Source organism: Myxocyprinus asiaticus, chromosome 17, assembly GCF_019703515.2.
Source record: "Myxocyprinus asiaticus isolate MX2 ecotype Aquarium Trade chromosome 17, UBuf_Myxa_2, whole genome shotgun sequence".
NCBI lineage: Eukaryota > Metazoa > Chordata > Actinopteri > Cypriniformes > Catostomidae > Myxocyprinus > Myxocyprinus asiaticus.
Genome location: NC_059360.1, coordinates 16,006,154 through 16,078,242, shown reverse-complemented (window position 1 = coordinate 16,078,242; position 72,089 = coordinate 16,006,154). Strand labels below are relative to the sequence as shown.

Sequence of the window (72,089 nt, the reverse complement as noted above, 5' to 3'; positions counted from 1 at the left end):
GAGCAAATTGTGAATTCCATGGAACAGACACAAACAAACGCTGCAAGCCATGACAGGCTTGAGAGTATTTTGAAAAAGCAGCATTCCCCAGCCTAAAGAAAAGCAAAGTCCAGGCATTTATCAAGCTTGTCAGTTCAGACAGCTCATGTGAATACACAGTAAAGGCCACAAAAGAGCCAGTTAATGTCCCCAAACATAGCACTGTTCAGATCTTATGCCTAGTGTACATGCAGCCTGTCAAAGATGAGGCAACACTCATTTGTGAATCTGATGTGAATCCTCAATGGAGAGATGGACTTGAATTCACAGAGACCCTGGTAAGACTGAGTAAAGGGGCTCCAACTAATGTCACTGTTGATGTGTACAATGCCACTGATATAACACTGATGGGACAGACCCCAATCGGCACCTTCCAGCTTGTCAAGAATGTCTTTCCTTCTAGTATGTTGGAAATATCAGCAAACCCTACTTCTGTTGGTGTGCATAACATCCAGGCCAAAAAAAACAACACCACCAGTACTGATATCTGGGACCCACCAGTGGACATCAGCAACCTGAGTACGAGTCAATTACAAATAGTACAGCAAATGTTAAGAGAAGAGTGCCATTAATTTTTCCGGTCAGACAATGACAATAGCTGTATTCAAAACCTTCAATTTAGTTTTTTACTTAAAGATGATGAGCCTGTCAAATGTACTTACATGTCTGTTCCAAAGCCTCTGTATCGTGAGATGAAAGAGTATCTGCACAACCTAATAGCACAAGGCTGGGTTGAAAAGTCTAATTCTTCATATTCATCCCCAATCATTTTTGTGAGAAAGACGGCAGTCTCCATCCATGCATTGATTACAAAGACTTAAATAGAAAGACTCACTCAGATCAACAACCAATTCCAAGAGTGCAGGACATCATGGACAGCCTTGGCGGCAATAAGTGGTTCTCATCATTAGACCAGGGGAAGGCCTACCACCTGGGGTTCATGGAAAAAGAAAGTAAGCACCTGACAGCTTTTATGACACCCTGAGGTCTACATGAATGGGTGCATATTCCCTTTGGCCTCATGAATGTCCCTGCTGCCTTCCAGCAATGGAAGAATGTTTAGAAAGCCCGCGAGATGAAATCTGCATTCCATACCTCGATGACACCTTGGTGTTTAGTAAGACCTTTGAGAATCATGTCCAAGATGTGAGAAAAGTGCTGCAATGACTCAGACAACACGATATCAAATTTAAGCCAAGTAAGTTTGAACTTTTGTGACCTTTAGTGTCTGCAGATGGAAGTAAAGTTGATCCAGCTGACACAGAAGCTGTCCGATCCCGATCTCAACTATGATGAGTCTGATGAAGAGAGTGAAGTTGAATATGACTTCCACTATGTGCCACCACAAGAACTTAGATCAGACAATGCTGCTGAACCTGAGATGGTCGAACCAGTGACTGCAACAGTGCCTGACGAAGCTCAAAATTATGATCTGGATCGAGGTCCACCAACCCCACCTCCTGAGAGAACCTACAATGAAGAGAAACAAGAGATCAACTTACCTGCTGTCGAACAAGTTCCTGCTTCTCTGTCATCAAGTGATTAAGAGGGTCCAGAAGAGCAAACATATCAGCTGCCTAAAAGAGAAAGACGCCTACCAAGAATACGTACCTATGATGATCTTGGGACACCCACTTATAGTGTTGGACAATTAAATGGGGTCATGCAGTCACCACATCAGAACTTACCTTATGTGACCGCACATGGACTGTCTACATAGTTACCTCCTGTTCAGCCATATTTTAACCAGCTGCCCTTTGTGTATGGGGTCCACTGTGTAGGATCGGGTAGCCCAGCAGAAGGAAATTAAGAAGAATTAAAACAGAATAATACAGAGGCCCTGCACTGAAAATTACTTAGAGCCATAAAACTAAGCTGCCAAAATGGCTCCCAAAAGTCTGGCATGGTACAGCTAAATGAGATGAACCATATCTGGCCAATAAAATGAACAAAACAAGATCTGTGAATGCAGAGGACCCCTTCTCGTACATGTCGTATCCCCTATGACCACTATGAGTTAGATCACACTCCCTGGAAACCCTGGGAGAGGCTAAGACACACTCTTTTTGTCCTTTGATATAAACCAATTTGCTACACTTAAACTAAATGATCAGGAGACCCCGAGACATCTGATCATTATTCTGAAAACAGCAGCTGAAAAAGAAGTCCCTTTGTTTCATTCATTTTATAACACACAAACACTTAAAAATGAGACATTTCCTGTATCACATGACTATTGTCATTGTTCAAGACACAGAGATTGAATAGTCTGGAACTGAAATGTTGAACTTTTCTTTAGGAGGACAAACTAATGTCATAACTTCAAATGTACAAATGAACTTTTCAATACAAGTGTATCTCAGGACATCTCATCTTAATCCAGGAACATTTCACACAAAGTCATAGTACTTCACTGAGTTAACCCTATAAAATGTACAGAATGTATTTGGACCAAAATGTACACAATACCTAGCCTTGCTAGATAATTCTGAAAATGATGTTATGACCTGTGATCAATTTTATAACTGACAAATTAATGATTATAGCCTGATGTACCTTTTAAAATATGTGTAGTGATTTGTAATCACTTATAACTGACAAATCAATGATTATAATCTTTAATCTTGTGTTATTTCATTTTACTAAGAATGGTAACTATTCATGATAAAGCACATCATGTTTACAATCGTGGAAATACTTTCTGCATTTCAGGAATGTTTATGTTAATTAATTTTTGATATATTCAGTTGTATCCAAAATGTCTAATGATGTTTAAATGGTTAAAATGTACTATTTCGAGTGGGACGTTTTAAGAATCCTTTACACAAAGGATTGTAAATCAACTTTGAAAAGGACAGACAAATTGACCATGTGTCTCTGAAAAGATGCCTCTGATTGGCTTAGAGCCTCTTTGGGGTGCAAACAAACTGAATGGGTTAAAAGGCAAGCCTGCAGCAACCCCCTTGAGTTCTGAGTTCGAGTTCTGAGTTCTTCTCTTGCTCCACGCTCCACTTCCTCTTCAGCTCCGTGCTCTGGCCCTCGTGGCTTGCAGCCTCACTCCGCCGATCCTTAAGTTCTGTGCAATGTAGAAGTCCAAGAAGGCTCGGAGTAAAGCTCCGTGGAAGCCCTTCTCTTCTCTGTGCTATGACACGCACACGTGATGCCGCCTCATCATCCATCGACACAACAGACAACAAACTATCCCCGATCTTAACAGAGGTCCAAAAACATTGACGGAACTACCCAAACTTTCTACAAAGACCCAAAGAACCAAGCAATGCAAGGAAATGCAATGACATGCAAGTACATCTCCAGACTTTTGCTGAAAGTGCTGGTGTATTATTTAAATACTTTGGGTAATCCAATTGCAAATCAATTTAGACTCAAATAAATATCAGTGGTTCTTAAGGCATAAAGTTCCTTTCTATGTATAAATAAATTTTACTCAAGTCACTCTGTTCACTTTACTCACCAATCTGTTTCATGTTTGTATGTGTTAGATTCGTTTTTGTTTAGATTAGCAATAAAGTCTTGTTTGTATTCAAGGATAATTTGACTGTGGTATATTTTGATAAATAATCTCGTCACTTGATTTTTTCAAAGATCCGGCCCTCAAGCTATACCTAAAATATGTGTGATATTATTTTCAATAAGCCATGAGAATGGGGATCACATGACGCTATGTGAGAAGCAGACATGTGAATCACGAGCTCTGCGCACTTTGCTGTTTTTTTATTATTTTCATGTTAGAATCTGGTGAGATTAAATACACCCAGTACATATTTGTTCTTTGAGGTAAACATGGCAAAGAAGTCAAAATCCTTGGGCTCTGGAGACATTAAAAAACACTTATGTGCTCAAGATGAAACCTCTGGGCCTGCAGACCAGGGACTCGATTTGGAAAGCATGACAGGAGAAGAAATCCAGCATCAACTGTCCAACATCTCTGTGATGCTGACGAAGGTTGTTGCTGACTTGGAGGATCTCACTGTAATACATCGATCGATTACGGCGATGGAAACAAAATTCTCTGAGTTGGTCACAAAAGTGACAGAAGTTGAGAAACAAATCGATTATCTGGAATCATCGGAAAGGGAATTATCCGAAGAATCACAATATTTTCTTGTTCCCGGACTTTGCGAATGTGACGAGAGAAACGCGATCGATTCAAGGAATGTAAGAAACTCTTACATCAACAGAAGTTCGCTTTTGCATTGATGTTTCCAGCCAAACTGAGAATAGAAATGAAGGGTGGTCGCAGGGTATTTGCGTGTCCAAAGCAAGCACTGTTCTTTATAAAAACAATGGGTGAGTAAGCCATTTGGGGTTTTTCATGTAGCTCCAGAGTGGATTAACTCGCTGTACTTACTCTGGCTGTCTGATGAAGCTGGGTGGCATTTTTGTGTCTTTTTGCGTTGGCTCCACCTAGCGGCTGAAGTTTGTTTTGTGTAATGACACCTTCAGGAAACTTTTGCATGGACGGATGATCGCTTTTACACTGAAGTTCCCAGCCAGATTGAGAATGGACACTAAGAATGACTGCAAAATATCTTCATGCCTACACAAAGGATGGTTTTTTTCTATAAAGGTGACGGACTGAGTATGTCATGGTGTATTTTTTTATTTTTTTATTATTTTATTTTTAATGCAGCCTCTGAGTGAATTTGACTCGCTCAATACACACTTGACCATTCGAGAAACCGGGGCATCTGTTTTGTTTTTTGTTTGTTTTCTTTTGTATTGGTTCCGCCTGGCGGCTGGAGTTTGTTTTGTGGAATAACACTCTTTCGGGACAGTTGTGGATGAATCTGTTCATTCTTTGTGCTTATGCCTCCTGTTGGCTGAAGTTTGTTATGTGGAGTAATTTTAAGGGACATTAGAATTATTTTGTCATCTGCTGAACACATAACAGCTGGCTCACTGAACACTTGTCTGTCTGTCAGAGGAAACTGAATGGCTTTATATCAGATGGAGTTTATTTTGTGGAGGAACACACCTTTGAGACAGTTCTGTGAATGAATCTATATGTTCTTTGTGTTTATTCTGCCTATTGGCTGGGGTCTGTTTTACAAAGTATTTTCTGTTCTGTGGTGTTGCCTTACAAAAATTGTGCAGAAACACCAGACTTGAATAATCTCGACGGCAAAGTTGTTGCGGGGGTTCTCGTAGGCTTACATGGACCTTTTGAGTTTAGAGGGATCGACACCGGTTGGCGCTGTCGTGTGCGGGGTTAATGCGCACATTTTTCTTTTCTCTGTTTGTTTTGTTTGGGAGGAAGTTCGGGATTTGATTGTTGCAATAATGTTGGAATGTGGTCTGTATAATCTTGTTTTTGACACATGATTTATTTTTTCTATTATATCAAAATGTCAAACGTTCATATGAGTGGATTGTCTCTCTCCACATGGAATGTGAATGGGTTGGGGCACCCCATTAAAAGAAGGAAAGTTATTTCTTTTCTTAAACGTAAGAAATATGATATAGTATTTCTTCAAGAAACGCATCTTTAGCCGCAGGAAGCTGAAAAGATATGGAGTGGACATGTTTTCTTTAGCGCTGGCTCAAGTAAGAGCAAGGGAGTCATTATATTGATAAATAAACATCTACAATTCAAATTTCTCAAACAGATTCAAGATAAATCTGGAAGAGTCATTATTGTTTTAGCAGAAATTCAGGGGCAAAGTTTGATTTTTGTCTAATAATTCCGCACTTAACACTGATGATCAGGGCTTTTTTATAGATCTTGAAGGGATGTTGCAAGCCGCTGGCACCCCTCATGATATAATATAGGGAGGAGATTTTAATCTATTGATGGACTCAGTCCTTGATCATAGTGAAGCAAAAGTGTGCAAGCCCCCTAGAGCAACATTGACGCTTCACAGAATGTGTAAAAATCTTGGTCTTACAGATATTTGGAGACTTTTGAACCCATCTGGGAGGGACTATACATTTTTTTCATCAGTCCATAAGATTTATTCCAGAATAGATTTTTTTTGTATCTAAATCCCTCATTTCATCTGTTGTTGATTGCTCAATTGGAAACATTTTAGTCTCAGATCACGCCCTGGTGATTTAGAGGTGTTGCCACACATGGAGAAAAAGAAATCATATAGTTGGCACTTTAATGTATCCCTTTTGCAAAATCCTGATTTTCAACAAATGTTAAAATCAATGTTTATATGGAGACCAACTGGTCCCCAGTATCCTCTGTGGGCATGGCTTGGGAGCCACTTATGGCGGTTCTTAGGGGCAGGATCATACAGTATGCCTCATTCATCAAAAAATCCAAAGCATGAGAACTCGTGGAATTGGAAGAGAATATTAAAAGTGTCGAGGCAGAGCTGAAGTGGCGAATGTCATCTAATGGCCTCAGAGAACTGACCCGTTTGAAATACAGATATAATACTATTTTGTCGCGGAAAGTGGAGTTTTGGTTATTCAGGGCAAGACAGTCATATTTTGAGTCGTGGGACAAAGCCCTTTTTCTACCATTCCCTCAGTGAAATCTGCTGTTGGTGAAATATTTACCTCGGCCACTGATATTGATAATGCTTTTAAAGGATTTTATCTTGATCTCTATAGTTCCACGTCTTCGTCTACGGATGAAGATATTAGAAACTTTGTGGAACCATTAGAACTCCCTAAACTGACGACTGTAGGGCTTTACTGGTTGTTTAGATCAGTGTTACTATCAGAAATAATTAATAATTATTTCTGTAGTTATTAATCAATATTTAAATTAATTAATTGGATCTAACTCATTAAAACCTCATATGGGACTCCAGTAAATGTAGTGTGCTACGTTTAGGAGCAAGTTTGGTTATTAGCAATAATTAATAATTATCAAAGATAATTATTAATTATAAAAATCAATAGAACATTGATGAGAATCAATGTTAGCTTTTTTTAATCCTTTAAATCAACAATTATCAAAGATAGTCATTAATTGTTAACATCGATGAAACATTAATTACAATTAACACTAGCTTATTGATCATTCAAATTCAATCAAAGATAATTATCAATTATCAAAAAGCAATAGAATATTAATAAGGATTAACATTGAAGGGGCACCACCCTGGAATCAGGGACTAATAACCAAATATTAAAACAGTCTCAATATTAGATTGTTTTCTTAGGAAAATCGACATCCGAAGAATATCGATTTTCAGGAAAAAAAAACAATGAATGAAGGTTTGAATCCAAGCACTGACATCCCGTCAGCATGACACAGGCGTATGCAAAACAAACCAAAACACTTCTCTTTGTAATATAAACAAAGTTTATTTATGCAGTAATATCAATTAATAATTAATACAATGCAGTCAATAAACTTCCGACTTACAACTACAAACTAAACAGTGATATGATTAGATATGGAAATAAAAAGAATCCTATAACACATAAGGTGTGTGTGTATCAGTGTGTGTGTGTGTGTGTCAGTGTGGTTAGTGAGAGAAAGAGAGAGATTATTAAGTGACAGCCCGAAAGCTGATTTCGCGATAGCTGGAGATAAAGCAGCCGTGTTCATCACTCAGAGACGCGGTTTTACGAGCAGGGCTCGTAAAAGTCCTGTGTTATTTGACTCTAATGGATGAACTCAGTTTCTGTCTCACCCGCAATGGCGAAAATGCACAACAATCCAATTTGGTTGGACCACAATACAGCAAAACAAATTCGTGATAATTAATACCCTGAGTATTAATAATTAGCGGACATGGCGGTCCGTAAACTGTACAAGCAAAAACCTTGAAGCACAAGAATAACACGCTATAATATTCTATCTTTGCCCAGACGTAAACCTCTTACTTGAATCGCATGAGGACACAGGTAGAATGTGTTTTCCTCCGTCCTTTAACTTTGACCCGGTTCCTTGAGGCTCGTGTGATGACGGGAGGCCGTTTCCTCGCGCTGTCGGCGGGCGGTAGGGCTGTTGATTCACAGAGGGCGGTACGGCTGTTGATTCTCAGAGGGCGGTACGGCTGTTGATTCTCGGCGGGCTGGCGGAGAACTCAGAAATGTCGACTTGATTGAAGATGGAAGAGAAATCTTTAATCTCTTCACTTCTGTAGGCCAACAGATGAAGATGCGAATTGCTCGGCGGTCTCCTTCGGATCCGTTAGAGTGTTCGGTTGAACACAGAGTAATCTCAACTCATCCAGCGAGATGGAGATTGTGTGGCTACAGTTTCAAGTCAGACATTACTTCCTTAAGCCACGAGGTTGCACCTGAGAGCAGCAAAAAGCTACGTCCGTATTCGGTGAACGAAGTCGCTGGAAGCAACTCTGGAAGCATTTCAGAATTATTTGAAGTCCTGATGATGTCATGTTTGAGGGACGTTCTGTGGTGTGCCTCATCCAATAGGAGTTGAGCGCTCGATCCTTTAGTGAGCAAGGCTTCATGGATTTGTAGTCTGCTTTGGACTCCCTTTGTTTGATTTTGGCGCGATTTTTATCAGTAAAATTTACGACTTAGAAGGTGGGGGCTTGAGTTATGTTTTTATGACTGTTAGGCCTGCCTTTGTCTTCTATCTGAACACATGAGGCCCAACACGACTGAGCAAAAAAATTATCTTGAATCTGAAATAACTTTGGAGGAGATTGCTCTGGGGACAGATGGTTTTGCCGCTGAATTTTTCAGATCTTATGCTACATAATTGTCTCCATTTTGGTTAGAAGTTTATACAGGATCATTAAAGAATGGAAAGCTTCACCCAACCATGACACAAGCCCGGATCAGTCTGATTCTTAAAAAGGACAAAGATCCAAGCGAGTGTAAGAGTTACTGTCCAATTTCCCTGATCCAGCTAGATGAAAAGATTTTGTCAAAAATTCTGGCTAACCGATTAAGTAAAGTTATGACATCTCTTATACATATAGATCAGGTGGGGTTTATTCGGGGCCGCAGCTCTTCTGATAACATCAGGCATCTAATCAATATCATGTGGTCAGTGGCGAATGATCAGACTCCAGTAGCTGCCATCTCACTTGACGCCGAAAAGGCGTTTGATATGGTAGAATGGGATTATCTTTTTAAGATTTTGGAAATATATGGGTTCGGGAATACTTTTATTGGATGGATTAAGTTACTTTATAGACACCCTGTAGCAGCGGTACAGACAAATGGATTAATTTCAGATTATTTTACTCTGAATAGGGGCACCCAGCAGGGTTGCCTTCTTTCCCCATTATTGTTCTGTCTTGCCCTGGAACCATTAGCAGCTGTGATAAGAAAGGTGGATGATTTTCCAGGGGTGGTGGCAGGAGGTGTGGCACATAAGCTTCTGCTTTACACAGATTATATTTTATTATTCGTCTCCGACCCTACTAGATCTATGCCTTGTCTCCACAGAATTATTCCTTTTCTAAATTTTCGGGATACAGAATTAATTGGTCTGAATCCGAAGCTTTGGCGCTGACAGTGTACTGCCCAGTAACGGCTTTTCAACCAGGCACCTTTCATTGGCCCAAACAGGGCATTAAGTATTTGGGAATTTTATTCCCAGCAAATTTATGTGATTTAGTTAGAGTTAATTTTGACCCTTTAATTAAAAGGTTTTTGAGCAATGTGGGCAGGTGGGCTTCATTACATTTATCAATGATTGAGAAGGTTAATGTTATTAAAATGAATTGTATTCCAAAATTCAAATACCTGCTGCAGTCTCTCCCTGTAGATGTCCCCCTCTCTTATTTCAAACAATTTGATAGCATAGCAAAGTCCTTTATTTGGAATGGAAAACGTCCTAGGTTACATTTCAATAAGTTACATAGGTCGATTGACAAGGGTGGGCTACACAAGATTTTGTTTTATTATTATGCGTTCGGTCTTAGACATTTGGCTCATTGGTCGCTTCCACCTGAGAGGGCCCCTCCCTGGTTTCTTATTGAACAGGAAGTTCTAGCCCCTATTTCGCCATTGCAAAGCATTTCGATCAAACTAACCGGAGAAGTTAAGTCACACCCCGTTATTTCGCATTTGCACATGGTTTGGACTAAAGTGTCCAGAGCGTTTAATTCGGACATTTATTTAAATGTTGCCTCAAGCATATGGCTGAACCCTAAATTACATATTAATAAGTCCCCTTTCTGTTGGTCAGAGTGGATTGGGAGGGGGTTACTACACTCGGTGACCTATATGAGAGTGGAGTACTTAGATCTTTTGATAATTTGGTTCAACATATTAAGATTCCTAGATCCCAGTTCTTTAGGTATTTACAGCTGCGTCACCTGCTCTATACTGTTTTTGGGAGTGGTGTAAACCCCCCTAAAGCAGCAGATAATTTGGAAATGGTGATTACTGCTTATGGGAAAGGCCATGAAGCTTCTGTGTATTACTCCCTGTTAATTCAGAGTCTGAGGGATGGAGCTTCGTCTTCTCTCAAGAGATTATCGGAGAAAGATTTAAACTTGGTATTGGAGTAGAGAGACTGGGCTAGGATCCTAAAAAGCATCAGGTCTGCATCTAGAGATGCAAGGATCCGTCTGATGCAATTTAAAATTTTGCATCGGTTCTACTGGACCCCCTCTAGATTGAATAGTCTTGGTCTTAAAGACCCACCTGCTGGCGATGCCAGTCAGAACACGGGGACACAACCCATGTTTTTTGGGGTTGTATTAAGATTCAGGAATTTTGGTTGAGGATCCAGCGTTTTGTGTGTGACGTACTGGACACTCAGTTTTCATTTTGCACCAGACTTTGTATTTTGGGTGATGGAGGGGTCCTGAATATAGGAGATAAATACATGAAAAGCTGGGTCCTAACCAGCATGATGATTGGCAGACAGCTAATCCTTAGGGGATGGAAGTCAACTGATGCACCCTCATTTCATGAGTGGTGCACCGAATTGGGTAAAGTGGCAGCTTTCGAGGAGATGACTTCCAGATGGCTGGGGAACCTGTCGATTTATGGCAGAAGGGTATAAAGGGTTATAAGTTGATTCCAAATGCATAATTTTGTGCTTAAATATATTTTTGTCTGTCTTGGAATCAATAAAAAATGTTAATAAAAAAAATAAAATAATAAGCCATGAGAATAATATTACTCCAATAAGTGAATTAATTATAATTCCCTTATTAAAGCTAATTCTTTACAATAGAAATTGTGAGCAGACACAATGAGATGTATTACGATTTTAAATGGTGGAGAATTTTATTCAGACAAATTCCATTATAAAAGTTCCTGCATTTAATTAGACATTCAGACAGTGTAATTAAATTCCTAACACACATACTGTTACCCTACAACTGATTAGGGCATATGAACTGTTTGTTTTGCACTATGTTTAAAGAAAGAACTCTGCATAATAGACTGTTGTAGTCTTGCATCCTGAGTACTTATCAGCGGCGGATTTAGGCATGGGTGACATGGGCAGTTGCCCAGGGCGGCATCTTGCGGGGGGGCACGAGGCACCCACACAGACACCCCAGTCAACAACTTTGGGGGGCGTGTTGAAGTGGGTTTCGCCCAGGGTGCCATACAAGCTAGAACCGCTACTGGTACTTATGGACTGTTGTCTCTTATAAACTGTTGCCTTGAACAGCCATTGAACTCTTATATTTTGAGGAAATTATGGACTGTTTGCCTAAGACTGAAGTCTTGAAAGGATATTGAAATCTAAACCCTGAAAAACATGGACTGTTGGCCTTGTACCTTTTTGAAATCTTGAACATTGATAAACTCTTGGACTGTTCAAGATGGACTGTTAAACTGTTGAGGAGTCGAATGTACTTTTTCACTATTCTTGTGTGGAACACACAAAAAGGACTGAAAGACTTCTAAGTTGAAAGTGAATATGGGTTATGTCGAGACAACATTAATTTTTGTAGGGACGTGTGTGACAGATTAAAATTTATTCAAATTTAAGAACTGCCAACATAGTGTTTGATGAAGAAATTCATAATGAATGCAAATTAACTGTTTAGATACATTCAGAATATTTAATGCATATTGTTCATAAAATGTATAATTGTTTATATCCAAAAATGTTGAAAGAGCTCAAAGATCATTTCCATGGTTTCCAGTAGATCTGCGATCAATTGGTCAAGTAACAAGAGGTTTGTGATTGATTAGTTTTGCCTGATTATACACTTGGGGGAGCTCTCATGGGTTTTCCTCATTCCATATAAAGTTTGCAGTGGGGAAACATCATTGGAGTGTTTCTATTATTAATCTTCTCCCCCTTTTTAGGTATCACAGTACATTTTTCATTAATATAGTGTAAAATAATCAAATATATAATGTTTTACTGTTTACAGAGATTACTGTAATGTTTTGCTAGTTTAATTGAGGTAATTGAAAGCCTAATTAAGAGTATTGGTGAACAGTGAGTTCAGGGCTCCATTTTGAACATAAAAAGCGCAAGGCTCAAGTGCGGACCGCATGTAAGATGTCATGACATTTGTTTGTGCACATTTGTGTTTAATTTGCAAATCTGTTTTCTTTAATATTAATTGTTTTATTTACTGTTGTAACATGAAGATATTAAGAAAAATGAGAGAAATTCAAGATAAATAAATGTGAAATACAGGTATATACACATTTTAAAAGTATAAATATCTCACATAAAGTTTGTAGTGGGGAAACATCATTGGAGTGTTTCTATTATTAATCTACTCCCCCTTTTCAGGGGTACAACACGTTCTGGACCATTTTCAGTGGCTTAATCGTGCTAGCTGGGAGGCTGGCCAACAGAGCATTACAGTAGTCCAGTCTTGAGATGACCAGAGCTGTGTAGCATATTAACACAGGAAAGGTCTGATTTAACTGATGTTGTAAAGTGCAAACCTGCAAGCCCGGGCGGTTGATGAGATGTGGGCAGTGAAGTTAAGCCCAGGTTCCAGGCTGTCCTGGATGGCGCAAGCTGGAACAACCATTGGATTGATTTATTTTTTAGCTCTAAATTATTTAGCCCTGTGTTGTGTTATAATTACTTTTTTTATCGAAGGGGCAGCCAGGCCTGTTAATGTATCCAAATATTGGGCTTAATAAATTAAGTTAGTCATGAAATCTTAAATCTGTGATAATTTTATTCGATTTTGAAACAGTTAATAATTGTTTTCCATAATATGCTAAAAAATGTAAATGGAGGGCCAGTTTGCACTCTAGATGAATATTGACCAATACATTAACCAAAACAACACATCGGGTTTTACATTCACTGGTTCAAATTTCATTTCGGAAAATAAATAAATGTTTAACAGCCCAATGCATTGTGTGGAACAGAAGAACGAACAGTCAGGTGGTAAGAAGGTTCAAAGTCTTTTTTGAATATCCTTCCAAACAGCATGAAAAGAACAACTAAACTCAGCAAAAAAAGAAACGTCCTCTCAATTTCAACTGCTTTTATTTTCAGCAAACTTAACATGTGTAAATATTTGTATGAACATAAAAATATTCAACAACTAAGACATAAACTGAACAAGTTTCACAGACACGTGATTAACAGAAATTGAATAATGTGTCCCTGAACCAAGGGGGGATCAAAATCAAAAGTAACAGTCAGTATCTGGTGGGGCCACCAGCTGCATTAAGTACTGCAGTGCATCTCCTCCTTATGGACAGCACCAGATTTGCCAGTTCTTGCTGCAAAATGTTAGCCCACTCTTCCACCAAGGCACTTGCAAGTTCCTGGACATTTCTGGGGAGAATGGCCCTAGCCCTCACACTCCAATCCAACAGGTCCCAGACGTGCTCAATTGGATTGAGATCCGGGCTCTTCGCTGGCCATGGCAGAACACTGAAATTCCTGTCTTGCAGGAAATCACGCACAAAACGAGCAGTATGGCTGGTGGCATTGTCATGCTGGAGGGTCATGTCAGGATGAGCCTGCAGGAAGGGTACCACATGAGAGAGGAGGATGTCTTCCCTGTAACGCACAGCATTGAGATTGCCTGCAATGACAACAAGCTCAGTCTGATGATGCTGTGACACACCGCCCCAGACCATGACGGACCCTCCACCTCCAAATCGATCCCGCTTCAGAGTACAGGCCTCGGTGTAATGCTCATTCCTTCGACGATAAACGTCTGTATAATAATATCACCATCACCCCTGGTGAGACAAAACCACGGCTCATCAGTGAAGAGCACTTTTTGCCAGTCCTGTCTGGTCCAGCGAAGGTGGGTTTGTGCCCATAGGCGACGTTGTTGCTGGTGATGTCTGGTAAGGACCTGCCTTACAACAGGCCTACAAGCCCTCAGTCCAGCCTCTCTCAGCCTATTGCGGACAGTCTGAGCACTGATGGAGGGATTGTGCATTCCTGGTGTAACTCGGGTAGTTGTTGTTGCCATCCTGTACCTGTCTCGCAGTGTGATATTTGGATGTACCGATCCTTTGCAGGTGTTGTTACACATGGTCTGCCACTGCAAAGATGATCAGCTGTCCTTCCTGTCTCCCTGTAGTGCTGTCTTAGGCGTTTCATAGTACGGACATTGCAATTTATTGTCTTGGCCACATCTGCAGTCCTCATGCCTCCATGCAACATGCCTAAGGCACGTTCAAGCAGATGAGCATGGACCCTGGGCATTTTTCTTTTGGTGTTTTTCAGAGTCAGTATAAAGGTCTCTTTAGTGTCCTAAGTTTTTATAACTGTGACCTTAATTGCATACCATCTGTAAGCTGTTAGTGTGTTAACGACCGTTCCACAGGTGCATGTTCATTGTTTATGGTTCATTGAACAAGCATGGAAAACATTGTTTAAACCCTTTACATTAAAGATCTGTAAAGTTATTTGGATTTTTACAAAATTATCTTTAAAATACAGTGTCCTGAAAAAGGAAGTTTCTTTTTTTGCTGAGTTTATTAACTTACTTTGCTCAAAAGGACACGCAATTATGAGTAATGACACAGAAAACCAAACTAGGTAGCATAAACTTTCTTCAATATACTATATTCCTCAGTTACATGTGCTGCGAGAGCACTCATAACCTGAGCCTCTTTTAACACAATGGGGATTTTTAGTCATTACAAGCGATTCTTAAATTCTGTAAATTGATGTATCAAATTTTCATTATCAGACTGATGCATTTTACTCTCTTAAAAAAAAAAATAAAATAAAAAAAATATGGGTGTGCAAAATTACTGCATGTTGGGAGGCATTTGGGTGGCTACACCACTGCTTCCAGCACAACAAAACCTTGAGGAGTGGGATGAGAGTTTCATTAGACAGGGTAATTAAATGCATGTTTAGATTCGGATGAATAAATTGCCAAAGACCAAAGAGAAAGTATCTGCCTCACTTGGCATAAAAACATCTATCTTCTTCTCTACCTTTATCCACCTTCCCCTAACCTTACCTTTCATTTGCTCTCTCTTTCTCTTGATCTATCTCTCTGACATGATCAGCAGGTTTGGGGGGGGTGGTGGGGGTTGGTAATGATTATCTGAGTTGAGCTGGAACAGTAGGGAAAAACTGCAAATGTCAGTGCAACTGTCCACTTCATTTACCCAGGACAAAAAATCAGCTTATTACAAAAGATTGATCCAGGATAGAGCAATCAGCCAATGAAGGCAACAGAACGATATGCAGTAGAACCAATATCCTAATGGATCAAATGACATCAAATTGTTCTGTCCACACAGCATAAGACTCACTTCAGGGTTTTAGTGCCACCTTTGATGGAAAGCTAGGTGGCATTAAGGAACATGATGCAGGGCAGGGCAAAAATTCAAGGATTCGTTAATCCGAAAATGAAAATTCAGTCATCATTTACTCACCCTCGTGTTGTTCAAAACATGTTTGTATGACTTTCATCTATTGAAATAAAATAAAAAAGAAATTTTGAAGAATGTTCTCACTTTACCGTACAATGAAAGCATACAGTTAACAGGAGCTGTCAAGCTCCAAAAAGGGCAAATGAACACATTAAAAGGCATATATGCAACTAGTGCACCCTATTCCAAGTCTTCTGAAGCCATAATATAGCTTTGTATGAGAAACAGACTGGAATTTAAGTCGTTTTTCACTGAAAACCCTCTGCCACAGCTCTAAAATTTCATTCATGCATTTTCCAACTTGGCACATAAAGACAAATTGCACGTTTGATGTCAGTTACACCAAACGGCATTGGTTCTTGTGTGTTTCCTTATACCGGATGCAACCCACCAAGTTTGAAAATGCGCATGCACAAATGGGATTTCAGAATTTTCATTTTTGGGTGAATAATTCCTTAAAGGCAGAGAATTTAATTTAATAATACAGGACTTTATTAGCTTTAGAATAATATGGTTTATGCATGCACTCTCCATCCATGGGTACACCAAGGTTTAACAAAATAAAACAATTCGGCCTGTATGGTGGCTTGTAGTCCAATCTGGCCCTCAATTTAAAATGTTTTTTTTTTTTTTTACACCCCTTCTCTTTTTGTCCTGTGTTTCTGCCTTAATGATCACTAATAAGTGTGATCTATTCATTGACTTTCGGTTGTCAGTTCTATATGTTAATTGTTTTTTGTAAAAGGCAAGAATTATTAAAGATATATTATTTTAATTGTCACATGGGAAGTTGCCAAAAAGGCTATATTTAAGTAACTACAGTATAAGGTTTTGAGTTAGATGTGTAACAAGACAAATGTGTGTTTTCTCTGTCAGGGATTTTGGATGCTGGTTTCAAACCCCTAGTTCAAAACCAGCTTAACCCCTTAACCCCCTATATCACAAAATGGAGTTCTTAAACTAAAGTTTGGGAGGAGCTTGCTCATCTAATCTGCCAATCAACCTGCAGGCTGCAGAGTATATAAGTCACCGCTTACCTCACTCTAGTCTCCATCCTCAGTCTTCTAAGAGTTCTTGCCCTATAGCTTTCTCCCTATATTAAGTAGTCCTATGGAGGGGTAAATTTAGAGCTTGAGTTGAGCCTCTTCCTCAAGCCCCTCCTTTGCAGACAGCAAGCTACATATGTTTACCCTTTATCACTCAAAGATTATATGGGCAGGCAAACTTGTGAAATAAGTTTACACTTAAATGGTTAAAGTTCCCAGATACATAAGTCAGGCATATGGGGTATAATTTGAAAGCTTAGAATCTGAACTTTTCATAGAATACTATAAATTCATACTATAACAAAATAAGGGCTGAAACTTCTACATAGCAAATAAGCACCACCTAGAGATAATGTGGTAGATATATTCATGTGAATATAAAAGTCTTTCACATAGCACTTAAATGGACATATATCAAGTGAAAGCTCTCATTCTCAGGAATGTGACTATACCATTTATTTTATTGCCCTAATATTACAGTTCGAATGATTTTCAAAAGAATCAGAAAGTGAAATATGTTTTCTGTAAGACATCAAATACAAATGTCTCTTTTATGCGGCGATCGCTGCTGCTGTAAGCCCCAAGTGGCCAACTATATATCTGCTTTTACCTTTGGCTTTTTTCTACAAAATTAGACATTTTTTACTTGTCTGTGAGCCTGCTTGAATGAATAATCCAATGTTATATCTTAGATGTCCAGAACAAAATCTGCAGTCAAGCAGGGATAGCATGCAAAACAAATCATCTGAAAAATACGTTATCGACTGTCAAATGTTCCCTGTCTGTCACTCACTCGACGTTGTGTCAATGTAGTGACACTAGGGGTTCGATCTTGAGAGCCCCAATCACCTTTTCTTAAAATAGAAAAGGCCTATGAGAATTTGCGAGTGGAATTTGCATGCCACTCTCTGTCCCTGGACATACAGGTATAAAAGCAGATGGCATGCACCACTCATTTAGATTTTTTCTTCTGAGCTGAATGCATGCTTGTGTTCGTCCTCTCACCTTTCGCTTACGCTTCTGGATTTTATGGTGCATATCAGCGGTTACCCTCGCACAGTCGAGTGTTGTGCTTCCCCTGGGAGCTTCGGCGGCTAAGTCCACAAGTGCTAAAAGAGTATATTCAAAAGAGTATGTTTCCTTCTAAAAGAGCTCGCACAAACGCTTGGCGTCTTTTTAAAGATGTCCTTCCACGTTTGCGCAACTGGATGTGGCCGTTATCTCTCCCCTCCGGACAGCCATGAAATCTGTCTCAAGTGCTTGGGATGCCAGCATGCCGAGGCAGCTTTCGTGGAAGGGTTATGTTCTCATTGTGAGAACATGCCCATCAGAACGTTGCGGTTGCGGCTCACTTCCTTCTTCATGAAGCAAGGAGCCACCACGGCTGCTCCCCAACCCGCTCCGTCCTGGGCTGATGCTCAGCCGGCTGGGTCGGCAAGCACTGTGGGTGATCTGGAAGTGGATACCGTGGGCGGTAGAGCACAGGATGAGGCGGAAGCTGAGATGGCAGCCGTGCTTGCCTGGGCGGCTGCAAACATCAGGCTGAAGTGGAACCCTCCACCCTGCCCTAAGCATTTGCGGTTGGATGTTTGGTTTCTGGGCTTGGAGCGCTACTCACGGCCGAGCCCCACCCAGGAGCCTTTCTTCCTGGAAGTGCACGAGGAGCTAACGAAGTCGTGGAAGGCACCTTTTTCTGCCCGTACATGCTTTGCGACTCGTCCATCCTAACTATCCTCGACGGCGAAGCGGCTAAGGGATATGTCGAGATCCCCCAGGTAGAGTGTGCCATAGCGGTGCATTTATGCCCGCAGGGCGCAGCCACCTGGCGCAACCGACCAAGGCTCCCTTCCAAGGCCTGTAAGTTCTCTTCCTCATTAATGATGAAGGCTTACAAGGCCACGGGTCAAACCACTTCCGCCCTGCACGCCATGGCCATCCTGCAGGTCCACTAGGCCAAGGTGCTGAAAGATCTGCACGAGGGTAGAACCGACCCAGGGCTGATGCAGGAACTGCAACTGACCTCACCTTATGGGTGAAGGAAGCAATAGAACCCATCCCTGTAGCCGAGTTGCGCAAGGGCTTTTACAGCCCTTATTTTATCATGCCCAAGAGAGGGGGAGGGTCGCGCCCAATCTTGGATCTGCGTGCTTTGAACAAAGCCTTACACAGGCTTCCATTCAAGATGTTAACGCAGAAGCACATCCTGGTGTCAGTACGACATCAGGATTGGTTCGCGGCCATCGACCAGAAGGACACGTACTTTCATTTATCAATCTTTCCTCGACACAGACCCTTTCTTCGGTTTGCCTTCGAGGGACGAGCATACCAGTACAAGGTCCTCTCCTTCGGTCTGTCCCTGTCCCCTCGTGTCTTTACCAAGGTTGCAGAGGCTGCCCTGGCCCCGCTGAGGGAGAAGGGCAATTGCATTCCAATTATCTCGACGACTGGCTAATCCTAGCTCACTCGCGAGATCTATTGTGTGCGCAGGCAGTCTCAGGGCTCTGGACAGGGCCCCGACTCCTTTGGCAGAGCATCAACTGCTTAGAGTTGCTGGCGGTATTGCTGGCCCTGCATAGGCTTTGGCCGTTGATTCAGGGCAAGCATGTGTTGGTCCGGACCGACAACACAGCGACTGTAGTGTACATAAATCGGCAAGGCGGCATACACTTGCGTCGCATGTCGTAACTTGCCCGCCGCCTCCTCCTCTGAAGTCAGCAGACGTTGAAGTCGCTGCGAGCCACTCACCTTCCGGGCGTCCTCAACCGTGCAGCAGACGCGCTCTCACGGCAGTTTATGCTCTGTGGGGAGTGGGGACTCTACCCCCACGTAGTCCAGCTGATTTGGGAGAGATTTGGGGAGGCGCAGGTAGACCTGTTCGCCCCCTTTGGTATTCCCTGTCCGAGGCTCCCCTTGGCACGGGTGCCTTGGCGCACAGCTGGCCTCAGTGGCCGCGCAATTATACGTCTCCTCCAGTGAGCCTCATTGCACAGACTCTGTGCAAAGTCAGGGAGGACGAGCAGCAAGTCCGATTCATTGCACCATACTGGCCCAACTGGACTTCGTTCTCGGATCTGATGATCCTGGTAGTAGCACCTACCTGGCGCATTCCCCTGAGGTGGGACCTTCTCACTCAGGGGCAGGGCACGCTCCAGCACCCGCGGCTGGACCTCTGGAATCTCCACATCTGGCTCCTGGATGGGACACAGAAGACCTAGCAGTGGCTATATGCCTTGAAGTGGCGTCTCTTCGTGAACTGGTGTTCTTCCCGTGGGGAAGACCCACAGAGATGCGTCGTTGGGTCTGTGCTGTCTTTCCTTCATAAAGGGCTGGAGAGATGCCTGTCTCCCTCTACCATGAAAGTGTACGTGGCTGCCATAGCAGCTTACCATGACACATTGGACAGGAGGTCCTCACAACAGCGTGACCTGATCAATAGGTTCCTCAAGGGCGCGAGGAGATTTAATCCTCCTAGACCGCGCCTGATTCCCTCTTGGGATCTCTCTGTGGTCCTACCTGCCCTACAGAGAGCCCCCTTTGTGTCCCTGGAGCAGGCCGAGCTCAGCACTTTGTCTCTGAAGACGGCCCTCCTGGTGGCGCTCACTTCCATCAAGAGGGTGGGAGACCTGCAGGCGCTCTCTGTTACCAGCGAATGCCTGGAATTCGGGCCGGCACACTCTCACATGATCTTGAGACCCCGGCCCGGTTACGTGCCTAAAGTTCCCACCACTCCTTTTCGGGACCAGGTGATGAACCTGCAAGCACTCCCTTCAGGGGAGGAAGACCTGGCCTTGTCATTGCTGTGTCCAGTTCGCACCCTGCGCATCTATCTGGACCGCACGCAGAGCTTTAGATGCTCGGAGCAGCTCTTTGTCTGTTTTGGAGGACAGCAGAAGGGGAAAGGTGTCTACAAGCAGAGGCCCATTGGATTGTGGATGCTATTTCTCTTGCATACCAATCTCATACCCCTTGGGAGTCCAGGCGCATTCCACTAGAGGTGTTGCGTCCTTCTGGGCACTGGCAAGGGGGGCCTCTCTAGCAGACATATGCAGAGCTGCGGGTTGGGCTACACCCAATACCTTTGCGAGGTTTTATAACTTACGCATAGACCCGGTTTCGACTCGAGTGTTATGCGGTAACAGCAGGTAGACCGGGCGGCCGGTTTGGTGTACCGCTTGCATTGCGCCTTTCCCCTTTTTTCTCAAAGGTGATAATGTGCGCCTTTTTGTCCACAACAGTTCCCAGGATCAGGTGAACCGGATGACGAACTCGGCGGACGAGTAACGACACCAGGCCCAGTACTCATGTTATGTGTAGGTTATAAAGTGATGCAATGTAAACTCAGCCTTCCAAAGTTTCATATCCTGTCAACTGCAAAGGATTCAACATCAAATTTAAAAAAGGATTTCAATATATGTTTGCATGTTTTCTTAACTCCTGACAAACACATTTTAATTATTATTTGAATTATCACTCTGCGTGTAACCAAGTGTCACTATGTGTTTGGAAGAGTTTTGTCCATCAAATGCATCAAAATGCCCCAAAACACATTAGTTCATATTCAAAATGTAATCCAATTGCATTAACATCTTAAAATACGTTTTAGTTTCGTGAATTGCTTTTGTCGTTGGCTTCAAAAATATAAATGAATGCACTTTTGCTTTAGTAATAAAAACTTTTTTGCCGTTGACTCTCCAATATAACTGGTCTGATCTCTTACCACACATGTAAGGAGTTTGTAAAACTGCATGACCACAGTGTAATGCGTCCCGGGAACCTGTCCATATTTCTAGAAACTCCCATAAGAAATGCAGGTGACATCAAATGAAAGAGTTAGGTTGGAAGTCATTTAAAAGTAATCCAAAAGTAACCAGATTAGATTATCCTAAAAATGTAATCTGTTAGATTACGTTACTGATTGATTATAATTCAGAAGTAATCTACCCAGCACTGCATTTTAAAAAATGAGACCCCTGGCTACATTAAATATGGGCTATGTTTTTTACTGTGTTAGGTCGTCACTTGATGTCCAATTTAAAATCTGGGTCCTGAAGCAAAATCTGTTACACTGTGTTACGCTATACTTTTTTATTACACCAACACTGGTTATTACTTTACTAAGCAATCAGATTTATGATTTTCACCTGGCAGATGATAAAATGGGCAAAAAAATCCCATTGACTAATAGAAGCAGGCACCCTAGCCATATCTAGAGACCAGAAAGGGGCCGGTAATAAACCACTTAGCAACCACCCAGAACACCCAAGCAACCGCGTAGCAATGCACATACAGTAAACTCAGAACACCCTAGAAACTGCATAGCAATGCTCTGGCAACCCACAACAACATCCTAGTATCACTGAAGCAATATTTGTGTGTGTGTGTGTGTGTGTGTGTGTGTGTGTGTGTGTGTGTGTGTGTGTGTGTGTGTGTGTGTGTGTGTGTGTGTGTGTGACTGATGTGCCAGTAATTTTAACACTCTTTGGCCTCTGATGCTTCATGTTGTTTCCAAAACATTCATGTAAAGGTGTTAATTGTCAAACCACTTTTGTTGCTTACATACACTGCTTATTGGCATTCATTTGTGTCTGAGCTCTACAGCAATATTTATAACTGTGATTCAGTTACTACAGTGTTAAATCTGTTTAGCATGTGTTTGGGTTTTATCATCTAACCCAGAATAAACCGCTTAATTGGTTTATACTGCCAGGAGAAAAGAGCTACCTTAAAGAGTGATGGTAGCCTAATGATGGTGGAATGATAACTGTTCTGGGCTTCAGACGAAGAGGTTATAGGTTCAGTCCCAAATTGGTGTGAACCAGGTGCTGAAGTTAATGAGATCACAATCTTTCTCCATCACCACTGTGTCCTTCAGTACTCACTTAACCCCAGGTTACTCCAATAAGACTGTCCTTGCAATCAGTGTACTTCATTGGATAAAAAGGATCTGCTAAAATAAAAACCACCTTAATGCATTTTACGTGTTAGAAGATAAACAAATATAAAACCTGAAATCAGATTACATTTGGACTGATCTTACAAGATCTATCTTAGTTAGTGGTGCTTGCTAAGACAAGCATCACAATTTTTATAAAAAAGGGGAGAAATTTGAATACTTAAATGAAAATAGTTAAATAAAACAAAATTAAAATCTCATCATAATCTCACAATAACAGTAATAATGTGTTATTATGATATTTCTTTGTAAATCATGGGTGTATTAAAGAAAATTAAGCTGAGGTGCCTTAGAGTGCACTACAGCAGATCGGGGGGGCAGATTCCAATCGCAAGTGATCCTCCCTATGCCCTATACTCACTCCAAACTGCAGAGCCCTTTGAATGGTTTCAAGAGAAGAGTTTGAATGACACAGAGCACTATAATGTGGTGAATTCATCATACGTCTCCTAGGTGGACAGAAATAACACCGGCTCTCTCCATGGTTATAGAATTTTCTTGGACTAATTTGGTGCTACATCAAGGAACATTTTATTCCTTAAATGTTGGTCTTTCATATCTCAGGAGACTTAAATGGATAGTTCACCCAAAAATTTAAATTCTCTCATCATTTACTTTCCCTCATGCCATCCCAGATATGTATGCTTTCATTCTTCTGCTGAACACAAATGAAGATTTTTAGAAGAATATTTCAGCTCTGCAGGTCCATACAATGCAAGTGAATTGTGGGCAGAATTTTGAAGGTCCAAAAAAAGGCAGCATAAAAGTAATCCATATGTATATAAGTACTTTTTTTACTATAAATTCTCCTCTCTTCCCGGTAGGTGGTGAAATGCACAAAGAATGTGAATCACCAACAACACAAGAAAGTGAAAGTGAAAGTGGAGATTTATAGTATAAAAAAAGGACTTAAATATTAACATGTTTCTCACCCACACCTATCATATCACTTCAGAAAATATGGATTTAACCACTGGAGTCATATGGATTATTTTTATGCTGCCTTTTTTTGGACCTTCAAAGTTCTGGCCACCATTTACTTGTATTGTATGGACCTACAGAGCTGAGATCTTCTTTTTTTTTTTCAACAGAAGAAAGAAAGTCATACACCTCTGAGATGGCATGTGGGTGAGTAACTGATTAGAGAATTTTAATTTTTGGGTGAACTATCCCTTTAATTGAGCATGTTTGAAATCCAGGGCTCAGTGGCAAATTTTCAGGGCCAGCAAAGCCTTCTCTGCTGGCCTAACATGCCAAATAAATACATATTTTTCATCCTTTCATTCTAAATCACCTTTATGCATATGTATTTTTAATCACTTTCTACTCTTAATTAATCTACAAACAAATAGAGGAAAATGAAAAGTTTATCCAGTCAGAATTTATTCTTTGATGCTTACAAGTGAAGCGTGATGGCTGCTTCACAAATCGCATGCCCGAAGCAGTGAGTGAGTTTGAGCTCCAGCCCATCAGGCCTTCAGAATTTCCACAGAATCCCTCAACAGTGCAAATTAATGGACAACTAAAGTCAGATTGTCAGATTCATCAGCCAATCAGATTGATTTATTTGTTCTTGGTGGGTGTGATCTTTAGGATAAGTCCCAGTCGAGGCCCTCTAGCTGGCCTTGAGTGACGCAATCACGCTTTAAATGATGTACGTAATTCAAGAGTGAAAAGCACGAGATCTTGCTGTCTGCTGTCATCACTGCTGGTATTGCCGTTGAGAAAGAGATCCTTATGGATTTAAAAACAGGAGATGTTCTGCATGACCGTGTGATTGCTTAATTTATTAAACAGGAAAGGAGGACTGATTTTCACTTCAAGTAAATTGGAAAGTGCTTTTTGGATTGTTATAGCAATATCAGGAGTTTTCTAAGTGTAAATTAGGCTGCTGGAGCAATCAGTGTCGGATTAAGTTTTGAAAAGTAGTGCTGCGTTCCAGAAAGTCTGATTTTACAACTTCCTACTAGGAAAAGTGCAATGGAATGCATCTTTAAGTCAGAAATACAACTTGTAGGCTCGTGCAGAAATTCTCAACTCCGATTTCACGGAGATGCAGGGGCATGATGTCACACAAACATGTCGACACTCAGGGAGATATACAAAGTAAGTGATAAACATTCACTTTATTAAATAATATCGATAAATGAGTTCGTTTCCACATTACATGATATTAAAGCTTGTTTAACAAACGCCTGCAGAAACAGGTGTATAAAACATAATCTCTTTTGATAATCGTACACCTGAAGCACAAATGCTCGCACTGCAGCATTGTTTATCAGTTGGGTTGCTAGGAGACATCTCTAATGAGAGTCAAACCCCTGCTAAGCTAACGGGAGCGCCCCCCACCCCCTGGTCAACAACTCTGGGGGCATGTTGAAGCGGGTTTCACCCAGGGCGCCATACAAGCTAGAACCGCTACTGGATATGACCAGTGTTGCGACTGCATTTTTGTGTTAAACCCTGCTGTAGGCAACTCTATCCTACAATATAAGAAAACTCAGTGCAGTAATGTAACACCTTGCTGTCAGAGAGAATTTAGTTTTCACTGCAGTTTCGTAGCCAAATAAATGTTGTGTAACCTGTCAAATCCTTTTCAAAGTCTTGAAAGTGAACTAATTTACTCACTGTTATGGGGATTAATGACTTATAATTAATTTATAAATGCATTATAAATCAATGATATGCGGTTATAACAACATGCATAAAAGGGTTACTTTCATGCAAAACCTGGCAAATAGTGACTCATTTTACCTCAAATGTTATAAATGTTTAATAACACTTATTCAACATTAATGACATATGAAAATGTACCTCAAAGGGATAGTTCACCCAAAAATGAAAATTCTCTCATAATTTACTCACTCTCATTCCATAGTGTATGACTTTTGTTCTTCTGCTGAACACAAATATAGATTTTTAAAAGAATATCTCAGCTCTGTGGGATCCATTCACTTGCAATGTATCCCTTTAATGTAGTGGACACCTGTGAAGCATTTATTAAGGAGTCTCCAACATTAGAAACCAGAACATTAAAGTTCAGTATGGTTTAATTTTTTTAAACCAAGACCATAAGATAGACATGATCTGTTTTTGCAGAGGACTTTAGGTAACAAGGATTAGGTAAAACCATTCTTTTGACATCAATGTGACAAGGAAATTGACAACACAAGTGAGTCAAGACATTACTGTAAATAATATAAACACAAAGCAGACTGTAGCAAAATGACATAATCCCTCCTTTTAATCTCACTATAATAGTCTGTTTTTGCTACATTTTGACATAAATCATGAATTATGGCATTTTATGCTTTTAACCCTTAAAAGCATACTTCGGGTCTCTGGAGACCCATGATCTCATTCCACCCTCTCTGCCTCATCCATTTTTTGAAGCTGTGCCCACACATCTTTAGTGTTCCTCAATCTATCTCTTATAAATCATGTAACACAAAAAAAAAAAAAAAAAATGGCAAAATTGCAAAAGTTATATATATATATTGGTTTAAGTATCAAAAGTGTATAGGGTTATTAGAGACACTAGGTATGTAGGTTTTTTTTGTTTGTTTGTTTGTTTGTTTGTTTGTTTGTTTTTTTACTTCCATAAATTATATTGTTATGATTATTTCATGTCTATATAAGTTTACCATCACAGGATATCTATTTCTTTGTTTATTACAAGAGGAATTTGTATTATATTTATACAAATAAATACTATATCACATTGATATTCTGTGCAACAATGAATGAACAACAATGGTGGTTTATTAGTATTCCATATGCCTGTACAGATATATATTATACATGTTATTTCTTACTCAAGGTGGCGCTGTTGTTTCAGTGATTGACTTGATTTACATTTGACATTGTAACATGGTAGTAAACTATAGCAAATACAACACATGAACAGTATGATGTGACTATTGTCATTTGGGTGTACTACTGAAATTATGTAAGTTGTTCATCTATTTATACTCAATAAGTGCCTGAGAAAATACTTATGTGTATCTTATGTGTTATGTTTAGCTCAATATGTTTTTGAAAACCAAAATAAAACATCAAAAAATAAAACATCAAAATATATCAAAATATATTTAATTCTATTATTTCCCAATTGTCTTGAGAATATTTTAAAAATGTGACACTATCTGGGAATTTTGTAGATCCATTTGTGATATATTAAAGTGTCAGGTCTCTAAAGACCCGAATATGTAAGAGTGTTTGGTGAAATTCTCATCCATTTAAGGGTTAAGGGTTTATAAAGTGGGTTATTAATGAATAATAAGTCATTTACAAATGCATTATAAATCATTTATATACAGTTAGAGGAACATGCATAAAAATGGCTATTTCATCTAGCACTTGCCAAATGGTGAGCCTTTAACTTGTTCTAAAAGCTTAATAATACACTTATTTATACTTACATTAAGGGAACAGTAATGTAAAGTGTTAGCCGATTTTGTTTTTAGGGAAAATAATGTTGTTTTGTGTGATATTTTCCCTTCTCTGCTATAGTTTTCGGGAAAGAGTACATGGCAATGTTCACAGCTAGGATCCTTGTGGTCTGAAATAAACTTCCAGAATCCTTGAAGAAGCTCCAATCCAGTGTGGAAAAGTACCACTAGAGCCAACAGCTGCACAAACCTACATAATATTGTTCAAAGGTCACACACCACCATCTGCTGGTCATGTCTGGGTATTCTAATACAGAACAACGTCACTGACATCTAGAGCTCAATCTTCCTATGAAATCTAAAAAGTGAACAAGTGCATTAATGTATTTGAGTGACTCTATTATTTGCAGATGAGAAAATGACAAAGTGTAGCTGACAAAGCAATTTCTCTCTCCTCTCACACGGACCTCCCATCTGAATGAGATGACAAGACAATTATGGCCCCAAGATTGATCTCTCAAAGGGCTCTTCATTTCTTTGATAATTACATACTTGACATGAGGTCTAATGAAGATATTGTCAACTTTGCAATGTGCTTAATAAGAAAAAGGCATGGAACTAGAAGCACGGAAGAAAGGACAAGAAAGAAAGAAAGAAGTTAAAATCCTTTCATAATTTATTTTCCTGTCTTACTCACTCCTGTTTTTAATGTATTAGCTTCACATTCATTACCTTGCAGTCTAGTGTAATTCAGAGTGGATTTTTTTCCTCTCTACCGCTTCTGTGATTTCACATATGGAATAGTCCTACTGCAGATTACTAAGCTTACTCTGGCTTTATGTGTGAAAATGTCAGCTGCAACTGCAGACCTCACTGAACAAACAAGTCACATTTCCATATTTCATCACTCTGCGATGTACCTGCCGTGGCATCAGGCGTTATTGGGTTTTATGTCTCTGCCTTTTGAAAAGATACATTTAATGCTGCATCTCACTGCCAGAGTCTCATTAGGAGCGAATGCTAATGCGATTCCTAACCTGTTATGTCTTTCAAGGTGGGAGCAGAGCATGTATGGGCTCTAATGAAATACAGCGTAGGAGAGACACTTCCAATGATGGAACAAGCATACTTGCCCACTCACATGAAGAGCGCATTACATTATGTCTTTATCACATTAATCTGTAAACCTGAACAAAAATATGAGAAAATAATGACAGTTTACCACATAAATACTCACACAAATCTGTCATGATGGAAGCTCCATGGGAGCAGTATGAGAGCTGGTCAGAGGAGTTATTGCACTGTCAGGTAGATTAATGACCACTGAAGAAAACAAATCAGGTACCTGCTTTTTTATTAGCTGGGTATCTATGAAGACCAGGCTTGTGACATGTTATATTTTGTCTGCCACCAAAACATAAAATGACTTAAGGTTATATCTTACATCTTCAAATTGTTAAGAAAAAATCAATGGAGGATGACAAAGCTTGAGCAGTTTCCTTGTGTGCTCTTTAAAGGGATAGTTCTGAACACAAATTAAGATTTTTAGAAGGATATCTCAGCTCTGTATGTCCATACAATGAAAGTAAATGGTGACCAGTACTTTGAAGCTCCAATAATCACATAAAGACCACATAAAAGTGATCCATATGACTCTAGTGGTTAAATTCATATCTTCAAAAGCGATATGATAGGTGTGGGTGAAAGTCAGACCAATCTTTATGTCCTTTTTTACCATAAATCTTCGCTTTCACTTTCAAAGTGTGAAAGAATGTGAAAGTGGAGATTTATAGTAAAAAAAAGAACTTAAATATTGATCTGTTTCTCACCCACACCACTGAAGATATGGATTTTACCACTGGAGTCACTGTCAGTATTAAGTTTTACAACTGGATTACACAAATTTGTCAGACTTACTCAAATCAAAAGGTAGCTATTTACTTGACAGCCTATTGACCTGTTTCAGTAAGGTTGCTTTTTCCTGACGTCACTGAAACAGTTCAATATATCATTGTGAATTCAGCTTGGTTGTATTGTCACAACATAATTTCTTCCAAAACATGGTGTCCTTTTTGAGGCCTGCAGTGCCTCCTTTAGGACATGCAGTGTCTCACTAACGGTTGTGAGAACGCAAAGTAGGGTACAGCAGGGCTAAAGCCACACCTTAAAGGGATAGTTCACCCAAAAATGTAATTCAGTCATTGTTTACTCACTCATGTGTTGTTATAACCCTATATGACTTTCTTTCTTTTTTCTAACACAAAGGGAGAAATTGTGAAAAAATTTTGTGCTCAGTGATGTCATACAATTTTAGTGACCACCTCTTCAAGCTTCAAAAGAATGCAAAAGCATAATTCAGAAATCTAATAAATTATTCCATGAGACTCGTGATTGTTATGAAAGCATACGATAAGGTTTGGTGAGAAAAAAAACGAAATCTAATGTATTATTTAGTGAAAATGTTCACTGACTGTTGATGTCCTGTGAGTTAATGATAGGGCATGAGAGCAACAGTTCACGCAGCCCCCTCGCGACATTGGGGCATTCAAGCGAAAACTCGTTCCTTTCTAAAAACAGGTCCTCCACAGTGATAGCAATAACAGAACACAACACAGCTGCACACAAACCAGAGAACAGAACTAACTAAACATGTCTGAAGATACCAGATGTGTACGACTTCCACTGAACAAAAACGAAGATTTTTATAAGAATTTTGCAGCTCTGTAGGTCCTCACAATGCAAGTGAATTGGTACCAAACTTTTGAAGCTCCAAAACTCACATAAAGGCCACATAAAAGTAATTCACAAGGCTCCAGTGGTTAAATCCATATCTTCAGAAGTGATATGATAGGTGTGGGTGAGAATCTTCACACTTTTGTGCTGCCTTTATTTACTTTATAGACCTTCAAAATTCTGGCAACCATTCACTTGCATTTTATGGACCTACAGAGTTGAGATTTCTTATAAAAAATAGTCCTTTGTGTTTAGCAGAAGAAAGAAAGTCACACATCTAGGATGGCACGAGGGTGAGTAAATGATGAGAATTTTCATTTTTGGGTGAACTATCCCTAGGCAGGATAGGTTGTACAGAACGGTTCACTGGCTCAAGGGCAATCCAGATTTAACTGTTGTACTTCACGATTGCTCTTTTCAAAATAAACATGTAAGAGCTCGAAAACGCAGCTAACAAGTAACCAGACTACATCATGAATTTTATCTTGGCTGTACCCCGGAACTTTGTTCTGGGTGTAGTTGCAGCCGGGTGGTTTTAGAGCTGCGCACTCACAGCAGGCGGCGTTGAGTAGCTTTCTGGCTTGTGGAGTAGTTTGGTGCTGGAAGTGTGACAGGGCCATTACGAACAGACAGGGAGGAAAGACATGGCACTAAACCTGACTATCAACAGCAGTGACCCACCTCTAGGTAACGACATGTGCATAAGTTATATTTGTTTCTTTTTTTAATCGCATTTTGGAAATAAAGTTTGCAGCTGAGCTCGCGCACCGGCTCAATGGACTGACACGCAGTATCCTCGTGCCATCGTGGCATAGTAATTACGTGTCTGCATTCCTAACGGGTTTACTGTTCTCACTGTGGGGGTTTCTTGCTCTCCGTCGCTTTAAAGGTTAATAGAGTCATAACAAGGGCGTTAACAGTAAAATGCTATATACTGCTTTAGTAAATACCAAAACAGAAGCATAAACTGCGCATGGTTTTATATTATGGGGGAGACGTTTTTTTTGCTGTCACACACGGAGCGCACTGAAGTAAACGAGTACTCTTTAACCCACTTTGGATTAAGTTTCTCCCCACCACACATTTTAGATATATGAAATACTGTTGTTTAGCTGCTGAATGATATATTTTGTGATGAACTGTAGGGCGCCATCTAGTGCTGGGAAAGCAGTGCTACTGGCTGATGCAAGTCACTTGAAAGAGCTGTCTATCCAAATCTGTTTATTTCACACCTGTCAATTTAAGACATTATGTGCAGCAGAGTTATTTAGTAAGGGGGAAAAGATAAGAAGGAAATATTATCAATTATTTGCTTTTATGTTGCATTTAGAGTATGTTGAAACATAAATGCTGTATTGTATTACTGTATTATGGCTTTTCTTTATACTATCCTCACTTTGAGCAACAGATAAGTGCATCATAAAGCAATTGTTGTATACAGTAAGGCTGATTTTAGAATGTTAACTAGCATTTCAAAGTTATATTAAATGGTAGATAATCATACAAAAGTTCAATCTGAGGCACCAAAGTGGATAAACATCATATAATTTCTTTGGATAATGAATAAATACACAGGACCAGTTTGCTCACTTTGCATTTGTTTTGCATTATCTCATAATGCGACCTGAAAGCACAACTGTTTTCAGTTTATCCAGGGTGGGGCTTTTCATATTCATGCTGGCACAACCTCCTCCCATGATTTTTCTAGTATAAACGAATTAGGGATGTGCACGTGTAATCGAATACTCGTTCAGTAAAAGCACTACTTGAATATTGCAAATTGATTTTTCTATATGTGAGTGCAAATGTTTATTTGTTTTTTTGTCATTTTTTAATCTAGATGTTGTTGTTGATGCATAGTGCTCATTTTAATAAGAAAACTCGGTTCAATGGTTGAACTTAATTTTTTTAAAGTTACTAATTTTCTTATGCGTTAGAGTACTCGAATAAAAAATTACTCTAAATGCCTTTCCTTAAAAAGAATGAGTTGCATATTGGGACAGTTGTTACCTCAATGCATTTAAATAAATCTGTATTAATAGTAACGGCATCAAAATTAACGCATTAACGTATGTGATTAAAAAAAGTTTAATATGTTAATTTTTCTTAATCGCAATAAACACATTTACTGTTAATACAGCATAAACCAGCATAAACACTGGTTGAAAGGGCGAAACCTTTGCTATTTGTTGATGTGTCTGCCCAGAGTCATTACACTGATGCACACACCACAACACACGCACACACAAAAGTGATTCAATGTCAGTGAACAAGTGATAGATGAAAGGAGCTCTTAATGCTATTTGTTGTTCAAAACAAGCCTAGATGGAACTTGTGACAGTATTTTTCAAGCTAAGTAAGGTGCATTTTAATTACCACAGAAGCACGCCAAGTCTTAACTATCACCAAAACGTGGAATGAGACGTTTTTTCTGCAAGCGCTTTTCATGTGGAGTTCAAAGTGGCACTTGACGCTAACACACTGATGTGAATCATGAACGTGGCTTTGTGATTGCTGTAACAAAGTGGATAGCCACAGTCTACCGGCAGATTAATATTGTGGAGGGTTTGAGTTTAAGAGATTTAATGCCCATCGCAATGAATGTGCAACCTATGTGGGGATTAGTTCTTTCAATTAGTCAAACTTAGATTTTGTTAATGAAAATGTTAATAAAGCTAGGGCTGGGCGATATAGCCAAAAATATCACAATATTCTTTTTTTGTTGGGGGGGGGTTCTCACCAATTTGGCATGCCCAATTCCCAATGCGCTCTAGGTCCTCGTGGTGGCGTAGTGACTCGCCTCAATCCAGGTGGTGGAGGATGAATCTCAGTTGCCTCCGCATCTGAGACCGTCAGTCCGCGCATCTTGTCACGTGGCTTGTTGAGCGCGTTACCACGGAGATCTAGTGTGGAGGCTTCACACTATTCTCCACGGCATCCACGCACAACTCACCACGTGCCCCACCGAGAGCGAGAGTCATATTATAGTGACCACGAGGAGGTTAACCCAACGTGACTCTATCCACCCTAGCAACCGAGCCAATTGGTTGCTTGATAAAATGCGCGGATTGACGGTCTCAGACGCGGAGGCAACTGAGATTCGCCTGACTGGAGTCACTCAGCACGCACCTGGATTCGAACTTCCAGGGGTGGTAGTCAGCGTCTTTACTTGCTGAGCTACCCAGGCCCCCACAATATTCTTTATATCATTCGATGTCGATATTTATCACAATATACATTCACATTGAACATTTTTTAAATTTCCAAGTTGGCAGAAGAAAAAAAACAAATCATAACAGTCAAAATAGTCTATACAAAACTGTATTGGGGGCCCAGAGAAAGCCAAAGCAGTGGTGTCTGAGGGATCTTCTACCAAAATATTAAAATATTTTATAGAGTTTATCAGTCGAGTGCAGTTGGATATGAATGTCAAAAGCTCATCTGTTTTGAAGCATAATGTCAGCATTTCATTTTAACATTCAGATTATTTTAATATTTCGTTACATTCAGTATGGGGGCATAGAAGCCTTGTGACTGAGGAAAAGATACTGTATGGGTGTTCAAGTTTATCCCCTGAGAGAACATTCTGAAAATGTAAAAGTCCGAATGGACCATTTTTATATGTTCATTAAAGTGAGAGACTAGGCTACAAATTAGTAATTGTATTGTTTTTCCTTGTCATCCATGCCAGAGATGATGACATCTGATTAATTTCACAAAATTAGAACAGAAATCTATTTGTTTATTATTAAAGGCCCATAACATGCTAATTAATAAAGCTAAATTTAGAGGGGGGAAAAAACATTGTGGTCTAAAGGCGCTCAGGAACCACGTTAACTTATGTGGCGCTTCATGTCTACTCGCATTTGGGGAAAAAAGGCAACGAGTGCAGAGCAGGACAGGGCATAAATGAAGCATGTTCAGTACTAGAGAAAAATATTAAATAATACAGCGCAAAAAGATCAGATCTGGTGTAAACAGCACTGTTGTTTTGTCGCACTGCTCACTAGAGATGATGAGAGGGTGCAACCGTCGTCATGATGTCTTGGAATTAATCTGGGGTCCAGACCCGGAGTCAGACTGGCTTAGCCTAATCGTTATCAAGGCAGCTTACTTTAGCAACTCCATACAGCCTGAGAAAGCCGAACTGCTTGCGTTTTTAGCGACACACACCTGATCATCTAGATGTAGAACACAGGCTAAATATCAAAATTTACTCAAAAGTTTATCATCGATATCATGGTTTTTTTATCACGATAAACATCAAGATCGTTTTAGCGCCCAGCCCTTAATAAAACATTATATTGTTATATATTGATTTGTTTTTTGTTGTTGTTTGTTTCCTAAGAAGGAAATAAATGCATTTTGACAGGAAAAGTAGTATATTTAGAGTCAAACTTCAACACTTTTAAAATCTGACTGGCAGCATTAATTAATAAATAGTAATTAAATAGTATTAATAGGCTAATATACACAATGTAACAAAGAAGTATACTTTGAAATTGATGTACATTAGTTTTTGGATCTATGTGTAAAGACCAAATGCAGGTACAGTACATGCCATTTTCAGCTTGGAGTTTGTGTCCCACTGTTTGCTCTGTTTTGTTTGGCATGACTTTACATACAGGTATTAGATTTCCCTTGAAATTCATCTCTCTGTAATTCTTCTCTTTACCTGTAGGGGCGCTGCTGGTCGCCGAACATGTGAGGGGCAGCATCAATCTCTCTGTGGAGGAGGGCAAAGACACCATGCTTCATGTCTCTGAGTGAGTATTTGTCCATGCTTGCTTTATGTGGAGAAAAATATAGAGTTTTAGGGCTTTCAGTAAAGAGTACTGTCTGTCGCTTAAAATCACAATGAAATGGATATACCAAAGATATAACAAAAACTCTACTGTTTGACACATTTCTACCATTGCACGGTATTATACGGCCCAGCCCTACGTAGCTGCATGGCATTACTCGCTACTCTACTTGATCATGAGCACAGTTTCAAAGAAAAAGGAACAATAAACAACTTTTGAGCTGTTTTTTATTTTATTTATTTATTTAAATATATATATAAATTTATACTGGTCCTCTGATACTTATACCCATCATTCTATCTTTTTCCCTCCTTTTGTGTCTCTCTTCTTTAGTCAGGTGCAGTTCAGTGATGTTAACTCCATCACGCGTTATCTCGCCCGAGTGGCTCCGGCGTTAGGACTGTATGGTTCTAACATGATGGAGCAAGCAGAGGTTAGATTTGGGAATCCTAAACTCAATTTCCATGAGTCTTGGTTACAGATTAGAATAACTTCATAAGGTTACATTGTTCTTTAACTTGTTCTCTCTGTGGCAGGTTGACCACTGGCTGGAGTTCAGTGCCCGTCGTCTCTGTGCGCAGTCAGATCTGTCTTCTGCTCTGGCTGAGCTGGATAAAGCTCTGGCATTGAGAACCTTCCTGGTGGGTCACAGTGTGACCCTGGCTGACCTCTGCATATGGGCTGCTCTCAAAGGTCAGTTAACTGGCTTACAAGTAGCTAAAGACCAATAAAAAATAATAGTTTTTTTTATATAAAATAATTGTTTATAAAATATTTATTTTGGTTGAACAATAAATACAGTAAATTATATAGGTTTTAAGGATTTCAATTTTCATAAATTTTCATAATCGATTGTCGTGGAAATTAACGATCAATTGATTAATTGATCGTTAATGTTGATACCGCATGTGGAGGACTCCAAATAATATGTGTGTGTAGTCTACTGTTTAAATATGATTTAAATAAATACACTTAAGAAATGTAAGTATTGACATTTTCCTCTTAAAATATTTTTAGTTCCATGTATTTCAATATATTGACTGCGGGCGGACACATTGCAAAGGTTCCGCCCTCCCAACCAGTGTTTATGCTGGTTTATGCAGTATTAACAGTATATACGTTAATCAGGCATTAGTGTTGTTGATGTAGCCTTAGAACGCTGCTTGTCTTATCAAAATAGTGGAACTAACTTTTGTATAGGAAATATTGAGTTGTTTGAAAGATAATATGCAACTACGTGGTGAAGATTATATGTATTTTACATACAGGCTACTTCCCAGATTGTTTTGTTGCACTTGTAAAAATTTGACGTCTTTTTCTGACCCACAGGAAATGGTGAGTCACAAGCCAAGCCAAGCTCCTACCCGCATCTGTGCCGCTGGTTTTCTTTCCTGAGCTCTCAGGTGCCATTCAGTTCTGTGGGCAGTAAATGGTCCAGCGAGATCAGCGCCAGCAAAGCCAAAGCCACTGTGAGTTTAGTGCAAACTGTGTCACCCCTGTGAAATATGGTTGGCTTCTTGACAGACTACTGCAGTTTTTTTGTTGCCCTATTGAGACTTTTAAATATTGAAGAGGGTATTCATTTGGATGATATTTGGTTACATTTAAATCACATATATGTAATGCATGTCTTATAGTGCTTTGTTATTAAAATGCTAGTAATGTATTACTGTTTTTTAGCCTGTGGAGAAGGAAAAGAAGCAGGATTTGGGAAAGTTTGTGGAGCTCCCTGGTGCCGAGATGGGCAAAGTAGTGGTGCGGTTTCCCCCAGAGGCTAGTGGGTATGTAGCATTAATGTCTGCACAACAAAGAACATCTTTCATTGTATAGATGTGTCTTTCTAATGTACCCTTCCACCTCCTCAGATACCTGCACATCGGCCATGCCAAAGCAGCTCTTCTCAACCAGCACTACCAGGTCAATTTCAAGGGCAAGTTAATCATGCGTTTTGATGACACTAACCCAGAGAAGGAGAAAGAAGACTTTGAGAAGGTATGAATGAAGATCATCAGATGATTTGTCCCCCCCCCCCCCCCCCACATTGCTTTATTTTGTTTTGAGACTTTTTTGCCACTTCAATTGCAAAAGTAGACAGGAATTCATATGGAAAGGGAGTGGGGTGGGGACACAACGCAGGCCAGATTCGAAACTGCTCATCTTGAATGAGCATCAAGGTTGCTAAGATAAATTTGGTTGTCCTTTTTGCTACAGGTGATCCTGGAGGACGTGGCCATGCTACAGATCAAACCAGACCAGTTCACCTACACAAGTGACCACTTTCCCGCCATCCTGCGCCTGGCAGAGAAACTCCTGCAGGAGGGCAAGGCCTACATAGATGATACACCTCCAGACGTCATGAAACAAGAAAGAGAGCAAAGGGTTGAGTCTCACAACCGCAGCAACTGTGAGTTCACATTACTGAACGTTATTTCCTTATTTTAACCTTTTTTACAGCAGTGTTGCTTATTACTGTTTGTCTTCATCAAAGTGTCATTAAGTACATACGTAGCAAAAGTTCTTGATGTTGCACTAAACTTGTTCTTGGTTTCTCCTCAGCTGTGGAGAAGAACATGCAGATGTGGGAGGAGATGAAGAAAGGCACAGAGTATGGCCAGACCTGTTGCATGAGAGCCAAGATCGACATGAACTCCAACAATGGCTGCCTGCGTGATCCCACACTGTACCGCTGCAAGAACACTCCTCACCCTCGCACAGGCAGCACTTACAAGTGAGTGAACATGCATACAGCATGTTACATTCGGGTTGGCATTGACTGTTGCTCTCAACAGACCTGTGAACCTTTTGCTCATGAAAATTTATTTAATTTTCTCTTCTCCTTTCACTCCTCTCTGTCCATTCAGAGTCTACCCCACATATGATTTTGCGTGCCCCATCGTGGACAGTGTTGAGGGCGTGACGCATGCCTTGCGTACTACTGAGTACCATGACAGAGATGAGCAGTTCTACTGGGTGATAAACGCCCTGGGACTGCGAAAGCCCTACATCTGGGAGTACGCCCGACTGAATCTTAATAACACTGTGCTGTCCAAGAGGAAGCTCACCTGGTTTGTTGACCAGGGCTATGTGGAAGGCTGGTGAGTCTCACTTTATAGAGAAAAATCCTCAGCCAGTGCTCAAGCAGTTACCTTTCATGCAAAGAATTACAAATGTGATAGCATGATCTTATTTTCTGATCTCCCTATCTCTTCCCTTTCCCACCTCCAGGGATGACCCACGTTTCCCCACAGTCAGAGGTGTGTTGCGTAGAGGAATGACTGTTGAGGGACTCAAACAATTCATTGCTGCTCAGGTTTGTGTATCTCATGATTTGAAAGCTTTTTGGCAATGGTTTTATCAGTTTTATCATGTGCAGTTGAACAGTTCCACAGAAATGTCAACCATACCTTGGAAAAATAGTTTTAAATTGTTCATTTTAGGTCTATATTTTACTGTATTGTAGTGCTACATTGGATTTTTTTGGAAATTACATTGTTTATTCACCACACATGAGGGGTGCACCATTTCTTAAACACCATACTCAACAAGCTATGTTTCATGGTTGAAAAAGAGGGGTTTTTAACTTTATAATAATGCTTTATTTTTCCACATTTGAGGTAGCTGCATCTTAGTGCTGTGTCACATCCGTAATGCTTAGGGTTGTTGATTTAACACGTCAATTCAGTGTGACTAATTATATTTAAAAAAACAATGCATTAAAAAATAAATGCAATAAATCATGTCCCCGGACCGTAAAAAGGAATATTCCTACCATCAGAGTAATTCAAGCTTGAAGTATCATCTGTTTTCAGCAGAGGGAAGTAAGTGAAACTCCAGCTGTGTAGGCAACTCGCAGCTGTACAGAGCACAAACCAAACACTAGCGACAGCACAAGATGAGGGCGCGTTCTTGCGTTCAAACACAGTTGTTCCTGAGACACGGGGATCTCGAGACATGTTTCAATGATGTGTTAATGACACGTTGCATCCAAAGTGACACGTTCCAAAAGCGTCCGTCTGTCACATGTTTACATTGACATGTCCTTAGAAAAGCCCTTATAATACATCTCTCTGACAGATTGATGTATTCAATTGCAAAATGGATTGCTGTGAACTGTAGGCCAATAATAGGCTTATGTTCAGTGATATGGAAGTAAACAATATGTTGCGTTCTAAAGACACTCTTATTATTGTCTTATTAATGCTTTATGCCCTGTTCACACCGCCAGCGGGATTGCATGACATAGGCACACGATCCCATTAATTTTTCAATGAGAGCACAGCTACTTCTGGCAAAAGAGCTACCACGGCCTTTGGTGACAGAGATCACCGTGGCAAGCGACAAGTTGAGAAGATTTCATCTTAATGCAAATGACGAGCGACATTCGCGAGCAACTACCAATGAGAGTGAAGATGGAGTTCACGTCACCCATCTGCTGTGAGTGAATATATACTGGAGACAAATGCAGACAAGATGGATAAGTTAAAAGTTTATGTGAGCAATTTCACTGTTCTATATCATTTGTCTGAAACCACATACAGTGCTGTGAACAAATATTTGTCCCATCCTGATTTCTTCTGTTTTGTGTGTATATCTCATACTAACTTTTTTCAAAAATTTAAACAATATCTAACATAGAACAAAGGCAATCTAAGTAAACACAAATTACAGTTTTAAATTATAATGTTATTACTATGCCTGTGTGAAAAAGTATTTGCCCCTTTAGTTAATAAATCCCCAAATCTATGAAACTGCATTCGTAATGGGGTTCAGCTGGACTACACACATACCCAGGCCTGATTACTGCCAGCCCTGTTCAATCAAATCAACACCTAAATATAACTTTTTCAGCAGCATGAAGTTGGCTAAAAGGTTTTACCCAGTAGCACACTATGCTAAGGTCGAAAGAAATTCCAGAAATTCTTATACATCAGTCTGGGAAGGGTTACAAAGCTATTTCAAAGGCTCTGGGACTCCAAAGAACCACAGTGAGAGCCATTATCTCCAAATGGAGAAAACTTGGCACAGTAGTGACCCTTCCCAGAAGTGGCCGACCTTCCAGAATTCCTCCAAGAGCACAGTGACAACACATCCAGGAAGTCACAAAAGAGCCAAGGACAACATCTAAGGAACTGCAGGCCTCTCTCGCATCAATAAAGGTCACTATTCATGACTCCACTAACCCAGAAGAACATTAAGGCTCGTCTGAATTTTGCCAAAACACACCTTGATGATCCTCAAACCTTTTGGGGAATGTTGTGTGGACTGATGAGTCAAAAGTGGAACTGTTTGGAACAGGGGTCCCGTTACATTTGGCGTAAATCAAACCCTGATTTCCACAAAAAGATTATCATACCTACGGTCAAGCGTGGTGGTGGTAGTGTGATGGTGTGGGGATGCTTTGCTGCTTCAGGGCCAGGGCGACTTGCAATAATTGAGGGAAACATGAATTCTGCTCTCTACCAGAAAATCATAAAGGAGTACTTCCGGTCATCAGTCCGTGAGTTGAAGCTCAAGCACAACTGGATTATGCAGCAAGACAATGATCCAAAGCATAGGAGTAAGTCAACCTCTGAATGGCTCAAAAGAAACTAAATTAAAGTTTTGGAGTGGCCTAGTCAAAGTCCTGACTTGAACCCGATTGAGATACTGTGGCAGGACCTTAAACGAGCAGTTCATGCTCAAAAACCCTCCAATGTGTCTGAACTAAAGCAGTTCTGCAAAGAAGAGTGGACCAAAATTCCACCACATTGTTGTGAAAGACTGATCTCCAGTTATTGGACATATTTGGTTGCAGTTGTTGCTGCTAAAGGTGGTACAACCAGCTATTAAGTTTAAGGGGGCAGTTAGTTTTTCACATGGTGATTTGGGTTTTGGATACATTTTTTGCTTCAATAAAAAATATATATATTTGAAAACTGTATTTTGTGTTTACTCAGGTTGCCTTTGTTTAATGTTATATCTCGTTTGATGATCTAAAACCATTTAGAATAAAAAATGCCAAAAAAATAGAAGAAATCAGGAAGGGGGCAAATACTCTTTCACATCACTGTACATGGATATGGGCTACTAAAATGATGGGTAAAAAACCATGTCGGCATTCTGAGTGAGTTTGAAAAAAGCTACCAGTTGTGCAGTCCACCAATAATGATAGAGCGGTGGCAGCAGTAGGAACACCCACTAGTGACATCAAGCGACAGTGCCGCTGGCGGTGTGAACAGGGCTCTACTCATCTGCCACAATAATGTAATGCTTTTTAATTATCTGAATTATTATAATTACAATATATATTATAATTCTAATTATTTAAATATTACCATTTGTAGTTATTTAATCATTAATAAATTATTGTGAAGGCCTTTCTTAGTAAATATTTATATATGCCATTTGATTAATCGGCTTATCATGTAGTTAATTTGATTAACATTTGTAATCGATTGACAGCCCTACTTTAGAGTTTAAGTTTATATCATTCAAGCAATATTTATTCAAATAAGTTGATACTTTATGTACAAAGCTAACTTAAGTTGATGTAAAGTACAGTATTAAAACCAAATGATCTCCTTTACTTAAAATACCCATAATAATGCATTACAGATGTGACTGTTACAGACGCTTCATATCAAATCATATGGATATCAATGGGAGAATCACAAACATCCACCGCTCTTTCTTTTACCATCATGATTCTGATAGAGTGCTTATTATTGCTTTGATCTGTGTTGTATTTTAAGCTTACTTTATACTGCTTATAGCCAACATTTAGGAATGCTCCGTCACTCTGATTGAAGCGGTGAATTCAGAGAATATATTTTTTTTTTTTTTGCGTTTAAGTAATCGTGCGGGGCTATATTGCAAATTACAGTTGTATTCAGTCGATCATGCAGCCTTAATGGATATCATACTGATGTCTCAGTGGTCACAGTCAACTGGTTTCAAAGTGTTTTAGATGTCACATCCATAATGCCAGTTTTTCCTCATTAACATTATGACGACAATGAATAAAAAATGTTTTAACAATTCACTGCAACTGTCATGTCCGTAATGCTGTAATTGCCCTGTCTCTATGCTTTAGATTTGATTATTTTATTAACCTCCACTCTCTGTTACAGGGAGGATCCAGATCTGTGGTGAACATGGAATGGGACAAGATCTGGGCATTCAACAAGAAGGTAAATATTTAAAACCACACCCAAGGCCCACCATGATGGTACCTGATCTCTAGCTGGTCCTTGTGATACCATACATTCACTTGTTAAAATACTGTAAACCTATCAGCTGGCTATGGTGTCTTCACACTTCCAGCAACAGTCCATCGAATCAAAACCTTCATCTTACACTAATACTCTAGCCTTTAACCTTTCTAGCCCCTGAGACATTGTGCACAGATGTGGAGTTTAACTTTATTGTACTCCTCAGCCTTGTCCTTTCGTTTGCACGTCCCCCCTTCAACTCTCATCCTCTGTTACTAACTTGCCTCTGCATTTATCTTTAGCTGTGTCCGAACTGACAGTATTTTTATCATTTGCCTTGTGAATTGTCACAGATACAGCTTGGTTTGTGTTGCCTTTTTAATTATGCTTTTATATTCAAGTCATTTTAACAACAATCTTTTAAATGCTGGGCACATGTCTGTGATCCAATGTCTTTCATTGATCATCAGCAACTATTTTCCTGCATCAAGCATGTCCTTAGCTCTTTAATACGGTGCTCATTAGCTGCAAGCTTCAGCTGCTTCCTCTTCTTTTGCTTTGGTGCATTCATTCTCACATCTATTTCTTTAACACCATTGTCTCATGGTGCTCTCTCTTGTCTATGAGAAGGAAAGTTGTTGACTGTAAAATTTCTTGAGTTGTTCAGAGACATTTCGACCATTATATTTAACTGGATTTAAAAAAAATTAAAGTTTAAAGTTGCTATTAAAGTTGGGTCATGTTACAGTCAAAGTGTCCTTATTTAGATAGAAGCTGTAATATAAGCCATGAGAGACACTGTGTCCATCTACTATGAACTGATGGTGATATGCACTCTCACTGAAGCACTTCCCGTTCTGTCTGTCTCTGACCTCTGAGCTTTGTGTCCCCTCTTTTACATTAAAGTGCATCTCACTCTTCTGTTTACAAGCTGCCAGTTAGCTGTAAAAAGGTACTCCTACACCTTCCTCCTCCCTCTTATTCATCTTCCTCACATCTCTTCTGTTCCCTGTCAGTTCCTTCCTTCCCTCTCACTTTCTATTTCCCAAGCCATCTCTTTTGCGCAAGTCCACATTATATATCTGGCAGGAAGTTTATTTTTAAGGGATAGTTAACACAAAAAGGAAACTTCTGTCATCATTTACTCACCCTTATGTAGTTTGAAACCTGTATGAATTATTTTTCTTGCATGGAACATAAAAGGAGAAACTTTGCGGAGTGTCCAAGCTTCTCTTTTTCTTACAACAAACATGGATGGTGATTCACACTGCCAAGCTCTAAAAAGAAGATAAAAAGCACTTTAAAGGCACCATAACAGTCAATACAACTTTTTGTGGTATATTCCAAGTTTTCTGAATCCTTATGAAAACTTTGTGTAAGTTACAGAACTAAATGTAAGCCGTTGTTCACTATTAAGTCCCTGATATACTTCTGGAGAAGTTCAGAACACCCGCCACACTGCTGTGGGAGGTGTTTAGTGGAGCATTTAAATAAGAGGACGCTACATGTAAAACCTTAACTAATGTTGCATTAACAAATGTGTAATCAATTACTTTATGCCACATCGTATGAGTAGAAATAAAACTAGATCAGTAAAAGATGCTTTTTTTAACTACTCAGTGATGATGTAAAGGAATATACAGTATATGCAGTAGAAAATGAGCTATTTGTCTTGTTCACATTCTGAATTCATGATGCTAATGCGCTAACACTCTATTCATGGCCATATTATGCACCGATTACACTCTGTTATTGTAAATTATGATGACACTTATAATACTGCAAAGATGAGTGTATAAAAGCATGTTAATGGGCAGAATACAGACAAAAGAATGATAAGAGGGGCATACCTTACTTCAGGCAGATGTGTGAAAGGCTTTTGCTGAAGAAGGCACACAAGCATATAAAACAGAGTGAATTGCCACTTAAGAGTATTTGAGTAAATTTGTTTCCTTTTGTAGACTAATTAAACAAAAAAATGTTTGACATGTTCTTGGAAAATGTCTCTAAGCGAATGATCGTACAGATATTTGCACAGCTCGTTTATAACTGCACACCGGTGTGTTCGTGTTGACTGATCTTAACTGACTGAACGCTGTGAATGGGAATTAGTTGTTGTCCTCAAAGCAGGTGGAGCGCCAGGACACATACCGATGACGTGAACCAATGGAAGTAAGAAGTTGTTTAGCAGGCAGTAAGATGTGTTCCTAAAAGTTCACCCTGGCAAGCTGTTACAAACCACCGAAACCAACGCAAAAACTTTTTTCTAAATGATTTTGTTCTATATGACGTCACACTCAGTTGTTCTTCAATTTCGTATGAAGTATATCGGGGCCTTTAATCTTGCTTTTGACCTGTTTATATCACAGTACAAGTACAGCACACTCAACACTATATAAGGAGACGGAACTACACAAACATTGATTCTCGCTTGCATCATGATGCACCAGGTTTAAATATGTGCAGACAAGAATGAGATTTCAAAGCTAGAGTGGAAGATTTTCTGCAAATAACAACTTTGTTTGTTTCTGTTTCTCACAAATCTATGGAATATAAAGCACACAAATCATATGAACCTCCTTTTATTGCATTTTTAAAAAATCTTTTTTTGGAGCTTGACAGTGCTTGGACATTCTACTAAACTTCTTTTGTGTTCCACGGAATGAAGAAAATCATGTGGGTTTTGAACAATGTGATGGTGTGTAAATTCTGACAGAATTTTCCTATCTGGGAAAACTATTCCTTTTATATATGCTGTTCAGCCAAATAAAAAAGGACACTGCATCTACGTGCACTTTCACAGTCAATTCGGGATGGACTTCAAAGACACTTATTCATTAATCTTACAGTTCAATCAATATCATTTAGTTTGAAGCATTGCCCACCAACATCTATTCGGTTTACTTAATTAAAACATGACTTGCATTGCACGTTGATAACTGATATTGGCGTTATATTCATGCTGTATCGGCTGAGCTGGGGGACTGGCTCTCCCAGCTCAGCCTGGTTTTCCCCAAAGAGTTTATTCCTTCATTAGCTAATATTTTATTTTATTTTGGGTTCCTTGCCAGTCGCCTTTGGCTTGCTCACTAGGGGCCTAAAGACAAATAATTTTTAAAACATGATTGTCAATCACGTTTTTCCATTTAAACTTCTCAATGTGGACATTACAGCATCATTTTCTGTTACAGCATAATTGTCTGTAAAGCTGCTTTAAAACAATGTGTTTTGTTAAATGCGCTATACAAATAAAAATGATTTGACTAATGCACCTTAGAATTATCATTTTGAAATATTTTAGCTCCATATTTGTGTCATAAGTCTTTTGCTGCTTTTTTCTCCTGACTTCATCCCTTGTGCATCTTGTTTCAGTGTTTGCATTCTCAGTCATTTCCTTCCCTCATACAGCTTCTGGCAGATTCGTTTAGCTTTAGAACTCCTCAGTGACTCATTTAAAAGCTTTTGCTTTTGTTTCCACCCTGAAAACTTGATTTGTCAAACATAATGGCAGTCAACTCCCTGTTGTCCCAGAAAAGGGACATTTAACTAGTTTTTTTGGGTAGTAATTACTCCTGGTAATGGAGCACCTCTATGGCTGTTTGACTTTCCCTGCTCTTCATTTCACTCTTGTCCAACTCTCCTCCTCAGAGGTTGCGTTAACTGACAATTTTGCAGAATTTTAAAAACATTGATCATTCAAAACACTCAATTCAAAATGCTTTGTAAAAAAATAAGGTATCTGGTCTGTTACGTTTCCCTACATTCCCACAGTAAAGGATGCTTATAATGAAGTAAAGAGAAGAAAAGTTTTAAAGGGCTGCTGTGGAAATAGACAGAACGAAAGATGTAAGGATTTTGGGATATTCCAAGTTGTAGTCCAGTGGAATAATTCATGTGATAATTCATGTGATAATAAATCGGGTGACTAGATCGCAGAACCACAGTGTCTGTTGTGTTATTCACATTGCGAGAGCAGAATGTCAAAGGAAAAGCCAAGAACCCACAATACAGCACTTGGTAAGACTATAAGAGCTCTTACAACAAAAGTTCTTTTGATATCAGTGTCACATTAAAAATACCAAATGTTACAGTATTTAACTGAAGGATAAAAAGTAGAACATTTACAACCCACTCCGTCAAAGTGACCAATTATGATTATTTGTAGCGCAACCTCTGCTCCTCCTCTTCCTCTATTGTTTGATTGTTTTACATTCTTGCTTCTTCAGTCCTGTGTGATCAGTTTATGTCAGTTTATCAGTCCATAAAGAACTGTGCATATGCAAAGAAGCCTTTAATGTGTTTATTTTTATATAAATGTCTCCACTGCCATTTGTTTCTCTCTCTCTCGCCCTTTTTTCTCTCTCTCTCGCTCTTTATTTCTCGCTCTCTCCCTTTCTCTTTGTAGGTCATTGACCCAGTCGCTCCCAGATACACAGCCCTATTGAGCTCACAAGTGGTTCCAGTCTTCATTTCTGAAGCCAAGGAGGAGATGAAAGAGGTTGCCAAACATCCCAAGGTAATAAATGCTGCATATCATAAAGAACATGGTTCTGTAGTCATTGATATAAAATAGAGTTTGTTGTACACTTTAACAACTCTATCAGCAGAGAATTCCCTTGTGAATCCAGAATGTACTTATAATGATGAATTTGCATTAATGTATCTCTACTGTAGGTGGTTGTGTCAGATAGACAGGTTTTGGTTTTGTTTTTTTAAATTGGGCCTTGTCATATGAAGTTGGTTTTCAGTCATATTTCACTTTTGGGATTTGCAGAATGCAGACGTGGGAATGAAGCAGGTGTGGTACGGGCCAAAGGTGTTTGTTGAGGGGGCTGATGCCAAAACTTTCACAGAGGGTGAGACAGTCACTTTCATCAACTGGGGAAACATCATCATCACCAAAATCAACAGGTAAAAGCTTCAACAATAACATTCTACAGACACCAATTGTATGTAGGAAAGTATGTAGGAAAGTATGTAGGAAATTGGTTGCATGGGACAATGGTCAATTATACAGTTTAGCAGGCATAATACAAAAATATTTGTTGACCAATCCGAATAAAGTATTCCAGAGAGTTGTGTAATAAGTACAGTATGTATATTGATTGCTGGCCTTGTGTTGATGCATATTGCAGCACCAAAGCTTCTCTTCTGTCTTGATCCCTACAGGGACAGCAGTGGAGTGATTACCTCTCTACAAGGCTGTCTGAACCTGGAAAACACAGATTTTAAAAAGACCACTAAGATCACATGGCTAGCTGACACCACCCGTGCTCCACTCCTGCCCACTGTATGTATCAACTACAACCACCTCATTACCAAACCAGTCCTTGGCAAGGATGATGATTTCAAGGACTATATCAACAAGAACAGCAAGGTGAGAACCTTCCCTCGACTAATTCAGTTACAAGTGTTCACAGGAGATATATTTTTGGTCTCGTCTGTCTGAGATGGATGTTAATTCAAGTGTAAACGGGCCTCTTGGTCTAATAAATGTTCTGTTTCCAGGTAGAGGAGAAGATGCTGGGAGACCCTTGTCTGAAGGACTTGGAAAAAGGTGACATCATTCAGCTGCAGAGGAGGGGCTTTTACATCTGTGATCAACCTTATGAGCCAATCAGGTTACACATCCAATCTGTTCTTACAAAATAATTTACAGTCCTATGAATCTGCTCCAGGGAGTTTTAAAATGGTCTTTTCCATGCTTGGAAAGTCATGGAAATTAATAAAATCTCAAAAGTCATGAGAATTTCTATACTGAATATATATATTTTTGTTGTTCTCTGCTATAAAATATTTCATTAGCTAGATATTGCCATTGTGTGGAGTAAAATATCATCATTCAAATTCAAGTCATAATCCAGTTTGTCATTGAATTGTTCTTTTAGTTCAGTTCTTTTCAAAGAAAAATCTGTCTAAATGACTCGTCAGATGTTTGAATCAAAGTGATTTTAAAAAAAAATCTGTCTTTAATAATCACAAACACTTAAAACATCATAGAAATTAGTTGGTCAAAAAGGGTGGGAATCCTGTATGACACGTTAACATAAAACTTTTGACCTTGTCTAGCCCCCACAGCTGTAAAGAGAGTCCCTGTGTCCTGCTTTACATCCCAGATGGACACACGAAAGAAATGCCCACTGCTGGCTCCAAGGACAAGAACAAGAACCAAACAGCTGCTAAACATGTGAGTGCAGAAAACCTTCCAACTATTTTATCCACTTCTCATTTATGTAGTTTCATACTGTTTTAATAAATTGGAAGAAAATAAATACTCATGCTGTTTTTCCTCTTGCCCTCTGATTTCTGAAGGCTGAATCTGCTACTCTCTGCAAAGCCAAACAGGCTCCAGCGTCCAAGCAATCCTCCAGCCCAGCACCAGCCAGATCAGGAGATGCTTCCACACTGTTCTCAAGCATTGTGGCTCAGGGAGACTTGGTCAGGCAGCTCAAGACAGACAAAGCCTCTAAAGAGCAAGTGGACTCTGCTGTAAAGCAGCTCTTGGCCCTTAAGTCTGAGTTTAAACAGCTGACTGGGCAGGAATATAAACCTGGTATGGCCCCTCCTACTTCCGCTCCAGCACCGAAGAGCTCTGCTGCCCCAACTCCTGCAGCAGGAATCCAAAGCCCTGCTTCCTCCTCTTGTCCTTACACTCGTGTTGCTGAGCAAGGCGAGGTGGTTCGAAAACTGAAGGCTGAAAAAGCACCCAAGGTCCGTTTCAGTAGCCATGTTCCAATACCTAGTGAGCTACCTACCTAGACAGCATTTTAAGGCATCATAGGTGCACTCCCGATGTAAAGGCTGTTATAAAAGGTAGGCAGCAACATTTGCTGCCTTCTAAAATATCTCATTTTGACCAAATTGTGAGGCAGTATCGCATGTACCCTTCACGAAGGACAAATGCATCGCATTGAATTCAGTGAACAAAACAATTATCCAAGATGGCCAAATCCAAGAAGGAAAGTTTCACAAGAGTTGCAAACAACATTGTTTATTTGGAGTGCCTAACCTTAACCCTACTCCTAACCCTAACCTTAGTAGCAGCAAATGCAACTCGTGAGACTTTCCCAGATCGAGGCATACAGTATCTTCTAGACATGACAGAGTGTAGAGCAAGACTATAAATATACTTGAATTTCATTTCAAACTAAAGAAAATATTTTATTAATTGTTCAGTCTACTGAAAAATAAGGATGGACATTAAGTAATTTTTTAGTTGAGTACTTTAACCCACAAAAAACAATTAATCGATTACTCATTAAGATGTCAGTTAAAAATATCAAGTATGACATGTATGTAAATTGTATATTTTGTTTTCACAAACGTTTCCAAGAACGATTAAATAGAACTGAGTTTACATAATCAAGTTTTTATAATTTCACATGTTGTTATTCAGAAAAACAAGTGGTGAAAGTTTTTTTTTTTAATGCGCTCTGTACGAGTTCAGATATTTAATGCACCAACTGGTCTGATAAGCTTCCGAGTTTCTCGTACCGCTTCCCATTTCCTTTCCACCATAAAAACAGATCCTCATCTGCTGGTTTGCAGGACTCCAACAAGAACGGAATATCAATAGAGTAGAATTAAGAATCAAAATATTACAAGTATTGCCACACTTGGCCTTGCTTTAAAGCATACAAAGACGCCTTCATGTCTCCTCTCATCCAACACCTCGGAAGCACATCCACAGTGCCCCCCCAGTGAACTCAATTGTAACTGCCAGGTTTGTTTAGAGATTCAGAGGGAAAGAACAGTATTCAGCGCTGCTCACGGCAGGCAAATGCACAAAGAAAAATCAATTTGCAATATTCAGGTAGTGTTTTAATAGTCGAAGAGCTGGTGCTCGACGAGTCAATTACTCGTGCACATACCTAATAAAAAATTTGCCATTTTACCTAATATTTGTGTCATATGTATTAGGGTTGGGCGATCTTCTCCATAGTCAGATCGTCCTATCATCAACCTGTGAGATTGCCAATACCCGATGGGAACGTGAACCCCTGTTCACGTTCAAACCGACGAACAACGGTATTACCGCTAGGTGGTTAAGCAGGGTTAGGGTTAAGCCTACACAATAAAGCAAGACACCTTGATTTCAAACTTTTATTTTAACTAAAAATTCAAATGAAACTGGAAAAAAATTTAAGTGACGTTAAAATGTGTTGTACAACTGTTTGAAAGATTGCTTTACAACAGTTGTGAAGGGCAACATCTCTTTGACAAAGAACCTACTTCATCTGTGCATTCTCTACCAGTCGGGTATTTCATTGTCCAGGAACATACATCATGTGTGTGAATAAATTCATTTTGTTCCCTCCTTCACGATATATATATTCCAATTACATCTGCAGCCCCCGGGCTGAGGGATCAATGAATATTCTTGCTTTTAGTGATTTTGCATTGAAAATTATTTATTTAAAAAAACAAAAAACTTAAATCAAATACATTTCTAAATTCAAATTGCACTCCAAATGAAACGAAAAAGCAATTAAAATAACGAAGTAATCAAAAAAATAATATATATACACTGCGTGCACAATTATAGGCAAATTGTATTCCTCAGTATTAATTTTATTGTTGAACAAACACAATGCTCTCAGTCGATCCAAAATGTTATTGAACTTCAAACCTGAATGTTTAACAAAGAAAAAGTGAGTTATGTCTTTCTCAGGGGAATATAGAAGTGTGCACAATTATTAGGCAACTATTAGTGTACACAATTATTAGGCAACTAAATTACAAAAAGAATTTCTCCCAACTTTATTCTCAATTTGTAAAGTAAGTGCAACAAATAATTTACACAAAATGACAATTAAATAACATTTTTGGTCTTTCAAAAATATTCAGTGACCAATATAGCCACCCTTCTTTTCAATAACTGCCATGAGCCTTCCAAAACAATTATAAATGTAAAAATAATAATTATAATGATGAAAATAATCACTGAAATATAAATCATGGTTCGTGGTGAACGCGTTTTTGTATTATTTTATGTTTTAATCACAGATGTATAGGCTGCAGAGTTGTGGTCACAGTGAACTGCTCTGTGGAAATAAAGCGAACTGAACTTAAAGCACCTCCTGAGCTGAGATGTCTGAGGTCATTTGCAGCACTCATAGTTGATACTGTTCTTGCAACAACAAAAAAAGAAGACAGAAACAAAGAAAGAGTGAGAACCTTTCACATGTACGTGTTCCATACAAACAGCATGTCATATATGCGCATAGACGGCTTTTCTGTCATCTGTTCTTAATAATATAATAGTGTGTTTCTTCAAGCGCATGTCTGTGTGCCGTTTGGCAAATTATTTGTAATATGAATTTGATAATAATAATAGCCTAATAATAATAATAATAATTTAATACATTAATGGGAAAACGAGCCAAATATTGTCTTGACATTGTCAAAGGCATCAGCTATTGGCGATCACTCTGACCATTGTCGATCCCTGAGATCATTGTCTGTCGGCACAACCCTAATATGTATTGCACTATAAACTTAGCAATATGGCTGATGTCAAACTCCTATGGTCCACATGAGGAACACTATTGTGTGTGGTATGCACTAGCGATGGGCATTATCAAGTAATTTTGTAGTCGAGTACTCTAACCCACAAACAATTTTAATTAAAATGTAAGTTAAAAAATAACATGTATGGCACATGCATGAAAATTATATTCGGATTTATTCAGAAAACGTTACCCAAAATGGTTTCAAACTTCAACAAACTTTGATTTTCTTAAAAAAAAAAAAAAAAGAAAGAAATGAACGATGTACATTAAAGAAAATAACAAAAATAAAAACATTTGTAATCACCCAAAGCTTACATAAAAACCTATACTAACAGCAGTAGGGTAATACGTGTAATTCAGTGTTGTCTATGGCAGGCAAATCGATTTGCGATATTTGACTAGTTTTTTTTAATAGTTGATTAGTTGGTGCAGAACAAGTACTCAATTAGTCGATTATTCATGCACATCCCTAGTATGCACCTGTGGGTTTGATGGCAATGTAGAGCTATCTAAATCAGAAATTTGAGCTTCAATTTAGGTGCCTACTTAGGCAGTAGACAGAAAGGGTGCTTGCTAGGTTGTCCACCAGTTTATTTTTTTCTGTTTTGTTTTAATAGTAATGGAGTTCTTGACTGTATCCTCATCACTATTTTACAGGAGCAAATAGATGCAGCAGTGAAACAGATCTTGGCTTTAAAAGCTGAGTTTAAACAGTTAACTGGTCAAGACTACAAGACAGATGACTCCACCCACAGCACCTCCCTCACAGCCCTCCCCTTTATGTAATTCCACCCCTGCTTCCTTATATAGGCATGTGGCAGAACAGGGGGAGGTGGTCAGAAAGCTTAAAGCTGAGAAAGCATCAAAAGTTAGACAGTCTCTTCAGTTTTAACTTGTGAGTTACTTGTCAATCAAGCATGACGAAAACATCTTCTCAAACCTCTTTCTTTCAGGACCAGATTGATGCAGCAGTAAAGCAGCTTTTGGCTTTGAAGGTTGAATATAAGAAGGTGACTGGGCAAGACTATAAGCTCGGAGCTCCTCCAGCTGGTGATTCTGCATCGACTCCAGCCCAGCCTGCCACCACCACCACCCCTGCAGTGTCTAGCTCCTCTGACAGCTCTCCTATGGCTATTTACGAGCGTGTCTTTCAACAAGGAGACCTTGTGAGGAAACTGAAGACAGAAAAGGCACCCAAGGTTTTTATTGCTTTATCTCAATTTAGGTCATAGTTTGAAATGTTTTGTTTGAAAGTGGTATTTAATCAATCCTTAATTTTTTACAGGACCAGGTAGATGCAGCTGTGAAGCAGTTGCTATATCTTAAAACTGAGTACAAGCAGCAAACTGGGCAGGAGTACAAACCAGGTGTGCCTCCTACAGCCCCCACCCCTACACAGTCTAGTTCCTCCCAACCTCAGTCCAGCTCCTCCCCCCAGGCTCAAGCTTTGTTTGCCGACATTGCCCTGCAGGGGGAGCAAGTGAGACGGCTCAAAACAGAGAAGGCGCCTAAGGTTTGTTTGCTTTCTGTTCTCAGTTGACTTGCAGTTAAAGGGATTTAAGGGCAGATTTAATTGGTTAGTTCTTGATTACATTTTCTGTCTTGCAGTAAGCTGTTTTCTATTCATTTTAAAGTTCTACCTGCTGAATCAGGAAAATAGTGAAATAGAGAACTGAAAAATGTATATGCTTTCATATGCATACATATTGTCATATGCATATAAAGGTCCTAAGCATGCTGTATGCAAGTAGGTGAAGGTGAAGACTTCTAGCTACATAAGCTTGATTTTGCATATCGTTGCATTCAGAAATTTGGGTGTTAGTCTTCTATGATCAGTCTTATCTTTCTGTTCAATTGCTGTAAGAGCAACAGTTTGCCAAGAATATTGATGATATTGCAAGTTTGTTGAACTGTCAACATGTTACCAACCTAAATAAATACACATCTGATTTAAAGACACAGGCAGTTGAAGGTATTATGTAGCCACCTTGAGTACTGAGGTTTGCTACCGCCAAAGCAACACAAGCATGTTAAGTATGCACAATGGGACTGCATCCATACAATGCTTTGGTCAAGCGTTTGCGGACTTGCAGAGAGTTTTTGGCATTATTTGTACACTGTCCAGGGAACTTACTTGCAAAAAAGTTAATTAAATATGTTATTGTTGTGGCCTTCATGAACACTTATTTTATTAGGGGCCAAGCACTGAATGTGCTGTGGCACCTATTGTATCCGTTAGTATTGTTATTATTTTTCCACCCCAATGGGAGTCTATGGGAGCCCATAGAACTGTTCAAAGGCAAATTATGAAATTTAGCACACTGATAGGGGTGGGCATGAATAGCCCCCATACCAAATTTGGGGTCTCTAGGACACACTCTGTAGCATCACCAACAGTTCAAAAATTCATTTTACTTTTGCGTGTTTCTTTTGAACAGTTTTGCATATAATTACCCTCATCCTGATGATTCTAAGGACCCCTTACATTAAAACTCCACCCATTACAGTGGATGCCATCTTTAAGATGTTTACAGTTTAAATGTTTCACGTCCTTCAAACTTAGCACAATTTGCCCAAACAATGTCTCAAAATAATCTACAGACCGAGCTGCACAGAAATGTACAGAATTTTGATTTTTGCCCTTGTCAAAAAGTTACCCCATTGTGACGTTAACGAGTTGGGTGTGAAAATGTATTTTAGGCTGTATCTCGGCAACGCTTTTTCCTATCGAAACAAAACTTGGTATGCTTCATCAGGACCATGATCTGAGGGTACGTGCAAAGTTTGGAGACAGCGCCACCTCTGGGTCAAGAAATGTGTCAAATGGCTATTGAGGCCTATAACTTTTGAAACGTATGTGCAAAAATCATGAGCTTGGGCCATGAGGATTGCAACAATATACATTTTTCCCATATCGGCGATACTGTCTCTATGCCATTCTGAATTCTATTAAAAAGTGATATATCTTTTGATTGCATTGTCGGATTTAAAAAATAAATAAAAATTATGCTTTATAGACATCATGTCCTGAGGATACCTGAGCAGATTGGAGACAGTGCCAATTATAGTTCAAAGGATAACCCACATTTGTGTGCTGACTCTAACCTCAGGATGTCTCTTTGCCATGGTTAAGATGTGTCAACTGAGTAGCACAGTGTTTAAAGCATCAGACTATTGCTCAAAATGTTGTGAGTTTGAGTCTAAGAACGGTTTTAAGAATTGTACTTCTGTTGACCTCCGAGTCTTCCTCTTGTGTTTACAACTATGTAGACTGGACTACATTGCATAATTCCTGCTTGAATTCAAATCCACTTGGCTATAACAACATATTGTCAGAAATAGTTTTGTACTCTTAATTTTTAATGCCAATACAAAGCTGACTGTGGTGACCACTGTGCTTAGGTGTGCTGATACACATCTTGGTACGTCCCTTTATCGACTGTTTACCGCGTGGTGCAGTGGATTGTGTGCTGAACTGTGGAACAGAAAGGCATTGGTTCTATCCCATCATGGGGTGAAATGTGAAGTATCATGGGGTTACTTTGTGTGTCAAATACATGCAATGTGTTATGCTTACTAAAGGTGGAATTCTTGCTGTTTTGGTGCTCCGTAATGTCTGCTTGCAGCTTTATTTATTTTTGTTATTAATTTTTAGGAGCAAGTTGATAAAGCAGTGAAGACTCTGCTGGAGCTAAAGGGTCAATATAAAGCCCTCACTGGAGAGGAGTACAAACCTGTAACTACCCCAGGAGTCTCAGGAAACACAGGAGAAGACAAGAGCCGCAAGGAGCGAGAGAACAAGTCTGAGAAGCAGGGAGGAGGCGGAGGAGGACGCAAGCAGCAAAAGGGAGGAGAGAAACCTCAAGGTCAAGAATCTGGAGCAGGTGGAGCAGGAGACGGCCAGGGGCCAAAGAAACAAACAAGGTTAGAGACTTGAGGATATTTTAAGACAAAATATTTTATTTTAAAAGTGTACAAAACTCTTGGATTTGGAGGCTTGAGAAAGTTTTGCAGTTGTTTTTGTACTGCCACAACTGGTTCTGTCCTCCAAGACTAAAGCTCAAACACTGCAGTTCTGTCTGAATGTATTTATTCAGGCAGTTAGCTGTGTTTGTGTACACTTCACTGATGTCGCTAAATGATATTGAGTTAAATATTGATTAAAAACTCAATTAAACCTGGAATAATTGAATTAATTCACTGTCTTTTATTTTTCTAAAATGTAGATTGGGCCTTGAGACAAAGAAAGAGGAAAACCTGGCTGATTGGTATTCGCAGGTAGGCTTTGTTAAAATGATTAGGCAACTTTTGTATGTTTGCTTTTTCCACACCTCTTTACTATAAATTTGCTTCCCTGTTTCCAAAATACTCATGTCTGATTTTAGGCTTTTGCTTAACTTTGTTGTCAGGTGATCACCAAAGCCGAGATGATAGAGTATTATGATGTTAGTGGCTGTTACGTGTTGAGGCCCTGGTCTTATGCCATCTGGGAAGCTATCAAAGAATTCTTTGACCAGGAGATCAAGAAGCTTGGCGTGGAGAATTGCTACTTCCCAATGTTTGTTTCTCAGGCTGCCCTGGAGAAGGAGAAAACCCACATTGCAGACTTCGCACCAGAGGTTAGGAGTTAAAGGAAATGAGTGAGGGTGAAAAATTCTTGGATGGCAAAGCAATGTGGTTAAGGTGACAAGAGCAATATGATAAATGATCAGTTAATAAATGTATTAAGAATAATCATAATTAACAATTCTTATACAATTAGTATAGTTAATAAGCCCTAATGCAGGCTGTTTACAGTTGCCAAACAATATAATACATTTGGTGCATTACTATAAGATTCAAATGAAGTGCTGTGTGTATATCAGTGCAAGGCCTTTGAATGTGAGTCATGTGATCAGATTTGAGCTAATAATATAAGTTTTATAATACTGGATGACTAGAACAGGGTCATATTAAGATGGAAAGGTGTTATTTAGGACAGATTGGGTGTGGAAAGCAAAATGGATAATTATGGACTGTGTTAAGTGCAACTCAAAGAACTGAACTGTTTATCTGCAAATTCCATCTAGGTCGCTTGGGTGACAAGATCAGGAAAGACCGAGCTGGCTGAACCTATCGCTGTGCGTCCCACTAGTGAGACAGGTAAGTTCCTGTAGCAGTTTCATTGAAAGCACATGAAATAATTAGATCAGATTATCAGCATTATTATCTTGTATTTACTTTTCTCTTGTGTTGATGCAGTCATGTACCCGGCCTATGCCAAGTGGGTCCAGTCACACAGAGACCTGCCGATCAAACTCAACCAGTGGTGCAACGTTGTGGTGAGTTTCAGACTCTGTCATACACTTTATATCCCTTTTACGACATGTTTGAAATAAGCATCAGTAGTGTTCATTCCCGCCCCTCAATTTCTTTTTCAGCGTTGGGAGTTCAAACACCCCCAGCCCTTCTTGAGGACCAGAGAGTTTCTATGGCAAGAGGGACACACAGCTTTTGCTACCAAGGAGGAAGCCACAGAGGAGGTTAGATGCGGTCCATCACACCACCTCCACAACTTTTAATTCACATACTGATCCAGAAATAATTATACCATGTATTTGACCCTCCCACTCTTTATTAACTTTATATTTTTGTGTGCAGGTGCTGCAGATTCTGGACCTGTATGCTCGGGTGTACGAGGAGCTGATGGCCATCCCTGTTGTCAAGGGCAGGAAAACTGAGAAGGAAAAGTTTGCAGGAGGAGACTACACCACCACCGTGGAAGCTTTCATCTCAGCCAGCGGCAGAGCTATTCAGGTAAGCCTTTGGTTAAAAGCAGCATGTGTCATTAGCCGCGTTTCCACTGTCGGGCCAGTGCGTGCCAGTGCTATCAACTGGTTAACTTGAGCCGCGAGACCAAAATCGATCTGCATTCCCACCATCGGGCCAATAGCCCTGCAGCGCTGCCCTAAAACCCACCCTTAGTACAACGCCCTGATGCCAACGTCACACACCCCACCCATTTCACAAGCAAGAGGGTAGCTCAAGCTGAGGTATCAGACTCTGGAGACTAGCTAGCCCTCGAAATGAAAATGGTGGAGCAAAATTATGTTTTTGCGTTCGTTTCGGTGGTTCATTACCGATCGTTTGGGCAAACGGTTTTGCAGGTGTCTGGGTGTTCACAAACAGTATACCGTTGCTCGGCTGTTTCAAACTTCTTTTTACCACAGAACAAAGAAGAACTTCTCTGGAAGTATAATGGGGCCTTGAAGCTTCCGATTGTTTGCTTATCTTGGTCTTTGCTGGTGAAAAGCGAGACCTGACTCAGTGAAACTCCACCTTTGACATTGACTACATCTCAATCCCCATTTGGCCTTCTTTGGCTCAAGCGTAATCAGCGGGCCAAAGGTGCTTGGCTGTTGCCCCGAGGAGGCACAATGATGCCCCAGAAGTGACAGTGGGAACACAACTGGCCCTGGCACGCACTAGCCCACCCACGTTTGGCACCGTAGTGGAAACACGGCTACTAAAGCGTTGTTGCAGAGAGACTGTAAAACTGGAACTTAACTTTCCTTGTTACTTCCTTAGGGTGCCACATCTCATCACCTGGGCCAGAACTTCTCCAGGATGTTTGAGATTGTCTTTGAAGACCCTAAGAAGCCAGGTGAGAAGCAGCTTGCCTACCAGAATTCTTGGGGCATAACTACCCGAACCATTGGAGTCCTGACAATGGTTCATGGAGACAACATGGGTCTGGTGCTGCCACCCAGAGTAGCATGCCTACAGGTAGGCTGGAAGTCCATTCTTCGTTCTCATTTATAAAGGATTGTAGCATTGCATATTTCTCCTGTAGCTCATCTGGTAGAGCTTGGCTCTAACAGCACTAAGGTCATGGGTTCAATTCCCAGGAAATGCACATACTGATCAAATGTACACCTTAAAAATATATAAGTATATTTACACACTCTGTTTTACAGGTGATCATCATTCCTTGTGGCATCACAGCTTCTTTGCCTGAAGCAGAGAAAGACCTTCTATTGGCACAGTGCTCCAAATATCTTTCCAGACTGCAGAAGGCCGACGTCAGAGTGAAGGCTGACCTGCGTGATAACTACTCACCTGGCTGGAAGTTCAACCATTGGGAGCTGAAAGTATGAAGGTTCTCTATATAAGTGCAACCTCTACATTATAATCCTGAATTTCAAGTATGATTCTGTATCCTTCCTGTTTTATAAATGTAGGGTGTGCCCATAAGGTTGGAGGTTGGGCCAAAGGACTTAAAGCAGGGCCAGTGTGTGGCAGTAAGGAGAGACACAGGAGAGAAGATCATTATGCCAGAGGCTGAAACAGAGAAGAAAATCAAAAACCTTCTGGAAGAGATCCAGAGCAACCTCTTCAAGCGGTATGAACATGCACCTGCTGCTAGAGGATGACATTATTGGTTCAAATTGACATGTTACGTTAGATATTAGTGTCCAAAAATCATCTATTAGTATCCACAGAATCTTAGTCACATAAGAAATGTTCTTGCTCCTCACCTGGTATTACTATATTTGAGGAATCATTTTTTATTTTCCCACTTGTTTCAGGGCTTCTGATGATTTGAACAAACACATGGTTGCAGCAGATACTATGGAACAGTTCCAGAAAGATCTGGACCAGGGAAGGGTAAGTAAACACATCACTGAGCTAGAAACTCTGTTCATTTAATGGCAAATGGGAAACAAGGCCAGAAATGTGCTATTCTGATTGACTAACTTCTATAATTTCTCTCAGATTGTACAGATTCCCTTCTGTGGAGGCATTGAGTGTGAGGACTTGATAAAGAAGACAACAGCCAAGTAAGAAATGAGTCCGTTTTTTCCATGCTTTCAGGTTGTCGTTTATGTCATAACCAGTTACACACTACAATACATTTACAGCAGTTCAAAGGAAAGCTCATTTCAGATATGGGTAACATTTAGGGCTGGGCAATACATTGTTGCGTTTTTACAGTATTTTCAGTATTTTGATGGTGTTTATTTGAAATAATAATATTATTACTCAAATATTTTAATGATCTCTCTGATTTAAACCTCAGTAGCAAACATGACAATAGACTGCTGTAGTTTGATTCATTTCCGCAAATCACTTCTTTTGAACTGTCCGATTCAATGAATTGGGTGAAACAGTGAGTGCGATTACATGCATAACAGTGCACTGATAACTATCAATAATCAGCTTATTAAAAAAAAAAATCACGCAATAAAATTGTTTACATCAGATTTGAAATCATCAGGTTTTTCTTTGGTTTTGACATCAAAGCGTAAACAGGCTCTTTTAAAAAATTATTTTGCTTAAATGGTTTTTGATCTTTCCCCAATAGAAGAACATGCTGTAATGTGTTTACATAGCCTTACACGTTGTCTGGTACTCAGGTTATTAAGTATAATTAGTGTAAGATAATGCATGTAAACGCACTCACTGATTCAAAGATTTATTTGTATTGTCAAGCAAAAATGTTCATGGAAAGCCTAGAATGGTATTTTACGTACTTGAAAATATATGCAGGTAAATATTGCTGTTTATTAATGATAAAAAAAAAAAATTATTAACATTAATGCTTCCTCTGTCCTCAGGGATCAAGATCTGGAGCCTGGTGCACCTTCAATGGGAGCCAAGAGTCTGTGTATCCCCTTCGAGCCCTTGAAGACCCTGCAGCCTGGTCAGATGTGCGTCAGCTGCAAAGAACCTGCCCAGTATTACACGCTATTTGGACGCAGTTACTGAGAGAGTCTGTCATCCCTATCCACCAACTAATGGCTTCCCCTTTTTAACAAATGCACTTGCAAGATTTGTTGTAACTTATGACATCTGTAATCATTTTTCACCACTGATCATACTGCAGTCCCTTTGTGTTTCTGGTCATATTTCATTAGCTGAACTTACAGACAGTTCTAGGCTAAGATTTAGATATCCTAAATGGCTGTAGTAGACCTTTGCACGTATTTATCCTAAATAAATGCCTGGCAATTGTAATAAACTAAACATTGTCTGTAATAAAGGGATTCTGAATTTCTATCTTTTTACTATGCCCTTGGTGACTTGTATCTGATTTGTTTACATGGGGAATCAGTTGACCATTGTTGTCTTAAATGACAATTGATCTGGCCTTGGTGTGACAAGACCCATTTCTTTGGTAAAATATCTTTTTCAGCAAAGGAACCCAAATAAATGTTAACATTAATGACAAAAATTATAGACAGTGTGCACTTTTTTCTAGGTATAAATGCAGTGAAGTGCCTCAGGGACATGACAAAATGATTGGGATAAGATAGAAAGAAGACATTTTATGGCAAAGATTATTTAATATAATAATTCTTTTAATTCATTAAAATTGACATACTGTAGCAACGTCTTTCAACATCAACATTGTTATTGGAAATGAAGCCCAGGAGTAGTTCAATACTAATGCACACCATTCCTGTGTGCATCTGTTAAATTTTCATCCAAAAAAACAAAACTAGGCCTAAGTGAGAGCCCCTTATAATGATTCACATCGTGTGCAGTCAAATTGCGTGCATTTACTTGGGTTGCTTTCGCTGTCTATGCTATTGTGCAACAATATATCTGAAAACCCAAATTACCAAATTAGGATGTTTATTTGTTATTAAATTCAGTGTTATTTAGCACTTTTGGCACCCTTGCAACATTATATACAATTTCCATGTTTGCCTGTATTTCTGCACTATTTTCATGTTAGGATGACAAACTCCTGGACGTATTAACAAAAGTTTCATCCTAAGTTCAGCACCTTTTCGGCCGCACAGATTCTGTAATGAAGCACTAAAGTTCTGCCTAAGAACAAGTGATCTTGCATGCTGGTTTGGGAAACATGCATTGGTAACACTAAGGTTCCATTTGTTAACATGAACTAACAATGAACAATACATATTAAGCATTTACATTTATGCATTTGGCAGACACTTTTATCCAAAGCAACTTACAGTGCATTTATTACAGGGACAATTTGCCTGGAGCTAAGTGCCTTGCTCAAGGACACAATGGTGGTGGCTGTGGGGATACCAGTTATGTGCTTTAGCCCACTTCGCCATCACCACATCATTTATTAATTTTAAGGTTAATTAAAACATATACTAATGCATTTTTAAAATCGAAAGTTATATTAGTTAACATTAGTTAATGAGCTATAAACTAACATTTAATAATTGTATTTTTATTAACTAACATTAAGATTATTAAATGCTGTAGAAAATACATTATTAATTGTTTGTTCATGATACCTAATGCATTAACTAATGTTAACAAATGGAACCTTATTGTAAAATGTTACCCATGCATTTATTTTCTTAATAGATTTAATATCGACATTTTGTAAGTGTATGATCTCACTGTGATTTCAGATTTTGAAGAGTAATTTAAATAATATAGGCTCATATATCAGTTAGGAAACAACATAATATGATGATAGATGTTTGTCTCTGACATTGTGCTATCTCGCAGTGATCTAGATATGTAAGAAAAAAATTATAATAAAGTTAAAGGCTCATATTTCCATCAGGAAACAGTATAACATGATGAAATTATATTTTTTGTTAGCCTATGTGTTTCTCTATCCCTCTACATTTTGGGATAAAAGTAATCCATACAACTCCAGTGGTTAAATCCATGTCTTCAGAAGCGATATGATAAGTGTGGGTGAGAACCAAATCAATGTTTATGTCCATTTTTACTTTAAATCATCACTTTCACATTTGAAACTGGAGATTTATAGTAAAAAATAACTTAAATATTGAGCTGTTTCTTACCCATGCTTATCATATTACTTCTGAAGACATGGATTTAACCACTGGAGTTGTATGGATTACTTTTATGCTGCTTTATGGGCCTTCAGATTTCTGGCCACCATTCACTTGCATTGTATGGACCCACAGAGCTGAAATATTCTTCTACTTTGTGTTCATTAGAAGAAAGAAAGCCATATACATGGGATGGCATGAGGGTGAGTAAATGATGAGATCATTTTTATTTTTAGGTGAACTAACCCTTTAAACAATCCCCATCGGATCAGAAAACTTTAATGACATCAAAAGTTCAATAGTTAAAATACCAGCGTCCTATTTTCCGTGCGCGGTGCCTTTAAAAATGCAGCAGATGACAATGAGCGGGAGGAGCTTTCAAGCGTCTGTGTTTCTTAAAATGAACTGAACATTTCTGCGAAGCTGGCTTCATTCTTAGTGAAATAATAGATAAGAGCATCAAGTGAACATAAACAATGATCAACAATCAGTGTTTGGCGGCAGCGGTTGCCATTTGTGCCTTATCGTTTGCGGTTATACACGCAAAGAAGAAGAAGAAAAAGAAGCGCCGAAGGGTTTGGACCAAACCACATTTGCGGGGTCGCGGACAATATGGCTTGGAAATTCTACAGCGGCAATTGGAGGTAAGAACGCGCTCAGTTGCTGATTTACACGTGTGAACGTTTATAAATCGATATTAATAGACGGTCGAGCAAGGCATAATGTGTTTATTTTGCGATAGCGACCGGCTAACTAACCTTATTACACAGCTACTTATGAAAAAGATACGAAGAATGCAGCGACTGACAAATCACAATACATTTTTAATTTTAAATACTATATTATTAATTACATTCTCATAAATGCTATATTTACACTTACTGAGCACTTTATTAGGAACACCTGTACACCTATTTATTCGTGCGATTTATTTTATCAGCCAATCGTGTGGGTGCAGTGTAATGCATAAAATCATTCAGATGCGGGTTAGGAGCTTCAATTAATGTTCACATGAACCATCAGAATGGGGAAAAATGTGATCTCAGGGAGTTTGACTGTGGCATGATTGTTGGTGTATTTCTGTTACTGCTGATCTCCTGGGATTTTCACACACAAGTCTCTAGAGTTTACTCCGAATTGTGCCAAAAAACATCCAGTGAGCGGCAGTTCTGTGGAAGAATACAGCTTGTTGATGAGAGAGGTCAACGGAGAATGGCAAGACTGGTTCGAGCTGACTGAAAGGCTACAGTAACTCAGATAACCACTCTGTACAATTGTAGTGAGCAGAATAGCATCTAAGAATGCACAGCATGTCAAACCTTGGGGCAGATGGGATACAACATCAGAAGACCACGTCAGGCGGTTTATTAGGACAATTGTGTTCCTAAAAATGTGCTCCATGAGTGTATAATGTAAAGTAGGCAATATCGATAATCTAACAATATAATGCAAGTATGCATGTATTTACTTATTTTTTCCTTTTATCAGCTTAATGACAAATCAGGATTCAGAGAACTACTCCGGATGACTGCAGATGAGTTTGAGTTTCTGCTGGAGAGAGTGTCACCTCTTATATCCAAACAGAATACCAAACTGCGGAAGGCGATCACGGCTAGAGATCGGCTCTCCATAACCTTGAGATATTTGGCTACAGGTGAGTTATTTATTAGTTAGTTTATTTTTTTCAATTGATAAACATTTTGTCTGATGTATTTAATTTTTTTTTAGGTGAGACCTTTACATCACTGGCGTTTCAATATTGTATTGGCAGATCCACTGTGTCCTGTATTGTCACAACGACATGTGAAGCCCTCCATCTAGTCCTAAAGGATGAATATTTGAAGGTGATGCAAATCATTGCAAAAAGCAAATACAGCATTACAAATCTACTTCATGCTAATGATTTACCATGAAAGGCAACCAAGTCTAATGTCTTTCATATCCTTCATTTAGACCCCTACATCTGAGGACGAGTGGCGAACTATAGCCAAGCACTTCTTTGAGAGATGGCAGTTTCCAAACTGCCTGGGTGCTTTGGATGGCAAGCAAATTAACATACAGCCACCATACAACTCGGGCAGCACATACTACAATAACCAAGGCCATTTCTCTGTTGTGCTCACAGCTGTAGCAGATGCAAGATACTACTTCACCTATGTCTATGTGGGCTGCCAGAGTAGACTTGCTGAAACTGGCATCTTTGCCCATTCTGACCTGCGCAGAGCCATGGATGAAGGACACCTGAATGTGCCACAAGCAGAGCCTCTACCAAATATGGGGGATGTATTTCCATACATGTTTGTGGGTGATGATGCATTCCCACTGCGAGCAGACCTAATGAAGCCTTACTCTAGCAGACAGTTGGACCATGATGAAAGAGTTTTCAATTACCGGCTGTCGAGAGCTCGCAGTGTGGTAGAAAATGCTTTTGGGATTATGGCAAACCGCCTTCGTGTGTTCAGAACTACCATCTGCTTGAAGCCAGAAAAGGTAGTGAAAGTAACCTTGGCATCATTGTGTATCCACAACTATCTTATACGCTGCCAATCTGATGCATACATGCCACCTATGCTCGCAGACTGGGAAAATGCCGCGCATGAAGTAATCTCTGGGAGATGGAGATCAGATGGACCTGGGACACTTCAGGATGTACCTTTAGGATCAGCACGCAATCCCTCACAGCATGCCAAGGACCAGCGTGACAAACTTAAACAGTACTTTGTCTCACCTATGGGCCAGATGCCTTGGCAGGAGAACCATATTTAGCCTGCCACAAGTTCAAGGTCAATGACTTTGCTAATAAAGCTGACCTCTTTTACAAACCGTGGCAAATCTGGTTCTTAATGTGGAAAGGAGGAAGCGGGGACCGGGTGAACAATCCATGTGGACATTTATTGCTCCACTTTTCAGTGACACAATAAGACATTGGTTGTTCCACTGTTCAGTGTCACACATAACACACTGCTTTTCAGCAGCCACTTCACACTGACACACAGCTCTGGCATCTCTCTCTCGAACTAGTACTCCGGCTCCTCTTTATCTCTCTTCCGGCTGATTGCTAATTCTCTGCTAGGCATCCATCCTTACTGCTCGGCCACGCCCGGCTCGCCACATAGACTTTGTTGAATGTTCTGACAAACAGTGACATTATTGAAGTCCTTATGGTATTTTTTTTCTTTTAATAAACTTTTGAAGTACTGTAAACAGTCTTGCTTACAGTGTCCTGTATAAATATACACAACACTTAGACTGGATGCAACTAACTAGTTCAGTGATTTCACAGTAGCTATTAATAAATTAGTGCCTTATTTGGACACAAAGTATGCTCTTTAATCCTGTCATATTATAGTCTGTAGTGCATTAAGACCAATTAAAGCTTTACAAACACCTATATTTCACCAACACCGAAACATCAAGGTAAAAATTATGTTATCAGGCGGTAACATTGCAAGACAGTAAAAAAGATCTTGGAATAAACATAATTTATTTCATTAGTTAATTATATTAGTGGTAGTGTTCATATGAGGTGTTTTTTGTTCCATTTATAGGTGAAGTGGTATAAAAACAAGGGGAAAGTTCACCCAAAAATGTTCTCATCATTTACTCCCTTGTGCCATCATGTGTATGACTTTCTCTCTTCTGCTGAACACAAACGCAGATAAAGGCAGCATAAAAGTAATCCATAAGACTTAAGTGGTTAAATCTATTTCTTCCAAAGAGATCCAGTTGGTTTTGTGTGAGAACAGTTTAAAATATAACTCCTTTTTTACTGTACATCTTGACAGCAGTCTTCGTGGCAATCATGATTTCGACCTTGATTACGCTTCCTCTAGGGCCATCTAGTTATGAAGGTCAATCTGTTGCAAAACTCGAGAGCTTGATTTGAAGTTGAGAACTTGTACATATTGTAAATATTTGTACTTGTGAGTGGAAAATTACACGCACAGCCCTGATGAAAAATTGAGTTGAAATGCTGCAATCTGCACTCACTTTTGAATTCAAAGTTACAGACGAAGAGTCAATACATTGACAAACACAAAGTTGTATTACATATTTACTTTTGTACTTTAATTCACTTCCGCAGTACAACCACAAATGGGCAGTTACAACCTCTCAAATTTGCTACTGCAACTTTAAATCTTCCCGCCTTGACTTTTGCAAAAAACCTGTAGCTTGTAAATCAGATGTGAGAGCAGACTACCGGTGTTCTGAAATATTCAGTTTCTGAGATTTTCGGTTGCACTGGGCGGAGCAAACATGAATATTCACGAGTTTCCTGTTTCGTGTTAAAGCAACACTGAAAATATTAGTGCCTGCACAATTTAATAAATTGCTGTGAAAAGATGAACAGTTAAGCTTAACTTCGTTTGATGCTGAAACTTAATTACATTTCCGAAAACATAGTTTACTAGGTTAAAGTAAATTTCTTAGTTTTTTTATCTGTCAAAATGATGGACAGCATTTGGAATTATCCGCCAATGTTTCAAAAAAATCTATAAATGACAGAGAATTCTCAGTTAGTGCAGCTCCTGGCGGTGAGAGCTCGATTAAAAGCTGCCTCTGGCAGTGAAAGATTTTACCCCTACTGAGAAATGTTTCTGCAGGGTGTTTATATTCGGTAAAACTACATGGGATGCGACAATCCAGCCAGCTGTCATATGCCACGAGTTCTAAATTTCCTTGAAAACATGAACTAGAGGTTAGGTATCAATAGGTATAAGAGTGAAGAAAATCTCAATTATCACCAGAGAAATGTTCCAACAGATAAAATACAGTGAATTATTGATAACACCAGAGACATGATAGCTGGCAAATCCTTAAATTGTCAGAGTGCAGCATTATGCTATATTTCAGTCATTTTCTGACATTTATTTATCTTCTGTATTATGTAAATGTTGCATTAAAATGTTTAAACTAAGTCTGGTATGTTGCTGAAGTGCTTGGATGGAAACATGTTAGACATTTAAAACACATAACAACATGAGTGTTATTTCCAACAGATTCTCCTAATTTTCACATTAATGGGTAACTATATTAATCATGCTGGCTGACTGTCTATAGAAGATTAAAAACCATGCCATTATTATTTCAGTTAGTCATTTCCCTTATATTTCTACTTCAGTATTGTAACTGATATTGCATTGTTGCAAATTACCAAGCACATGTTAAATCTAATGAAGTCATACAGTACTTGCTTAGATGAATTGCAATGCTACTGTAATTATTGTAAGAAACCCACTTGTAAAATAAAGATAATATTGTGCACAGTGTGCATTCTTGTTTGAAATGAGACTGTTCATATATTTATCCATTCAGAATAAAACTCAGGTAATTTAAAATGTTTTTACATGATTAATTAATTTCTTAGTTCTAGTTAAAGGTCTGTTTAAACTGTTTTATCAACCCGCCATGCTGATCAATCCTTAAAATCAAAGCTCTAAGAAAGTACATATTGGCTATGTTTACATTCACATCAATACTCTGATTATTGCTATATAAAGTTTCGTGATGTTTTCGAACCTGTGCTTGAGCGTAACATCATCCCTCTGCAGCACTAGCGCAGGCGCACTTTGGTCAGAGTGGAAGAAATGCGTTTACATTCCAATATAAAGCGATTAAAATAGGAGTACTTCACATATCTTCATGCGATTATCATTACTCTGGTTATTAGCATAATCGCAAAATCACAATCACAATATTCTGTTTACATGAGCAACTGTTAAATCACAGTATTGCCTTAATCGCATTTTAATCGCATTATGAGGGTCCATGTAAATGTAGCCATTGACGCCTTAAGAATAAGATATGTAATTTAGAACATAAGATATATAAATGCCTAACCACCATGACTTGCTTTAATCATGATTATTTGAGATCACCGTGGTCATATGCACTTAAATTTAAATCACATTTTGACATCTAAATAAGGGAATTGAGCGAATACAAAAAAAAAAAACAAACAGAAAATGCACATTTCTATATCTCTATTTTAGGTGCAGCTGGAAAATACTGTAGATTAATTATAATTTACGCTGAATTCTATAGAAAGTAGATAGCCACCAAGTAAGTACTTGATCCGTTTTGACTGATCCGGCATCAGTCGTTCCAGCTCTTATGATTGGTTATGGCTTCATTGCCCCCAACCCAGCACTGGTAGTCTTCTCTCTCACATCTTGAATTACAAGTGCACAAGTGAGTTCCCTTTCGATTCAATTCACTTGACATTGCATCACTAAGCTGACATTATGGGGAGTGTCCTACACGACCTAGCTGAAACCCTTCTACAATAACGACAGGATTGGCTATGGTGTTTAAGCCCCGCCCTTTTAGGCGCGAAGCTTTCCGGTATAAAAGTGGGCATTGCCGGCCCTTCCCCCAGCGAGGGCGAGGAGCGTGCATGCACCACTGACAAGGAGATGCTTCGTGTCCTTTCAAAGGTGGTCAAAGAGCTTGGTCTTGAGTGGTCTCCTCCAGAGGAATCTGAAAAATCTCGCCTTGATGAATGGTTCCTGCATTCCACAGATCTGCCCCATTCTTCCCGGAAATTCATAACAAACTGACAAAATCCTGTCACACGCCCTATTCAGCTCACTCGCACAGTAATTCCACTCTCCTCACTAAAGTGGACCACGGGGAAGATGAAGGTTATGCCCAACTACCCCCTGTGGAAGAGGCAGCAGCAGCGAGTAGCAGGGCATGGAAATCACACCCCGTTCATTCTTCCAAGCCGTGTCGACTGACGTCCGCACTGGCTGGAAAAGCATACTCAGTGGCGGGCCAAGCTGGTTCAGCACTCTACGGGATGCCGGTGATCCATGTTTTCCAAGCTAAGCTCCTAGAGCAAATGGATGAGCAAGGCTACGATCCAGAGACGTTCAAAGAGCTCCGCACCGTTACGGACTTAGTGCTGCGAGCCACGTGAGTCACTGCACAGGCCATTGGCAAGTCAGTTGGCGACCTGGTGGTTTTGGATCGTCACATCTGGCTGACCTATTTGATGTCTCCATCTAGCCTTTTCGGCAGCTCTGTGGATAGATTTGCTAAGTGCTAAGTATTTCATCACAACTGGCTTGCTCCCGCTCTGTCTCAGGCCAGCGCCTGGCTAATAACCCCACGCCTGCTGCCTCTGTGCCGCCAAAAGTCGCCACCGAGCTGCCGATAAAGCTGCACATCAGTGGCCCAAGCTACCTCAGTTGGGAAATACCCCTCGGTGCATCGAAAGCATTCCTGACACAGCTCTATGATGCAGGAATGCAGAGCTTGCCATTCATTCCGGACCCGTCCCGAAGAAGGCTCGATTACAGACACAATGCTGTTCCCCTCTTCCCCACTGCAGTTGTTCAAATGTTACTTGTTGCACACGTGCGAGACGCTCGCACTTTCTCAATAAAGAGCTCTTCCACTTCAAAGCCTACACATTATGCACAACCGCTTCCCAATGGTGAGCGGCATATTATATCATATAATGAATTAACCAAATAGCCCTCTGTCCCATCCACGGACGCATGGTGAGCCCTTACGGGCATTTCCGATTGGGTGCTAAAAAAGATTGAACATGGTTATACGATCCATTTGCATGTTGGTCGCCCCGTTTCAACGGCATGCTGTCTTCCACAGTTCCGTCCGAAGATGCGCCAGTGTTACTAGCCGAAATACACAATCTTCTCGTAAAGAACGCGATAGAGGTTGTTGCTGCTTTGCCATCTGAAAAATCAGGTCTGAATGTCAACTGGGTGAAAAGCACACTTCTCCCCAGCCAGTAAATCTCCTTTCTAGGAGTTCTGTGAGCATGCACGTGCACCTCACGAACGAGCGAGTACAGACCATTCTTCGGTGTCTGTCTCAGTTCAAACTGGGAAAACATTACCACTGAAGTCATTTTAGAGAATGCTGGGTTTTATGGTGGCAGCATCCGCCGTCATACCGTTAGGTCTGTTACACATGAGACCTCTCCAGTACCGGCTCAAGCGATGTTCCACATTGCACCTGGAGCCTCGGGCGCATGAGCATCGCGGTGCCTCGCTGTCTGGCTGCTCTAGCACCATGGACAGCGCTGGCCTTCTACCAACAGGGTGTTATGCTGGGGCAGATTTTCAGAATAAAAGTGCTGACCACAGATGCATACAACACAGGTTGGGGCGCGGTGTGAGATGGATGCCCGACTTTCAGCACCTGGACAGCCTCAACCGCCTAGAGATACTGGCTGTCTTTCTGGCTTTGGAGCTTTTCATTCCAACATTGTGAATCACCACATCGGTTATGAACACCATTTTACAGGCTAGAGCACCATCCATGAGACAACTTTATGCACTAAAATGGAATGTGTTCACTAATTGGTGCTTTTCACATGGCATAGACACAGTGAACTGCCCCACACCTGAAAATCGTGAATTTCTTTAAGAGCAGTTGGACACAGGGCTCACTCCATCAACACTCAAAGTTTATGTGGTGACTATATCTGCATGTCGCACACCTGAAGCTGGCACCTCTATAGGCAAACATGATTAATCATAAAGTTCCTTAGGGGAGTGAGGCGGCTAAACCCCCCTTGTGCGGCTTCAGTCCCGACTTGGGACCCGACTTGGTCTTAAAAGGGCTTGCAGGGCCTCCCTTCGAGCCTCTGGACTATGTTGAACTGCGTATACTTTCTCTTAAGACCGCATTACTGCTGGCTTTGGACTCAGTAAAACGGGTCGGTGATTTGCAAGCACTGTCAGTCGACAATTCATGTCTGGAGTTTGGTCTGGGTCTTTCAAAAGCCACTCTCAAACCCAGGAAAGGCTATATGTCTAAGGTTCTAACCACACCCTTCAGAGCACCAGTGGTACACCTTCAAGCCTTTTTCCCTCCTCCATTTAATTTGGATGAGGGACAGTCCTTGCAGTTCTCACCAGCTCTTTGTGTGCTATGAAGGATGCACGAAAGGAATGTCTGTCTCCAAGCAAAGACTTTCTCACTGGATCGTTAATGTGATCACCCTGGCTTACTAGTCGCAGGGTGCGAATTGCCAAGTTGGTGTTGGAGCACACTAAACTAGAGGCATGGCCTCTTCATGGGCATGGACGAACGGTGTGTCCTTACAAGACATATGCTTTTCAGCAGGATGGTCTTCTCAAAACACATTCGCAAGGTTTTATAACCTAGATATAATGTTTCACTCATCACAAGTCCTCTCTGTTTAGAGCACTTGCTAATTCATAGGCCAAACATATACTTATGCCCCTCTTTTTAGTACAGGCTCCCTGTCATTTTACACAACCGCCTGCATTCAGACATTTGTATTTCCCAAAAGTCACTGGCACTTTCATTACAAATAAACTTCCTTCCCGACTGGGTGTGTGAAGGGGTTAATTCATACTATATGACCATAGTTCATATATATATTCTGAGTTTTCCCTTCCTGGCTCACCATGAGGGCCATTTACTGCGTCGTCATGTTTCCTCTCTGGGAAGGTTATTTTGTGTAGTGTGGCATGATGGGACTATAGCATCAGCTTAGATTAATTATAATTTACGCTGAATTCTATATAAAGTAGATAGCCACCTCTCACATCTTGATTTACAAATGCACAAGTGAGTTTCCTTATGATTCAGTTCACCTGACATTGCAGGAAGGAAGGAAGGAAGAAAATTCTGAGGAATGGTGTTTCCGTGCCCGCTTTTATACCGGACAGCTTTGTGCCTAAAAGGGCAGGGCTTAAACACAATAGCCAATCTTGGCATTATTGTAGAAGGGTTTCAACTAGGTCATGTAGGACACTCCCCATAGCGTCAGCTTAGTGACGCTATATCTCATTCCCTTCATCTCAGGGAACCGAGGTTACATATGTAAACAAGACGTTTTGCTACAGGTTTTTTGCAAAAGTTGTTGCATAAGTCAAGGCAGGAAGATTTAAAGTTGCAGTGGTAGATTTGAGAGGTTGTAACTGCC

At 39.8% G+C, this 72,089-nt stretch overlaps 2 protein-coding genes and 1 non-coding gene across 3 annotated transcripts; all 3 read left to right on the top strand.

The window, feature by feature from the left end:
* The first annotated feature begins 30,425 nt into the window (after window positions 1–30,425).
* Window positions 30,426–60,417, top strand: LOC127455075 (bifunctional glutamate/proline--tRNA ligase-like). Its single transcript, XM_051722647.1, has 33 exons — window positions 30,426–30,560; window positions 34,555–34,639; window positions 35,012–35,111; window positions 35,215–35,371; window positions 36,008–36,147; window positions 36,359–36,459; window positions 36,544–36,670; window positions 36,890–37,082; window positions 37,235–37,406; window positions 37,540–37,773; window positions 37,904–37,988; window positions 41,788–41,847; window positions 46,274–46,384; window positions 46,643–46,779; window positions 47,038–47,245; window positions 47,377–47,489; window positions 47,938–48,055; window positions 48,181–48,579; window positions 52,334–52,579; window positions 52,666–52,893; window positions 55,036–55,304; window positions 55,607–55,658; window positions 55,790–55,999; window positions 56,450–56,522; window positions 56,622–56,701; window positions 56,801–56,902; window positions 57,021–57,176; window positions 57,948–58,145; window positions 58,337–58,510; window positions 58,601–58,761; window positions 58,949–59,027; window positions 59,136–59,200; window positions 59,978–60,417. Exons 1-33 carry the CDS (start codon window positions 30,518–30,520, stop codon window positions 60,126–60,128), a joined length of 4,827 nt encoding a protein of 1,608 aa, XP_051578607.1. The 5' UTR covers window positions 30,426–30,517; the 3' UTR covers window positions 60,129–60,417.
* On the top strand, window positions 55,371–55,504 carry LOC127455643 (small nucleolar RNA SNORA47). The gene has a single exon (XR_007899718.1). It is a non-coding gene; the product is annotated as a small nucleolar RNA SNORA47 (small nucleolar RNA).
* A 2,098-nt stretch (window positions 60,418–62,515) lies between the features above and the next one.
* Window positions 62,516–67,480, top strand: LOC127455506 (uncharacterized). Its single transcript, XM_051723462.1, has 4 exons — window positions 62,516–62,802; window positions 63,647–63,812; window positions 63,887–64,002; window positions 64,112–67,480. The coding sequence occupies exons 1-4, from the start codon at window positions 62,635–62,637 to the stop codon at window positions 64,922–64,924; spliced, it is 1,263 nt and encodes a 420-aa protein (XP_051579422.1). The 5' UTR covers window positions 62,516–62,634; the 3' UTR covers window positions 64,925–67,480.
* The last annotated feature ends 4,609 nt before the right edge of the window (window positions 67,481–72,089 follow it).

Excerpts from the sequence above, each read along its gene's own strand:
- LOC127455075 (XM_051722647.1), top strand. The coding sequence starts at position 30,518 with ATGGCACTAAACCTGACTATCAACAGCAGTGACCCACCTCTAG. Across the intron at positions 37,083-37,234 it reads GTCTCACAACCGCAGCAACT|CTGTGGAGAAGAACATGCAG; the intron begins GTGAGTTCACAT and ends GTTTCTCCTCAG. Across the intron at positions 37,989-41,787 it reads AACAATTCATTGCTGCTCAG|GGAGGATCCAGATCTGTGGT; the intron begins GTTTGTGTATCT and ends TCTCTGTTACAG.
- LOC127455506 (XM_051723462.1), top strand. The coding sequence starts at position 62,635 with ATGATCAACAATCAGTGTTTGGCGGCAGCGGTTGCCATTTGTGCCTTA. Across the intron at positions 62,803-63,646 it reads TTCTACAGCGGCAATTGGAG|CTTAATGACAAATCAGGATT; the intron begins GTAAGAACGCGC and ends TCCTTTTATCAG. Across the intron at positions 64,003-64,111 it reads TAAAGGATGAATATTTGAAG|ACCCCTACATCTGAGGACGA; the intron begins GTGATGCAAATC and ends TCCTTCATTTAG.